The sequence below is a fragment of the Nuphar pumila genome, chromosome 8 (assembly GCF_984573655.1).
Source record: "Nuphar pumila chromosome 8, dmNupPumi1.hap1.1, whole genome shotgun sequence".
NCBI classification, from domain to species: Eukaryota; Viridiplantae; Streptophyta; class Magnoliopsida; order Nymphaeales; family Nymphaeaceae; genus Nuphar; species Nuphar pumila.
The window spans coordinates 118785199-118846146 of NC_143256.1; the positions used below are offsets into that span (position 1 = coordinate 118785199).

A 60948-nucleotide genomic window follows, 5' to 3' on the forward strand; every position below is an offset into this window, starting at 1 on the left:
CCTGATGTCCACCCCTACTATGATCTGCCACCAACCAAAGCCATCAGTGTCACCACTTCCCTTTGGCCATCACCAACTTCAGTTCTCCATTGCCAAATCAGTTTTTTTTTAGCCAAATCATAAGTGCAACCAAGACATAGGACCATGGTGCTTGAACAATTCTCCTTGTGTGCACTCCCCATCTCTGCAGGTCAACAGCATAATTAAACTCTCTCTTTGTTCTTGCCACGATAAGACAAACACGGTTAATCAAATCATAATGAGGTAAGTATTTATTTAAGATATTGGTCATGCACAATATCAAAATTCAAAATTCAAAATTTTTGCTGTTTTAGTCTATTTTAATTTGAGGAGTTCTTATTAATGTGACCACTAGAAAAGCACTAAGAGCCCATGAGGGCTCCACACGCCTGGCTTGAATGTTGGAGTTTAGTACTTAGGATGTGCATCCCTTGCTGCAAGCATTGTGACAAACTTTAAAAACGGCAAAATATCGTTTTCAAAAACATGCGAGAATTTGAAAAATTTTCATAAATCTTGCATTTTTGGGGTAAAATCTCAGCAATAAAAAAATAAATTAAAAAATAAAAAAAAACTTTTTATAAGAAAATATTAATAAAAATTATTTAAAAATAAAAACACATGATTTTTTCATGATAAATAACTGTTTAAAACATAAATATTGTGTTTAAATCACGGTATTTATGTTTTTTCATAAATCTCACGATATTTTGAAAATCTCGTGATAAATTTTCATTTTTAAACTTTCAGTCAATTCCTCGTGATATTATCGTGAGATTTTCATAAATCTCGCGATATTTGTCACTATGGCTGCAAGGCCAAAGCAAAGGGAAAGGCATTTCCAGTGGGCAGGGGTGGGATACCTACGGGTTTTACATTTAAAAGAGGTTATTGATGAAGGGAATGGGGCATTTGATTGTCTGGACAAGACTGTGTAGAACTGTCATGTTTGGAAGTTGTTGGTAGGGCGCAAGGGTGTCCTGAACAAGTCAAGTTTTTGTCTCAGTTCCGTTTTCTTTTTATTTTTTATTTTCTATCTCAAGAGTTCCTGACACCACTGCTCCATGAAGAGGGGTGGAAGTGGAACACAACACCAGGGGATACCTAAAAGGTATCCTGCTGGACATGGGGAATGCCTTGTTCTAGGCATCCCATGTGTTTGACGTTTGCATCGAACACCTGGGACGCAGACAGCATTGACTCACGGACACTGCTGTCCGCGCAATCAAACACCCCATCAATTAATAGTAATAAAAGAGTACTAAGAGACATGAGAGAGAGCACCGGCGTCCCAAGGATCTGATTTGGTGTGGGGCCAACACTAGAACCCTAGTGTTCGCAATCTTGGGATTTTAAATCCTCCTCAAAGTCTTAGGCCCCTAGGGGAAGGAGTTTGTGGGGGTGGTCATGCCAGAGACATGAGGATTTTTTTTTCACATAGGAACGGGAAAACCTCCAGCGGTGTAAACCTGGGAGCACCCCTTGACCCCAGGGAGCCACCGGCTTCTGCTTATGCAAGGGGAGTAACGCCCACAGGAATCAAACACTGACTACCCCTCCCGTTCCAACTAGGCTAACCCCCTTGGGTCTCGAGACATGAGAATTTAAGATTCATATTTCATGAACACACTCTCTCTATATATATATCCACCAGATCTAAGATCCATTGGAATTTGAGATCCCAGAATCTCATATCACCTTGGATCTAGGTAGGGGTGGCAATTTCTGACCCGACCCGCCAACTCGCCTCTTAGGCGGGTTCGGGTTGGCCTTAAGCCAACCCGTTTAATAAACGGGTCGACCCGCGTAACCCGTTTATTAAACAGGTCGGGTTCGGGTTGGGGGTATGCCAACCCGCCAAGCCGGCTGACCCGTTTAATAAACGGGTTAGGCGGGTGGGTCAACCCGCCAACCCGACCCGTCAACCCGACCAGTCAACCCGCCAACCCGACCAGTCAACCCGCCAACCTGCCAACCCGATCCGTCAACCCGCCAACCCGACCCGCGAACCTGAAAACCCGTTTACCCGACCCAACCCATTTATTAAATGGGTTGGCGGGTTGGGTTCGTGTTTGCCACAGCCGACCCATTTAATAAACGGGTCGGGTTCGGGTTGAGGTATGCTGACACGCCAACCCGACCCGATTGCCACCCCTAGATCTAGGGTCTGTGCCAATCAAAGGCATCAATGGAGATTGTAGAAAAAAGGACGACGAAGACTAGTATATCGTTTTCTATGACACTAGACTTCAGAAAAGTGCAGCTAGTCTAGTCTTGCATCTAATGCATGAGATTTATGAGAAGCAATTAAGATGTGTTTGAATCTTACATGATAATGGCTATATGCTGCATATGGTTATCTGGTTCACATTGAAAATGAACAGTACAGTTTACTAGCCATTGATCATGGTCCCAAATATTGCGGATATTTTTAATTTACTTTATTGTGAGAAATTCATATAATATGGAAATCTTTAGAAAATTGTGAGAAATTCAAAATATCAATCTACTTTGGATACATCATCGTTTTATCATGATTATACATAGTTTTCATTTTTTAATATATTTACATGTTATTCATTATTTTTATTATATTGTTTAAGTATAAACATACTAATATTTTAGGGTCATTTTCCCAAAAAAACACATTTTCAATTTATTGTGAGATCTTTCCTTAACAAGAAAATTTTGAGAATGAGCAACCAAAAACCTTGACTCTAAACCTACCAGATTAGTTACTCCACGTGGCCTCGTTTATATGACACAAAGATACTCTTGCTCTTAGGGTCTTTTGTCCTTTTGATTTAGTTTAGGGTAATTTAGTGACCTTTTGGAGATTTAATACACTTGTATATATATATATATATATATATATATATATATATATATATATATATATATAGAGAGAGAGAGAGAGAGAGAGAGAGAGAGAGTAGGTGCGTGTGATAAGTGCTTGATGGGTTTTTCAGGTTTTTTCGTTTTATTTTAAAATTCTAACCTTACGGATGTGATCTATGTACTTGATTTTATAGGGATCAGCTCTTGAAGTGTTCAATTTCGATACATTGGTGGGTTTTTATAAGGTTCAAAAAATCAATCCAAAATCTTTCTAAATTTTTTAGGCTCCAAATATCATTTTTTTCATCAAAAACACATGATCCAGGTGTAGATTCCTCGTAAATTGACCATGCCCAACACATTTATGGGGTTGGAACTGCGAAAAAAGACCGAAAAAACAGAAAAACCCATCAAGCACGCATGGCAAGCACCTCCGCTCTACTATATATACACGAATAGTTTCTTCCTAATCTTTAGAAAGAAATATCATAATTAAAAAGTTCTCAAAACTCCAAAATGTAAGCCTTTCATAATTAGAATACCTCATTCTCTGTCAAAAAATAATTAGAATACCTCATATATAAATAGACTAGAAGTGTAGGAGATTACAGGATAGAGTTGAGTTATAAGCATTCTTGGATTTTACTAATTTCTATTATGTTCTGTTTTCCTAAATATTCTAGTATTTTGCTAGTTCTACTTGTTGCTAGTTTTTTTGTAAATAATTAAGTTTGTAATTAGTTTTGATATCAAATTGGTTTGAGAGCAAACTTTCTAAACCACTGCATTATTTTTCGTATTAGAGTAAGGGAATTTTTGCTTGATTAGTTTGTTGAATTCAAGATTTGATAAGATAAATAACTTTCATTGCATGCTTAAGATGTGTGATCAAATCAAGTACATTTGATGGCACCTGTATTTGCATCAACTTCAGATTCACATGAACTTGCATCACACATTCACACATACCCAGAGAGAGAGAGAGAGAGAGATGATAGGACTGTGGTATTTGATGCATGAAGCAAAATGGATAGGGGAAGCAATATGTGGAGCAAAAGCGGGGAAGTGAGTGGCCAAAAGTAGTATGATGCATGATGAGAGATTCCATTTGAAAGCAGTTGTAGAAGTATGTGAGAAGCGGAAAAACAAACGTGAAGAAAATGAGGGAGATGTGGAAAAGCAAGAAAAATAAGGGAGAAACAAGGGGGAAACGAGTGGTAAGTGAAAGGAAAATGAGTGAAAAATAAAAAAGATGCAAGAAGGAAGCCATTTGGGAAGTGTACTTCCCCCACATGAGAAGTGAGTTTGGTGATTTTCACTTCGGAAGCGTGCTTCCCCCCCTTATGGAGGCGCTTCAAGTCACTATGGTTTTATGTCCAAAAGATGGCAACAACAATGTAGTATGAGATGGTGATGGATGATTGCGGTGATGATGAGGTGCTTGAAAATAATGAAGATCAACATGATGATGATAATTTTGATCACAATTATGATGATAAGAATGGCAGTGATTCAAATGGAACAGATATGGATCTGAATCTATGGTAAGTTCAAATCTGATTCTAAATTCAATCTAGAATGTTAAATTAGTGAAATGAGTAAAATTTGAGTCACATTTTCTTTTTCTATGAGAACAAGCTAAATTTATACTTTCAAGCTAGACTTTAACCCAGATCCAAGAAACTCAACCCTAGTGATGAATTTCAACCAGATCCAGTTCGAGGCTATTCATGTTCACCAATATCAATGAAATTTTGGTGGAATTCTCTCCCAAGAAAAGTAACAGATAAGAAACCTTTATTTTTGGAAACAGTAAAAAGTTGTACTCATAAGTAGAGAATTTAAATCAGTAACAATAAGGAGTTACCTCTTAATAAGAAGCAGCTTACAGCAAAAAAGAATAGAAACAAAGCAAGAACAAGATTGATAAGTTCAGTATTCCCCTAGTGCAGCCACCTCGCCTGCTCAGCAGAAACAACGAACACTACAAGAAAAATGGTCATTAGCGACGAAAGTTTGCGACGGATTTTCTCCGTTGCAACTTTGTGACGGATTAACGAGAAAAACAAATTCATCGGTCAAATCTATAATATTTACAAAAATAACGACGGAAAAAACTTTCATCGCTAATTAATGACGGCTTAGTGACGTCAGGTTTTTGTCGCAATACCCACGGCATTTAGCGACGGAGGTTTTTCCGTCGCTGCGTATCGACGACGTTAGCGACAGAAATATTTTATCGCTAACTGGTCATGTAAATTTACGACGGAGTTGCAACGGAAGTAGGTCATGTAAATTTACGACGGAGTCTCTACCAAATAGAATGAGGTTGTGGAATAGGAAACAACCCTCTACAAGCAAACCTGTTATCTCTTTATCTGCATCAGATATGCTGGCATTTGTCATAGTTTAAGAATTGATTAAATAAGTTTGGTTTGATATATTTAAAGCTTATGAATGTAAATTGCATGCAATGTGATTGGATTTTTAATCTGAATCCATATAAGGGTCTACTAGTATTGATTTTAATCATAAATATGCTTAAAAATTACTATCAATAGAAATGTTAGTAGGGTTAATGGCCTTACCTAAAACTCATGATTAGTGGAGGATAATCATCTCTACTTGCCATATAAGGAGATAATCGTAGATAGTGGAGGTTGGCCACCTCTTCTAACCATGTGATGAAATATTTTACTGCACAAGATACAAAAAAAATATGGCATTACAATACGTAAAAAAGTGAGAGTTTAATTATAACTTGCACATGTATGTAAATATTTATCATATATGTTTATTTGAATGTATAAATAAATGTTTTGTTTTCATATTTTAGATGCTTTATACATGAAATGCAACATGGTCATGTTAATGTTTGTAATAATATTTATGATTATTTTAATCTAAATATATTGATCCAAAATTATCCGGTGGTGGTTAACCTAATAAGTGTTTTAGCATGTTGCATGAGATGATGATGCACATGGATAGTGAGAATATAGTCTATGATAAAATCTTGAAAAGTAAGAGCATTACTCATATTTGGCAAATCAAGTTTTATAAATTTATAGGATGCTAAAAATCCATAGTACTTCACTAATATGCATGAGAATTTTGTACAAGTTTATTAGGACAAGATAATGTCCTATATCATGATCATGAAAGAGTATCAACCCTGTGACTATCTAAGAAAATGAGACTTTCATTATGATTTATGTGCAAAATAATTCACCATTATGATACGTATTTGTTTGCTTCGAAGCTATAGACAACATAGTTAAGGATGTAATGAAAGTGGAAACGAAAATATAATTTGCACATGTTTTTCGTACATTAAGGGTTATGATTGAAATTTTTGACATAATGTGAAACTCATATAGTTATGTGAAATGAATGCATGAAAAAATCATGATAAAAAATCAACCTAGTTTGTGAATATTCTCATGATAAAGATATATTATAAAGGAAAAGTCATGTTAGTTTATGTATGATGTTATCACTAAACCCATACTATATGTAAAAAAGAATCATGATTCATATGATGATGAAAAAATTACTGTCTATGTGAGAAAATAACTCACAACACTTGAGAAAAACATCATACTCAAATATATATATATATATATATATATATATATATATATATATATATATATATATATATATATATATAACCCTTGAAATTGTGCAAGATCACTTGGTACATGTTTTTTGATATATATGATACATTATGCACTAAAATGTGATATAATATGTTAGTTTGCCCCTATGCCAGGTATTGGATTTTAAGTATGAATTTGAGTATTGGATCCAAACTATGATCATTGGGTCTCATCAAAAAATTTGATAAACCACTTAGTTAGTAGACCCTTTGTGTACAGTGAAAGTAGGAATGACTATTGGATAGTGGGGCATGATGATAGAGTTGGTTATCTGAGCATAAGGCAACAATAGGAGGGGGAAATGATAAAGCAATGAGGTTGTGGAATGGGAAACAGCCCTCCTAAAGCAAGCCGGCTATTTTTATTTTTATTTTTATTTTTATTTTTCTCACTCTCTGCACCAGATATGCTGGGCCAACAAAAATAAGGCTCTACACTCTAACACCAAGCATTTGGTCCTCCCTGAAAGTGTGCTGCTAATCAAGCATGTACTGGCATGTATGTATCCCCAACCATTATGACTTTATAGAATGTATGCAAAGGTCAAAATTGAGATCAATAAACGCCCTAAGGGGCTTTCTTTGGATGGGCTCTGAGTAGGGAAATGTTGTTCGGATAATGCACTGTGGTCTGATATCAATAAGCCCCTTCAAAGAGGTGGTCTTACCTCTTCTTAAAAAAAATATATTACAATTCAAATTACCATCCACATATATACATTTGAATTCTTTAAATAAGTGGGCATCAGAACACTTTTTTGATGTGGGAAATGAATTCACAGTTCACACTTTAATACATTCACATTTCCCAAATCAAACATAAATTTGCATGATCATATCTTAAGTAAACTTTGGGGAGTTTTGAATGGGCAAAACTGGGGTGGTCATCAGGCAGGCCCAATCCAGCCCAGGCCCATTTGGAGCTCGGACCATTGAGCTTTGAGCATGACCCAGCCCGAAAACGACCCAGCTCATTGATCCAATGGGCCAATGTTCAGCTGCTCGGTTCGGTTCGACTCAAATCCCCCATTTGTTCTAGATAGATGCATGCATGGTAATGCATCATCATATTAAACGCTCCAAATTTTTACTATTCTATAAAAAATAATGATGTAAATGGTAGATCAACAGCTCATGCACCTAATTAATTATCGTTCGTGTTTTCATAAAGTTAATGCAACTAATTAGGTAAATAATAAGTCACAAACTTACATCCAAGGCAATTAATTAAGCAGCTCAGGCCCATTGGGTCAGCCCAGTAGCTAGTGGCCAACCCAGGCCTGGCCCATTTACAAATGGGTCCGGTTTTGGCCCCGTAACTAACGGGTCAGAACCTAAAACTCTGACCCAAACTCAGCCCATAGTGGGCCAGATCGACCTAACCCACCAGGCTGCCCTACCTATTGCCCACCCTAAGGCAGAACACACCGTCCACAGGGCGCCCGTCATGTAGGACCCATGCACACTCACATGCCCACGCAAATGTCAGGTGGACACTGTTGGAGCATACGGTGTTTCCATCATCCCACGACGTTCTGTCCCTCCCCATGGAACATCGTGAAACAAACATCCGGGTGCATTGGCACACTGGTGTATTAGGTGATGGCACCTTACTCCCCCTCCCTCTACTCTCTAGATCTTACCATTGATGACACCTCCCACGATCAATGTCCGTACTCTCTTTCTCTCTCTCTCTCTCGATGAACCTTAATCTGATTTTAGAGTTAGGAATTGCTAAAATAATCATTTTTTTATTTATTTTAGGGTTCTTATTTTTTAATGCTTATTTTGAAATTTATTGTGTGAATACTTGTTAAACCCAATCTTTTTGGGGGTATGTTTCAATTTTAAGGGTTTTGTATTTTAATTTTAATTTTTGTAATTTAATAGATATGTTAAATCTAAATTTTTTTCAGGTATGATTAATTTTTAGGGGATTTTGTATTTTAATCACTATTATTTTATGTTTATCTTTATTAAAATTCAATTTTTTTGTTTTCTAATTAGTCATAATTTGCTCATAAAACACCGTAAAATAGAAAAAAAACAATTCATTGAAAGAAAAAAGGTTGGCGATATTTTCCCATTTCAAACTTTTGTCACTGTGATGCCAACTGCACTTTTCTTGCATGCGATTATACAATTATTATATTATAGCTCTCTAGTTTTTTTATTTCCTTTTCTTAAGATTACATGACTAGATCTCATAGGAAAACCATATATGATATGTTGTAGGCCGTACATCTCATCGGAGGAATAAGCAAAGTGGCAGTTGAGGCTGAAATGCCAAATTTTGCTTGCATCGAGACCGTCCATCTTGCTAGATGAACGGCTGTTAGACGTTCTTGGTAGATGAAGTCTTATTGTATATGTTAATACTATTTAGCTTTGCCTTTTTCTTTTATCACCTCAAAGAAAGAAAAAGGAGACCTTTGGCATCAACCCTCCCAAAAATTTAATGTCGATTATAACCTTAAAGCTGTAGGGATACGATTGTCATACCGAAAGACAATCAGTTGCCCTTTTGCTCATGCCACGTCCTTGACCTTGAATTCCCCAAAACCTAATCAACCTAGCTCAAAAAAATATTTCACTCATCAAATTCACATTTTTAGAAACTTATATGTATATATATATACAGAGAGAGAGAGAGAGAGAGAGATTATGTGAAAGTTAAAAACAGAAATTTCTTGCTGTATTTTTAATTTCTCATGAGTTTTTTTATCAAATACATAAATATCACATTTTAAACACAATATTTATTTTTATCAGTTATTTATCATGAAAAAATGTGTGGTTTTTTAATATTTTATTTATATTTTCTAATAAAAATATTTTTATATTTTAAAATTATTTTTTATTAACAAGTTTTTGCCCAAAAATGCCAGAATTTCAAAAAAAAAAAATCCCACAAGTTTTTGGCTGTAGATATTTTTCTGGTTTTAACATTTTTCTATATATGTATATATGAGAAATATTTTAGTCAAGACTTGTTTTTGTTAGGCCCTGGATTAATCCCTGCCTAAAAAAGCGCAATAGATAAGAAAAGAATATGTTTTAGAATTTAAATTTTTGCAAAAAATATAAACAAAAAAATTTGTTAAAAATGAAAACATGTCTATTTGATACAGAAATAAATAAGTAAAAAACTCAAAACGACAGTATCATAGCATTTTCAAATTTATGATATTTTCATTATTTGACAAAAAAAATAACTATTCAATCATTTTTATCATATTGCAACAATATCACAATAACAATATTTTCCATCCACACCACTAAACCATTCAGGGACACGCCCGACATTGCCATTTACAAGTAGGGGTAAAACGGGTAACCAAGAAAAAGAAAAAAAAAAGTTGTCCAATTGCCAACCACGTAGCGGATTTCTATTTGCAAATGAGAAAATGCTTCGCCCTATCGTCGCTCTCCCTGCTTTCAAACCCCAAAATAAAAAACAAGAATTCCCAAAAAAAAAGAGAAAATTCAAAAATAAAAACTCAAGGACAAAAATGCCCATAACATCCATTCTATGTACCTACACGCCCCTGGCCAGCATCTCCTGGAACCTCCGGTAGGACTCCTGCTTCTCCAGCCGGAACTTCTCGTGTAAGCTGGCGATGAAGTCGTCGGCGAGCCGATCGATCTCGTCAGCCTCCGCATTCCTCGGCGACTTCCCATCCGGAGGAGCGGTGGCGGTCTCGTCTTCGTCGTCGTCGGTGGCGGCGGTGGCCGAAGGGAAGGCGGAGTTCCAGGTGGAATCGTAGTAAAAGAGGGCGTCAAGGCCATCCTCCATGGCGTTCGGGAAGGGAAGCACGTGCGAAGAGGGGCGGTAGGCACGTGCGAGGATGGCCCTCCTCCTGGCGGCCTCCTCCTCCTCCTTCACCTTCTTCCTCCAGCGGAGGAGGTGGTGGACGAGGGTTTTAGCTTTGGAGACCGCCCGAAGGAAATGCCACACGTGCTTGAGGGCCCACACGTGCCGGAAGGAGCTCGGCCTCAGCAGCCTCTTCTTCTTCATGGTGTCTGCAGCTGCCAGCTCTCTCTCTCTCTCTCTCTCTCTCTCTCTCAGAGAATCGCAGACCACTCTCGCTCTTATGGCTGCCGTCCTAAGATAATACCCCTTGAATTGATAGATATTACGAACCTGCCATTTGATAACAAATTTGTCAATTAATTCACTTTTTTTAAATAATTCAAACAGAAAAAAATCATCACAGACCCCACATTGGCTGAGCTTGAGCCCCTGCCCATGGGGGAGTACACTCAGCTTAGACCTTGTGTCAAGGGACGCCACCCGTGGGTTTCGAGCTTGTGACTTACCTCAACTTGGTTACATTCACAAGTTGCTCCTACACAATTCACTTATCATTTCAAAACTAAAAAGTTTTTTTTTGGCATAGTGGGGTGGGGCCTTGGCTGCTAGACGTGCGGTCATGGCTCGATTCTCATGGGTATCACCCCTCTACACAAGCCAATGCATAGCATAGGCCCCGAGGGCAAGGTCTTAGCATCGAAGATTTACGCTGCCGATGGGATGGCCGTAGGTATGGCAGGCTGAGCCAGCGCAACCAAGCCTTCATGCTGGGTGTGGTATCTTTCGGGTTATAAATTAAAAAATAAAATGGGTTTGTTTAATTTTTATTTTCATAAAAACAGAGTTATGGATTAGGGATGTGAATGAGTGGGACTTTAGTCAGATCTAAGCAATACCGAGTCTGGTAAAATCGGATTTGCAGTTGGATGGGATTGGCTAAAATCGAATCCTGGTCTGACCCGCTTAAAATCCAATGTTTTGCATGTATTTGGATTCAGGTTTAATTGGATTTGGATGCAAAAAACTCAATAGTAAATCCCCATCTGATTTTCACCAATTGAATCCAACAAATTGGATTCAAATTGGGTTTGGATGTCAGATGGCACCCGAGCCATTTGATATCCATGACTATTAGTGGTGTCAACGGGTTGGGTTTACCTGGACCCAGACCCGACCCAAACCGAACCCTATAAGGTCTGGGTATGGTGATAAATAATACGACCCGATTAAGACTCGAAGGTCTGATTAATACATGGATCCAGGTATAGTTTGTGAAATTTTATACCAGACTCGGGCCTGACCCGATTTCCAATTATAACCTGCAATTTTTCAATGTAAAAATGATAAGAAATATGGTTTTACCGGGCATGGTCCAGGTCTAGTTCATGTAGTTCTTATCGAGTCCGGGTATGGTTTTTCTTATAATGGACCAGATTAGACCTAAGTCCAGACCCAATATCATACACGGGCTCCAAGTCTATTACCGCCTGCCGGTTGACACCCCTAATAACCATATAAGCAGAAAAAAAATGAAACTGCAAGCAGACAAAGAAAATTCAACAAGGGAATACTTGGAACGAAGAATGGAAAACATTCTAAATTCTTGTTATATTTAATCAATGGACTTTCTTATATTCTAATAAATAGTAAAACAATAACGATGTCACAGCATCAATAGTATGCCCACTCGTGTATGTCCCCTAGAACGGGACACTAAATGGTGTTTCCCGATGACATAGCCTATAAAGCATTCAGCAAACGTTTGTACGGACCATTACAAAAGTATGGGTTGTATGACTATATCCGATTTTGAATTTGGGATTTAGTTTTAGACCTGAATCCGTCGGAGATCTCATAATTAACCTATTAACTTCAAGTAGTAAAATAGGTATCATTATACCCAAATCCAACTTTAATGTATTTTCCGTTCTAAGCTTGTTCTTAGTAAACCCAAATATATTTGTTAATGATAACCCAATTTCATATATATGCTATCCAGCACAAAATATGGGTTAGATCCAGTTTGGAATAAGATTTTTGATGATTGACTTAAGCTTTAGACCTATATCCGACTCAGGTCTCGTAATAAAGCTTTGAATCCCGTTGGGCTCTATGTTACGGGGTCCATTAAAATAAAGTTACATATCAATTTTCATGTGAAAAAGGGGTTGGGCTTGCCTGATTTTAATACAAACCGGTTACAAAGCTGATATATATATATATAGTAACGGGTAGGTGCTAAATGAAATATGTTAAAACGATACATGAGTTTTTCCACTCTTTGGATGTTTTTTCTCAGTTTTGACCCATAAATGTGTTGGGCATGGTTGATTTACGAGGAACCCACACCAGAATCATGTGTTTTTTATGAAAAAAATGATATTTGGAGCCTCAAAAATTTACAAAGATTTTAAACCATTGATTTCTTGAACCTTACAAAAACCCACCCATGTGTCAGAATCGAACACTTCAAGGGTTGATCCCTATAAAATCAGGTATATAAATCATATATGTACGGTCAGAATTTAAAAATGAAATGAAAAAACCCTAAAAAACTCATTTAGCAAGTATCATTTAGCACCTCTCTCTCTCTCTCTCTCTCTCTCTCTCTCTCTCTCTCTATATATATATATATATATATATATATATATATATATATATATATATATATATATATATATATATATATAACAACAACAACTACGCCTTCATTCCAAAACAATTGGGGTCGACGATATGAACCAAAAAAGAAAATCATTCTGGGTCTTCCACATGAATCATTCTCCTCCAATCATTTTTATCCAATGTCATGTCCTTGGTGAGGTTCAAAGCATTGATAACATTTTCTATCATCTCCATCCAAGTCATCTTAGGCTTACCCCAACCTCTTTTAACTAATATATTTTTCTATTTCTCCATCTTTCTAACTGGAGCATCATTAGGCCTTCGCCGAATATGTCCAAACCACCATAAACTATTCTCTCTCATCTTATTTTCAATGGGTGCAATGTCTACCTTCTTACGTATCTCCTCGTTTTGAATCTTATCTTTTATTGTATTTTTATACATCAATGCATCTTAGCTAAACTCATTTTTTGAATATGATATCTTTTGGCAGCCCAACATTCTGTACCATATAGTAAAGCGGGCTTAATAGTCGTCTTATAAAACTTTCTCTTCAACTGCAATGACATTCTATGATCGCACAACACTCCAATTTCATTATATATATATATATAAGATAACTATGTAAGATAACTATGTAAAGTGGTATGCATCAAGATTTTTATATTTGTTTTTAATGTTTTTTTTTTTTTTTACTATGCAAATGTGATCTAGATGCTTGGTTTTATATAAAGAGACTCTTAGATTAAGATGTATAAGAAGAATCTTTTAAAGCAGGACTTTTAAAATACTTTTAAAGGTTACTGACGTTAACCCAGGGTCTTCATTTGGGCACTGTCAGTAAAACATTGGTCCATGTCAGGAAATTCAGAATTGATGATACTTGACATGGAATTTCTGGTAAAAGATGGGTCTGTCCCAGCAGATTACCCAAAACTATGTTGAATAATTTTAGGTGTAATTTCAAAAAGCTTCCTGGATGCATTAATTATGAGCTATTTACATAAAGTGGCCAGATGTCCTGGTTATTACACACAACCGCCTATTTTATTTGGATGCAGTTCAAATAACCGACATATTTGTTCTTTTGTTATAAAAATTCTCATCTTGTGTCATCTCATGGTCTTTTGTTATACAAATCAATAATGAGGGCATCTTAGTCGCTTTATTTGATTGAACATAGATCAAGTCAATGATTTTGGGATCAAGCATGTTTTTAGAATTGATTATGTTTGGTAACGAGTAAAGCTTTCATGGAGAAGAGAGAATAGATCTCTTTTGCACATCTAACCAAACATCAGAAAATAAACTATGAGAAACATAATGTATTTGAAATCACTTTTAGGGTGAATTTACTCATATCTCGTATGATTTCAAATCACATATTCCACCTTGTAATTTGGAATTGCATGATTCCAAATAAAATGTGATTCTATTACATTGGTATCTTTGCTAAATACAATTACTGAAATGTTAGGTGGCTTTTTTGTTAAATAGCAGATAAGTTAAGGACTTTCATTAATTACTATAACTCTGTTAATCTTTTGCATGCCAAATATACCAACATCTCATAATTTATCTAGTGTCTTACACTTGCAGATTTATACCAATATTTTTTTATAGCAAAAAATTAAGAAAAAAAGATGAAGGTAGATGTAATATAATTGTAAGTATTAATGCATCCAGTGTAAAATGTTAGGAATAATACTTGGTTACGTGGTTAGTATTGTTCTATTTAACAGGCTTCACCTTTTTTCCAGCATGGTTCAGATCCAAATAAATATATTGATGAATTAGAAAGAAAAGAGTACAAGAATATATTTGGCATTTCAAAATATGTAACTTAGGTTAACTAGGTAAAGTTAGTGGTAGGTTAGATCATGTCCTTGTTTGGCTATTGCTTGGAAAGATGTGTCTATATGACATGACATGAAATTTCAGGAAAAAGGTAGGTCCATATCAGTAAATTACCCAATAGTTTTTCATGAACAATTCAATACACTGGGGGCACAGTTGTAATGTGAGGACAGTACCAGTACAGGCAGAGGTGAGGATGTACAGACTAAGCCCACAGATGGGCAGCTGTTGCAGAGAGAGACAAGGTTGTTGGTTCTCCTGACATGTGCTAGAGTAGAGTACAGAATCTAGAACAAAGGGCAAAATTAAAAAGCAAAAGTCTTGGGGAGACAAGGGTGAGGACCGAGGATGGGAACAGTGCAAGAAAAAATAAAGGACCAAACTTCAGCTTGCAACAATGGTGTGTGTCCAATCACAGTCAAGATGAGAGTGCATTGGCTTTCTTTTCTCTTTTGATTTTCTTTGCTCTTTAATTGGTCTATAGATTGCTTTCAGATGAGGTGAACCCTATTTCTTTTGAAATTGTGACTACCTTGGCACTTGACTTGTTCAACTACCAATTTGACCTTTCCCCACCACCTAAACTGAAGTTTGGCTAGTGTATGAGGCAAAAATGTAAAGATTAGATGGATGGTTTTGGTTGCAATTGGGTGTAGTTTCTATGGTATGGGTGGGTTGGTAAATGAGCTGAGGCGAGCTTGAAGTGTTCAAGTTTGGCTCATTCTTTCAGCAATCCAAGCCGAGTTCGAACTCATAATCAGTTTGAGTTAAGCAGCCAAATTTGAGTTGGCATGTTTATAGAAAAAATATATTGTTTTAGAGCTGGAAGAAATAAGTTTACAAAAAAATATATGTAAAATATATTTCTTACTGCCTAGCTAGCGAGTTTATAAGAGTCAAGCCAAACCAAGTACCTATTGTTCATATTCAGCTTGCCAAGCCTATTTTATGAGTTTGAAGCCGAACATGAGCAAGCCGCAAGTGGCTCAGCTTGTTTCCCAGCCCTAGGTATGGTGCCAATTGAGCTGCACCTGTTATGGTATACATAAACAGGGCCTCTAAATTTTGTTTTGTCACGGGATGCTGTCAGAGTTGGCAAATGATAATCTGGGTCTTGTTTGCAACCAACTGGAAGATTGACCAAGTTTGTGGTTTCTAACATACTGTGCAGAGATTTCATGAAGTTGCAGACGTAAGTTCATGATCATGGACATGTATGATGGCCAAGTTTATTCAAACCTTCACAGGCCAAACCATCAAATGGAGAGAGATCCAAACAAGTTTCAGCTTGTGTTGTGTCTTTGTTCTAGTTTGGTGTCTTCTCAGGTTTCACTAAATTTGTAACCAAAGTCCTTGTTTCAGTACTGTAACTAGCTTGAGTTATGTGATTATGGTAAATAATAAAGATCCTTGACCAGACTCAGACCACAGAGGTTGGGCCACAGGTGACCTCCGGAGCTGCTTGCCCTTTTCTAAGGAGCACATTCAGGCTGTCAACGAGTTGGACATGCGCCGGACCCAGGTGCTGCCAGACCGGGTCCGACTTTGAGATATTGGTCTGGTCTGAAGCGGACTAGCTTAGACAGCCATACACATGTCCAGATGCAGATATATAGCATAAATAAGACCCGTTCAAATGTGAGGCGGACCTTAATCAAGCTAGACTCATGCCAGACTGAGTCTGACTTAAAATTTTATAAACCAGATCCAGGTTTATATGGTGCTCATATCCTGTCAGTTCACGGTGAACAGCTATTCAGACCTATCGTGTTAGGCCCAAACCCAAGATCAATAAGATCATATCCAGTTTCAAATTGGGTCATACTTCACCCATTGACAGTCCTAAGTTAGACCACACGCTGGGCCAGGCTGGCCTGGCCCAGGTCCATTTTGACCTGGCTAGGGCTAAAAAATTTGGCCCAGACCTGTTCCAAGTGGGCTGGGCCATGGGCAGCCCCCTTCATCTCGTCCTGCTGCCTATCATTAACCCTGGCATAGGCTACCAAGGTTTCCATATTATGGAGGTGGTTCCCATGGCCCCATATACACATTTTTTTGCTTCAAAAAGAATGGGTGAAGCTTGTTTAGGATGCATTGGGTTCAGAAGATACATGACCTTACATGTTTAAGGGAATCTTGATTTTCAGAAGGTTAAACTTGACTCATTGTGGGCCTACTGTGTCAAGTTGGGTGCTGCCCAAAAGTAGTCAACATTGTGGGCCATCTTGTTACTAAACTTCATCCTAAGTCCATCTTGTCTGTCTAATCAGGCTAAAATGGTTAAGAGAGGAATCCTAGGATAGGATTCAAACCAACTTGAGAAAGCTCTGTCAGAGAGCTGATGAGCAGGGTCTCAGTATGCTACCCCCAACCAGGTCACCAATGCTTTACTGTATTTGATTTGGACCAAGCTAATCTGGATCAAAAAATTGCAGCCTTAGTTCAATAAAGCTATCCAATAATTTTCTATTTAGACATGTAGAAGCCTAAAGTGGAAGTGTATTTTTATGCCAAAGAGAGAATCCCATGTTTTCAATAGCTAAAGGTTTGATGATCAGGTGTTTTCAATTATTGAATGCATCAGAGCTCTCTCTTTCTATAGTGAAATGTTCCTCACATTTAGATACCAACTTTCTAGACAAAATTGGTAGCTCATTCTTTTGGTGTGGTTGGGGACTTGGTCTAACACGCAGATTGCATAGATCTTCCTCATCTCTCATGACATCATCACTAGCTAAATAATTTGCATATAATTCTTGCTTACTACTGTAACCAGGTGCATTTGACATAGCTAGACCTATGATGCTGTCCATGTGATAACATCACTTTGTACATTGTGATGCCCATGTCACCATAATGGAGCCCCTGATGATCACCCACAATTAAACAGCAAAAAATGTATCTTGTTTTGGGAAAAAGTGCCACTATATAGCAAAATGCTACTATTTGTCCAAGCGGTGGATGTGTCAAATGCCGCTGAAAATGTTATCATTGTTAATATCAGTGGACAAGTATGCCTGTCTCTATTGGCCTCTATAGTGGCACTTGTAAATGCCGCTAAGTGTCCAAGAGTGACAATCATAGCAGTCATGATTAGTGGCCATATATAGCGGCATTGCACCGAAGCTCAGATGCATGAGAAGCTGGAGACTTCTAGTGAATTGAAGCCCTTATTATGTTGGTTATGACATCAAAATGATGATGCATCTATCTTTTGATTGGGTGATAGTATCTTTTCTACATGTTTTTCTGCATTATGATGATATAGAAACAGTGAATATCCTTGCAAATTGTCCATGAACTTGTTGATGTTTGAACATCGTTTGGCATGTATCTATTATATGTCTTTTTCATCCAATATCCATTAATCTACATACCATAAAATATTCAAATAAAACATCTAATTTTTTATGATAGAAAATGTGAATTTGAGCTATCTCTGAATTATTTTCTCTTCACATTGATAGTGACTTTTTATTTCATGCACTATGATGGGGATTCCACTGTCATATGGGAGAGTGCTATCACATTGGCAACATTTAGAATGTTACAAGGCCCAATGTACAACCTTTCATGTGTGGCTGCTTGATGGCCAAAGTATCAGTTAGTTAACAGAGTGGCTGCTTACTTTCAAAAAGATTAATTGAAGCCTGATGGGGTTTTATTACTACTACAAGAAATATAGGAAATATTGACGCTTGTCTCACACTGACGCATGCGGATCGTCACTGAACGCATCACTAAAAATGTCAGTGATTCAATCACTAACAAAATGTGTCAGCATCAGTAATGTTTACTTTTACTGACGCTTTACAACGCCACCATAGGATCTTTCGATAGAAGTTAGACTACATTTTGTATCCCACCTCAAGCATTTGCTATTAATCACCTGCCTAGAATCCTGCTCTTCTATATCATCTCTGTCTTCCAAAATGCTTTGTTTTTTGCTCCCTATACAACAAATTTGTTTCTCATATCATGTGGAATCTCAATAAGTAGATAGGGAAACAAAGGACTTGGTGGAAGTAGATTGTACGCCCTTCTTTTCTCTATTTCTTTTAAGTCCCTTGTGCTGAACCAAAAAAGAGAGGTGAAAATGGATTTATAAGCAACAAAGACAATAAGGGTTAGCATGAAAAGAAGCCTAACTGTGCAAGGGGTGCTCACATAAAATGATCAGGTCTCTATTCATCAAAATGATCAGAGCTCCACACACAAAAAGCAACAGGGATCTCCTCGTGGAAAACCTACCATTGAAAAAGAAAAGCCATTTCCAGTAAAAGATACAGATAATCAGAGAATCTGCATACACGTGATGAGTAAAAACATTGATGTATTTTTACCTCTAGCAAGAGATCATTTTGCCTCACTTAATGAACAAAATTGTTGAGTAATATGAGAAGGCACACAGATGCACATAACTATTCACATAATCAAAAACAAAAATCCCTAAGTTTGTGTTTTAAATCATAGAAACATTCCAAAAATGCACTAAATTTTTGCAAGGAATAAGATAAACAAATGAAAACCAAATATTGTACCAATGAGAGAGAAAAGGCCTGAACGAAGGGTTTCGGTCCTTCAACAAAATCTTGAGTTCTATAACAAACCCTCATCTTTCTAATCAAAACCCTTAAGATATTTAATTTAATCTTTAAGGGCGCTTGCATTGAGAAAAAAAAAAAGAGGATCAGGGAAACAAAGGGAGAGAGAGAGAGAGGTGAGGGGTCAGTTGTTGCATCGCCGACCCTTGTAATGTATTGGTCATGCATCTTTTTAATGTTGATCATTGCTTTAGCCGGTTTTTGTGTTTGCATTCTCTGTAGGGGCGACTTATAGCTGAGAAGTTTATAGTCTTTGATGCTACACAATTGTCCATGTTATAGTTGATACTTGAAGCATATAGCAGTATGCACTATGTTTTGATCAATGAATCATGTTTTCCTTTCAATAGAAGTGAGAATATTCAATTGATTTTCTTTTTTCAGAGCATTGCTTGATATGTTTAATTTCAATTGGTAATGTTATCCAACAATGATTAGTTATATTAGTTTAATCTTTTATCGATGATGTATGAATATAATTTATAATGATTATAGCAGTTCTCCCAATCTTTTATTGATAAGGTATGAATATGATTTGTAATGGTCATCTTAACTAAACATTTGGTTTGTTTCACCCAAATTGGTAAGAAAACTCACTTTTCAACATATTAAATAAACAAGATTTTGTAGTTAATTTTGTTCAACAAAAGCATTTTTTATGTAAAGCTCGTGGTTACCCCTAACAAGATCTGAAAAGTGTCACAAATCATAAAGTCTGATGCATGCCCTAAACTAGTAGAGTAAAAACTACTCTACTCTATATAAAAGATATTTATGAAAATCAGTAAATGGTGTGATCTTTGCTGGATTAAAATCCAATAAAGGTTTAGCTTAACAAACAATATTGAAATCAAGTCAAGCTCATCCAACACTAGTACATGTTTGTTCCAGCATCACATCGAATATGCAAACCTTATCACTTATCAAGGTTCTGGCTCAAGTCTATATTGTATCCAACAATGTGTTTTGCATAATATTTACTCAAATACATGCCAATTCACTGCAAATATAGCAAGCAAGTAAAATATAGGATGTCATGGAATGAACACAAATGAAAAAAGTTGGGTAATAAGTTATATTTTATCTTGTGCACAATATTATTCAAATTATCCATGGTTATGCTCTAAAATAGCTTAGAATAAAAAAGATATGATTGTGCAACGTTAAATTGAATCTAAGCACATCTATTACACACGAAAGTCTATTAACAAATACATAATGTTTCCTGATAATGCATATTCAAATACATAAATAAAACGCTAAGATCATTATATATAGGAAAATCTAATACATCTTTGAATGACTTTTAAAGAAAATATATTTATCTTTCAAAGTCAACCTTACCAACAAGACATTTGACTGCCTTATTGGTATCACAAAAATACAATAGTTCGAAATACTCATAATACTATAAGACAAATTTGTATCATATATTTCTTTTTGACATAACGTACTTTTTTAAATCAACTTATGTGTTTGATCGCTTTAATATATTCTTTTTACTAGGTGTTTTTATCTACTAGAAAAACAATAATCAAATGTTAGTAAAATAATGAGAGGGTTAATTAATTTCTTTAAGTGAATCATTATTTTAAAAATATAATTCTTGCCCAACAAAGGACATTGAAAAACAAATTTTCAATATTATCTTTTGAATGTGATCTTATAATTTAATCATCTTCAAATGACAACATGAATTTTAGAATTTTTAACAATTCAAAAAACTACAAATAGAACAACAATATAACAGCATAAATAAATAACACTATGCATACCAATATTCATTAGCTTATAATTGTGCATTTAACAACTAATTTTTTTCTAAGAATAATTTACCATTTTTTGCTTACAACATTTCACCTAGTCTTAACAAAAATAAGATATGAGCAAGTTATTATTTTTTTTTTCATATTTTAGTTTTTTATTTCTAGTTTGATAAAAAGCTTTCACTCAAACTATAATCTCTAAAACCAAAGCTTAAATTATATTTGTTTGGAGATAAGTTCTCTATGTCTGCAAGAACAAAGCCACCAAGGGTAGCACCTAAGAAGTTGGTGACTAAATCATTGTCCAAGCTCAACCAATGGATGAAAATTGATAAACTATATGATTGCAAGGGATGCAAATGAAGGTTGTAGAGTTAAAAAAAGATGCACATGAAGATACATATTTAGATAAAAATGCAAGACTATATTGACTTAATTCATGAAATATATATATCTTTTATCTCTTTCCTAAAAATTTGTATAACAATTAAATATTTAAATAATAAAATAGAAAGTATAATTTATTCTAAAAAATCGTATTGCTTTATATATAAATATAGAGATAGAGAGTTGAGTTTCACACTTTAATGTTATAACCAAAACTATAACTTACCACAGTAGTCAAATGTTCAAATTTGGGTTGGAGCTGGACCCATACATGAAATAGCAAATATGATATTGTCTTGAATTAGATTCCTCTTTCAAAATTGAATTCAAACAAAGAAATTGGAATCCCAATTCCAATTATGTAAAATTATCCAAAAAAAAAAGTTAGATCCTAAAAAAATTCAATTCCATTAGTTTTCTAAATCCAAACACACCTTAAGAAAAGGTATTTTTTGAGAATTATTTTGCTAACCTGTGTGGGTATTCATAAACTTTCAAACTTTAGGCTTCCAATTGTAAATAGGTCAAAAAGTTAGAACAATATTTGTAAAATCTTCAAATCAATATTTTGAGTTTGCCCAACCCTTTTGTCTCGATATAATATTTTCTTAATAAATCTTATACTTTTATAATAGATAAATGTAATAATTGATTGCAAGCGTGGATAAGCTAAAAAGTCATGTGTCAATATACATTAGATATTCAAGTAATATGCACACATGGTTTAAATATATTGTGATAGGTAAGTTGTGATCGCAACTATAAACATGTTTGGTTTAGTAGAGAAAAAATTATTAGAGTTATAAAAATAAAAGAGTATGATCAAATATTCAAATGAAGTATGAGGGATTGCTTTTTTAATAAAGTATAAGAAATGCTATATTAAAGGGAACATGCATAAAGAGCTCTGAAAAAACTAGAATGACTTCATAAAAGTACATGCAAACACTTTAGTTTTACGTCTAATTTGGAAGAGTCCAAGAAGTAACTAGATCATGTGGAGCAAATCAATACATTTAACTTTAATATAATGTTATTTATTTTTTAACTAAGAGAAAGCCTTTTTTTTTTCTTTTCTACTTTTATTTATCTTAGTTTATTATTATCACTACCTTTTCTGCACCAACATTACTGTCAATAGAATCTCTTTTGTAGTGTTATTGTCACTACCACCACCACCACCCCCTTTTATTCACCTCCTTTACTACTACTTTATCACCATCAACATCACTTTTTTTTTTCTCCTATACATCACGTATCCATCTTATATTTATATGGTTTGTGATATAAACATTGATATTCTTACAAATAAAAAATGAATGTTTTAATTTATACTTATAGAAGATAAATAAAACACTCAAATAATGGAATAGATTGCTAAAATGTTTAAGCTCAAATAAGCCTTGATTCATGATTAATGTTTGATTGTGCTTGAACTTGGTATTTTATAATGAACAAAAACACGACTTTGTTTCGTGTTTAGATGACACCTAAAATCAGGCTCTAGTTTTAAAACTTGTTTTTTTAACCCTACTCTGTAAAACCAAAATTAGGGCAGATTTTCATTCCCTAACTTGGTTTGTGGGACCATATTAACAATATATATATATATATATATATATATATATAAAGGTAAGAAACTTGACATATAGCAATACACTAAACAAGATACAAAAATTATAGGTTGAAAATTTTATCAGGATATATCTTGGTACTAAAGTGAAATCTTCATGTATTTTCGCTGATAATTATATGATTCAAAAATTTATTGATATTTTGTATAGATTGAGCTATCAAACAATAACTACTTTTTAAGGATTTTATTAAGAATTAATAAAAAGATTGGAATTCTTATAAACCTTCACTTGCTTATAATTTTTTCTTTTAAATTTAGTTTTTTTTTTAACTTTTGAGTTACCTAAATGTTTGGTTATTTCAGTCATATTTGTTTGTTTGGATCTAGTACTAGGTGGTATAATCACATAATAATTCTTAATTTAATGATTAAATGGATTCATGTTTAATGTAATGGTTCTAAACATGGGATATAGTGGGTCTTATATGGATTGTGGTTTAGCTTTAAATATTTGCACGTAACTTGTTTTTTTATTTTTTCTGAAAATTTTGTTTCAATTCCGATGGGTAATGGTTCAAATCTTAGTAGGGAACTATGTGCTATTTAATTTATAATCTTAATCTTTATACTTTTTAAAGATGGATGAAGGGCAGTGTTGAGTAATTTTGTAGTTTAGTTTTAACTTTTTTTTTAATGACCAGATCATGTATTGTAGTCCATATGTCCTTTCTCAAATTGTTTACGATAAAAACGGTTTTTTCTCTTGAGATTAACGTTTGTTACTAAATACTGCGATGTTATCGCGAACAAATAAAATATCTCGATAATATCGTGATACCTTTTATTTTCTTTTTCTCCCCCAACAAAATACAAAGCCCTAGCTCCCTCTCTGAGTTCTCTTATTCTCTACCCTATCTCTGCTACTCTCCCGTTGGTGCTCACTGTTCAGAGGCGCCGAGTCGTCGGCGAGGGGGAGATTCCCGGCGGCGGCCTTCCGGAAGTGGTGCGCCGCTCCCCATTTTCTTTTCATTTCTTGTCTGCCACTCTGCTCATCTAGTTTCTCTGCCTCTCTCGTCAAATCCCATTGGAGCTCAGAGGCACCGGCAGCGGTGAGGTGGCAGTGCACTAACGGGTGAGTCCTCCCCCCCCACCCTTCTGCATTTCTACCTCACTTGACATAGCTGAGGATCATCAGAAGGTTGCTCCCACCATCAGAAGCGAGGCCCGGACGCATATCTCCGGCCATGGCGTGCGGAGTGTCCCAACCCCTCCGGAGGTGGTTAAGCTGCTTTTTTGGTGAATTGGTGGTGGACTGGAGCAAGGATTTAACATGGAGGCAGTTGCTAGTGGTGGATATCTGGGCGAATTTGGGAGTTTTTTGGTAGAATTTAGGAGTTTGGATTCTGTTTCTTGTGGTCTGAATATATAAGGTTCTTTTTTATGATTTTTGTCGTTGAGTTTGATCATTTTGTCGCTTTTCTTTGAGTTGTGATATTAAAATTTCAGTTTTAGATGATTTTTAGCTCTAAATTTTATGATTAGGAGCTAATTAAGGTTTTATTCTTAATTTTATGCAATATATTGAAATAATATGAAAAAGTAGATTTTGTCGCTTTGTTCTTCCATAAATATGAGATTTTTTGGAATTCAAAGTAGATTTTATTTCATTTTAATGTAAAATTTAATTGTATAATTAGTTTTTAATTTGATTTTTTTAAAATTTGAGAACTTTTGAGAAATTATTTGTTTTTTTATATTTTTCCGAGATTTTGCCGATAATAACTCGAGAAAAATAAAAAAAATTGAAAATCTCACGAGAACTACACAGCCGAGAAATTGCCGTTTTAAACTTCTGTCGCTATGCCTACACCAAATCGAGCTTGCACTTTATTGAAACATGTGAGCCTAATTGTTGGGTTGGCCAATCTTCTGATTTCACGAACAAAACCCTGATTTCCCTCTCACTCTTTTTGGTTCCTTTGATTAGGGTTAAGGTTTAATACAAGAAACATTTGCTTGACCGTCATATGTCCTTGTCATTGGTGTTTGTTCTAGATTTATTCATTGGCAAGGTTTTTTTTTAAGATTAAGCTCATTTTAGGACGTTTATTGTTTAATTTGAAATAATTCAACATCAAATCATTCTGATATTTTTTTAAGCATATTGAAGCTCCCATTCATCCGTCTCCTGTACCAAGGCCCTCTCTCCTGTGGCCAGTGCTCCTATTTCATGGTTTCTAGTTGTATTTCATATAGTTGCTCATCAATCAAGAACTTCGTGCTTTGGGTATATGATTACTATGTACATACTATACATTTGGATGTGATGCTCGTGCTTAGAAACTGTAGTCAACTATTGCTACTTGAAGAATGATGATACCATGATTGCACTTGGGGAAGTAACTCTTGCTCCTTACAGTTTTTTTTCCTTTTTCATTTATAAGATTATTAAAGTTTTCTCCCTAAAAATCACCCCCACTGTTAACTCGATTATAGCCATGATATATTATTAGTTTATTTTTTATTAGCAGTGTTAGTATCATTACGTATCACTGTCGTTGTTAGTTGATTGACATATATGTCTTTATCATCGGGGTTGTGAATTTGTGATGATTCTCCACCAGCATTTGTGATCACTGAAAAAATCTTTCTTTGCATTTAATATTTATTAAAAGTAAATTCTCTTACATTTAATTTACAACTGTGTCAGATCCAGAATGAGTGTAATTGGGTCTAACTTTATCGGGGTTGGAACCAGATAGGTATATTATTGTTGGACCCATGTTGGAATGTGGTTTAATCTGATCTGTTTAATATATTTTCGTTTACAAACCAATAGATTTTAACTTGTTTTCATGGGTTCAATTATCATAGAGGTTCATGTCAAAACCAATCCAGAACTTCATTGTGAGACTTGAATGAGATGTAGATCTACAGTTGGGTCCAATCTGCAATCCATTATGATCTAGTTCCCCTATGTGTGTGCATGTACGTGCCTGCATGCAGAGTGGTGAGAACATTTTAAACTAGGAAAAAGAGATAGTGTGCATGTAGGCATTCATTCAAGGTGTGTGATGAAAAATTTGGGATTGAGTCTCGCAAAGATGTAGTAAACCATGAATGCTAATTAAGAAATGGGATCAACTCACACCCTTTCCCCCCTAGACCTAACCCTCCCCACTGCACACCAGGAACCCATCCTTCTCCTTCCTCCTGCATCTTCGGTGGTGGTGGACTTCTCCGGCATCCTTCCGACGACGTTTCCGGCATTGGCTGATACCCCTCTCTCTCTCTGTTATTCTGGCAGGAAAGGGGGCTCAGCTGACCCTTTTCTTGTCGCCTGTCAATCTCTCTCATTTTTTTTCTTTTCTATAGTACGGTTTGGTTGTTATCTTCTTTTGGGTTTTTGTTATTTTAGTGAAAATGTTTATCTTATGACAATTGTTTTCTTTGAGAATTGTTCTGAAATTGCTTCCTGCTTCGATTGTGGTATGGGTTATTCATTTATGCCTCCATGATACAGGGGGTTTCGTTCTTTGGGGGTTCTTCGTATTTGTTGGAGTTGGAAGTATTCTCGATGGCTACCAGTAATCCCTTTTTAAACTAAATTTCCTGACACTTGGTTGTTTTCAATTCATACTAAACAGAAGTTTGTAACTAATCTTGTCAATGATTCATTTGGTTATTCTTCTATGGGAGCATGACTTTTTTTTTCATTTTTGCTGAAAAGAAAATGCAAGGGCAGTTGTATGAAACCCATATAGTCTTTGAAAGTTGCACCCAAAGCTTCTAAACTTTAGATGTGTTTCTGTTACTTACATGCATAATTCTTGATGACTTATTTTCAGGTAGTTGTTGCATTGTTTTAGTTTGATGTTTTGCTCGCAGGACATTCATATTATTCATTTAATCTTGTTCACAAGAAAAATGCTATGCGTGTGTAATGTTGTTGGCATATACTCACTAGTGTATCTGTGGGATTTTCTGTATTACTACGATAATAGAAACACATAAATATCTGCCTGCCCTTTTGCAACTGGTGCAAGCTGCTTGGTGTTCAAGATTGACGTGGTGCTTCCCAAGTAATGCAAAAAATGGTGCATGAAGACCAACACATAAATTCTTGGTGAATCATAAGATTAGATCTAGCTTAATATTTTTTGAAATTTGTGTAAAGAACTTATGAGGGCCTCTTATGCTTATATAAAGACCTTGTATTTTCCTTGTTGAGCTTGAATGAAAAAAGTTCTCTATTTCACATCTAACCAAAATTAGGAGCATTTTAATATTTTCTGAAATTTGTGTAAAGAACTTATGAGGGCCTCCTATTCCTATATAAAGACCTTGTATTTCCCTTATTGAGCATGAATGAAAAATTCGTCTCTCTCTCTCTCTCTCGCCCTTCTCTCCTTTCTCTCTTATTGCCTGACCTTCCGTAGGTCGTTAAAAGCTTCGCTTGGGTCTTTGGAAGTTGTGCAAGATCCAACCCAGTCTTCATGCTACCAAGCTCGTAGTGCCGGTGCGATCCAGTCATCCCAAGCCTTCCCTGGCGTATCAAACCTTATCCAGCGAGTTCAACCTCGTTGGGAAGCCTTCACATGGTCCTTGAGATCTGAGTCCCCTTCCCTAAACCACCCAAACCTATTTTGAACCCGTGGTAACCAAATCTAGCCTACCTAAACCCTACATTCCTTGAAAAATTTGTCAGACTTTGAAAAATCCCCTAGACCAAACCGTAGGGAGTCTGGTCCTAAATTTTGGACCTAAGGTGCTTCAGTGTGTCTTTAGTCAACTCTCCAAATTTCAAAGCCAACTGAGTTTCCATCACTCATAACCAAATTTTACAAACCGGACTGCCTGAACGTTAACCTGTTTGCCTCTATCCTGTCGTGAAATTTTCAACAACTTTTAAAATCTGTAACTCTTTATTCTTGTGTCCTTTGACCCTGAAATTTGAACTGAATTTACCTTAAGGTGTCTGGAACCACCCCACCAAATTTGGGTTTTTTCTGCTGCACCAATTGGGAGAAATAATTTTTCTCCCACTGTCTATACCCCGCCACCCTATCTACCCCAGTTGACACAATTTACTCTTAATCCTTTTCGTGTCCGAACCCCTCAGCCCATGCACCCATCAACTGGTATCATAGTTTTACGTTAACTGCAACACGACCTTCAGGTAAGTGGCACAAACGTTGTTTCTTTTGAAACGTGAACTGCCCATTCTTTGCGCAGAGCTGCACAAATGATTGATTTTCTATTTTTCTGTTGCACCAGTTGGGAGAACCTATTTTTCTCCCAGACCCTGTATGTACCCAACCACTCTGTCTGCCTGAGTTGACCCAATTTAGTCTTAACCCTTTTCATGTCCAATCCCCTCGGCCCACACACACATCAACCGGTATCAGAGCAAATGTTCCTGCAAATTCACTCGGAAGTTAAGCATGTAAGAGAAGGACTTGCATACCTTAGAATTGAAATTTGTAAGTTTTGAGATAAGCCTTAAGTTCTTAACATGATGCGGATATGGATGGCCTTGGATAGGCAGTTTCCCACCAGCGAGGACAGGAATGCGTTGTTTGAGGATTGTATGACGTTGCAAACTGAGGTGATCTTACTCACATACATCGAAGCCTCACCGGAAAGCCAAAAGATCTGTTTAGCTATTGCTCGTGCTCTTGGAAAAGTTTGTCGTGCAATGGAAAAGATAGACATTTTGGGCCTTAGCGAGTTCACTGAACTGCTAACGCATTGTCAGCAAGCCTTGGTTAATGCCTTCCAAGAATTTGTTGCAGAAGCAAGGAGTTTGTATGCTGTCTTTGGAAGCTGCCCAAGGTCCAGCCCAATCTTCATCCCACCAAGCTTGTAGTGTCGGTGTGATCCAACTGTCCCAAGCCTTCCAACGACCTACAAAAGGTCAGGCAACAAAAGAGAAGGAGAGAAGCGCGCGAGAGAGAGAGAGAGAGAGAGAGAGAGAGAGAGAGAGAGAGAGAGAGAGAGAGAGAGAGAGAGAGAGAGAGAGAGAGAGAGAGAGAGACTCAATTTTTCATTCATGCCTCAACCAACTCCATGTTAGGGCACACGCTAGCGCATTTGAGATGGCTGCCATCCCCAACCATAACATCGAAAAGGGGTTGCTCCTTAGCATGACAACCTATAGCTTGCATGAGGTCTTCCCGCACAAAGTCGTGGGTCAACCCCGTGTTGATGAGCACTTCCACTTGTTGTTTATGCAAACACCCTTTTACCTTCATGGAGTTTGGGACCAAGACACCAACGAGGGCACAATAAAAGATTCCTTTCCTTGTTCGTCTTGTCTGTTTCACCGTTGTCACACTCTTGTTCTTCTTCGCTCTCACCCACACCAAGTACATTAGTAATGATTTACATTTGTGCCCGGGAGCCTATTTTTCGTCACAATGATAACATAGACCCTTGTTGTGCCTATCTGTCATTTGGGTTACTAACGAATTTAGCTTTCACCTTGGAACCAAATTTCGTTTTAGCCCCCTCCTTGCTTGGCTTGCAGTTTCCCGGCCTGTCACATGATCGACTAGGTCTTTTTACAAAGGATGACTTCTTTAATTTTTCTTCCACCACCCTAGCCTTCAAAGAAACATTCATCTAAGGTCTGGGGGTCCAGAGCCATGAGCTCTACCCATATGTCATCCCTAAGTTCTCCCATGAATGTGCCTATCAAGGCGGTTTCAAACCAATTCCCGTACATGGTACGTAGGTTCTTGAATTCTGCTTGATATTCTTGGATGGGCCCTTTTACATTATATTTTTCATTTCTACATCAATGTCCAAACCTCCTTAGGACTTCTCTTTTGAACTTGAACTAGGTTGGTGTCCCATGGCGTTGCTCACGCCACTGGAACCACCTTAAAGCTTCACCATCAAGGTGAGCTATGGCGCATCCTAATTCTTTTTTTGGGGGCACGATTTGGCTTATAAAGTATTGCCCACTCTCCTGAGTGTAGTCCAAAAATGGATTCTTGTGCACCAGTCTTCCAAATGAGTATGCTCTTTGCAGAAACCTTGATGGAATCGACTATGGAGGTCGATTCACAAGCGCACCTACACTTTAATTTTTCTAATGCGGAAGTGATTTGGATTTTTAAAACAAGGTGCCAATTTTGAAAATAATTTTCAAATTCTATGTGATATTCAAATCTGTTCGCATACATGTGGCCCATACTCTCTCTCTCTCTCTTTCTATATATATATATATATATATATATATATATATATATATATATATATATATATATATAGAGAGAGAGAGAGAGAGAGAGAGAGAGAGAGAGAGATCCCCTCGAAGGCCTATTCTCCAAGTCCGTCCCACCTCACATTACCCCATAGTGAGGCTACGTGCCGTCTTCGTGCTCCGTCTGTAAGTGCCGCTTGGCCAACTTATGAATGTAAGTTGAATTCTTGGACACTGTGCCTTCGCCCCTTTCGGTTGCCTGCTCGGTGCCTCGTTGCAGTGCTTGTGTTACTTGCAGGTTGTTCGTGCTCATTGGTGATTGCCCGTCACACCGCTTGCCTTTGTGGCTTCACGTGTGGCTGTCCCTTCTGAGTTGTTGCTTGCCCACGAGCCTCTAGTCTCATTGGGCCTCCCAAGTGCTGAGAGCACTGATTGGGCATCCACTCCTATGCAGTGGCCTTCGATAGTTGCCTCCCACATGTCCCTTCCATTCCTCGGTGCTTTCTCTTGAAGCACCGCCTCGCATTGCTCCCGAGTTGCTCCAACATTCCACTTCCGCCTCGCAGGCTTGCCTAATCCGCATCCTAGGCGCCACACGATCCTCAGAAAAAAGGTCATGACAATATATATATATATATATATATATATATATATATATAGGCCACGCATATGCGAACAAATTTGAGTATCACATATAATTTGAAAATTATTTTCAAAATTGGCACCTTGTTTTAAAAATCTAAATCGCTTCCGCATTAGAAAAATTAAAGTGTAGGTGCGATTGTGAATCGACCTCCATAGTCAGTTCCATCATTTTGGTACCAGAGCGGGTTAGGTTTCCCTGCCTTAGAGTGATCCTAGGTTGTGTTTGCCATGGCTGGGTGACAGGGAGGCCATGGTCGCGGAGACTACGCCTTCGACAATGAGGTGAGAGTCCTTAGGAATGAAAATAGGGACTTGCGGCGTCAAGTCGAAGAACTAACTAGAAGACTTAATAACTTTACCCAAGAAAGAGAGTGTCGAACTGAGTGAGGTGCTCATGGTTCACATGACGCGAGTGAGTTTGACTCTAATAGTGAGTTTATTCCTTCACTCGTTCACATTCGAATCGAAATCCATGAGTTTAAGGGATCTAGCACACCAACGGAGTTCCTAGATTGGTTAGGTGAGGTTAAGGAAGTCCTCGAGTTCAAAGAGGTCTTAGGTAGGTTTAGTTGCCCTTAGGTTGAAGGGTAGAGTTGCCGCCTGGTGGAGACAGCTCAAACAATCCCATGTTCATCAAGGTCGGACCCCTATTAATCGTTGGGAGCATGTAACGACCCCAACTCATCCCTGTTGAAAAGTAAATTAAAAAAAAATCGCGGAAACCAAACCTAAGGATCCGTGGTCTCATAGACTTAACAATATTCCAAACCACAAGTGATCTTTACATTGAACCATCAAATCAAATAGCTAATTTTATTAATCAATAAACTAATGTCTGAGAACAAAATTTAAATTAAAGTGTAAAATTACTAAGTCACACTGTCCAAAATAACAGAAGCAAGTCACACGATCTCGTAGACTTTCTGATGCAGTCATCCTCGTCACTGAACTCCAAGTTTTGTGAAAAACATATGAAGTACTAGGTAAGAATCAAAGATTCTTTGTATGAATTCCTCTAAAAATCCAAACAGGCAAGAAGAATCATAAATCAAATTCATGCAAGTATTCAGAGGAAATATAACAACAAACATCTCATAAACCAATTTCTATTCAAATATTTGAAAACAGTTATCATGCAATAACAATTTCTCTCATGAAACAGAGTAAGTAAGAATGCATAATCTAATGCAAAACAATAACTATGCATGATTCCAATGCACATGTATGAACAATTTATTAAGTTATTATCAAAGTTCTCTTTTGCATGCATGTCCCTATTAAATGCGCACAAGTTTAGTTTCATTTTTCATTAAACCCGCGGATACTCAAAACGTGCATCACAATTTTGATATTTGACAGCCTGTAAGCCTGTCCAGATCTACATGTTTAGATAGTGTAGATCTGGACCAGATTTGCCTATATGCATGGGCAAAACAAATCTGATCCATATTGAACTTCCAAAAAGCATACTAAACAATAAGGACCCCTTGCACATATACAACCGTGAACCTATGATACATGATTATGCCTATATGCAGTTTCGAGGTTTAAAAAACAAAACAATATTATAGCAGTTCATAAGGCGACATTGAAAACAGTTTGGACCAACCTTATGGCATCAAATCCCATTTTGATATTAAACAGATTGACAACCTTAAAATAACTCTAGTATGAAACATTGATACTACTGGAACACTAAAATAAATCTGTTATACATCATAACAGAAAATCAGATCTTCTTTACTTTTAACAACCAACGATTCCACACATGTACATAATGGCAGATTTACAACATAGTCATTTCAACAACTATTGAAAAGAAAAATAAACAATATATTAGCGAAAAATAACTCTATGACAGGCCTGGTCAGATTTGCGTGCACACAAAAATCCACAGATCTGGACTAAATTTGTGCACCAAAGAAAGTCTGCAGATCTGTCCACACACAGTGAGACAGATCTGTCCAGATCTGAACACACACACACAGTGGGACAGATCCGTCCATATCTGTACACACGCACAGTGAGACAGTTCTGTCCACACACACAGTGACAGATCATTTTTTTTTTGAGTTTTTAAAATACGCAGAACTAAGAAATATGCATAAAAATTAACACGCAGGACAAATTCAACTTTTAAAGCATGAAAACTATAAGCACGAAATCAGAAATCGAGTACATGCCAAAAAGGAAACAAGTGGCTTATTTAACTATATATATTTGTATTTTCGTTCAGATTTCCCCCTTTTTCTCACTAAAATCTCACATAAACTGGATTTAGATTATTTCTCCTTGTTCGAATCAAGAGAGGAACCCGTATCTTCGATTAGAGATGGAAAAAGACCGAAAAAGTATTTGTAAGACGATTAGAACGAAAAGAGATTCTCCTTTCCTTCTTCTTCTTCTTTCCTTTCCTTTTCCTCTCTTCTCTTTTTTTCCCTCTTTCTTTCTTTCTTTTCCCTCCTCTCTCTCTCTCTCTCTCTGTAGAAAACGAAATCTAGAGAGAGGGGCGAGTTAGACCCTTATATATATATATATATTTTGGCATTCTAGAGAGAGGGTGACGTCCTTTCTGGAGTCCTTCTATAGAGGATAGAGTTCTACAAAATGTAGAACTCTATCTCTCTCTAACTACTCATATTTATTCTCTTATTTTATTTCTTTTACTATTTTACTTTAACCACATTTTGGTCTCTTCTAGAGGGTGACCTCCCCCCCTCTAGAATCCCTACATAATAGGTAGAGTTCCACAAATGTAGAACTCTGCCATATCAAAAATAAAATTACAGAATTAATTATTTTTTAATTATTTATTTATTAAATAATAAATTTTCAGAAAGTTTCAAAGGATATCTCACTCCTCTGAGAGTCTTTTTAACTTTAAAATTCACTCAATTAAACTTTTATATTGAATTTAAAATTTTAAATTGGTTGGAATTGGATTTCGGATATGGATTCAGATCTACGATCCATATCCAATATCCATATGGACCACATACTGGATCATATCCTAATTAATATGGGTCTTGGATTGGGATCAGATCCATATCAACTTGGATCAAACATATCCGATCCAATCCAGAACTGGTCACATCGAGGCGGGTCATTTTTGAAAAAATGCAATTTTTGGTTCAACTGTAGCCCAAATTTAGAAAAAAATGTTAATGTTTTTAGAATTTCAAGACGAATCTAATGATATATTGCCTGAATTTTACCTTCGAATTTCGCCTGAATTTATCTCGAATTTTGCTCGATTTTAAAAGTCAAAAATAAAAAGTTTTACCAAATCTTAATTAGCTCATTTAGGTCTTGTCAATGGGTCCTGGGCCAAGCCCAGACTCAACTGACTCCACCTAAAATCGAGGATTTCTATAGACTTTCAAAGTACTTAGTCAATCTTTTCAGAAATCTCAGAATCTATAACGAAGGAAAAGTACACGATATTATACAACATATGGAACAAAAGCTTCAAGCTCAGTTCTTACCTATTAACTACCATAGAGAGTTGTACCAGAATTTCCAAAACCTCAAGCAGGGTGTGAAGTCGGTAGATCAGTATACCAAAGAATTTCATGATCTCATTGTTAGAAATGACATTCGTAAGAGCGAAAAACGATTAGTTTCAAAGTACATAGGTGGCCCGAGCTATCAGTTGCAGGTTATGCCCAATTTTGTAGAGTGTTGGACTTTATCTGAAGCTCATCATAAAGCTAGATTGTAGGAAAAGTCTTCCCAGAGGAAGGCTTTCGTTAAAGTGAGTCAACCCGTGAAGACCCCTAATCGTTCACCTGTTGCACCAGCTAGTAAGTCGGTACCACCCTATAGGCATCCCAATGCGACTACGCAACCTAGGAATGTGAGTTAGGGCGTACAAGGATCATCCCAGACTAGGCCAGCTTGTTTTAGCAACCTCATCAAGTGTTACACATGTGGGAAGCCGAGCCATAAGTCGACCGAGTGTAAGGGTAAGACTTTGTTCATGGAAGGCACGTATGAGGAAGAAGAATCTGGATTTGTCTCGGACTCAGAACCTTAATACGACATGGAGGTAGAGGAGATCGAAGGGAAGATGAGGTAGAAAACTTATTGTTACCTGATAGAGGCGAAACACTCATTTCCAGGAGGCTTTGTCTAGCACCTAGGCAGGACCCGAGTGATAGGTGGCTTAGGAACCACATTTTTTAGTCTGCGTGTACCATTGATAGCAAGGTGTGTAGGTTTATCATCGATTCAGGTTGTTGTGAGAATGTCATATCCTTAGAGGCCGTGTCCAAGTTGAAGTTGAACATGAGGTTACACTCTAGGCCATATTCAAAAGTGTGTGGTTGTTCGTGTTGATCGATAGAGTCTAGTTAAGTTTTTTATTGGGAACTCATACTTTGACCAGGTTTGGTGTGATATCCTTCCCATGGATGCGAGTCATTTGATTCTAGGCAGACCTTGGCAGTTTTGTAGGTTTGTGTTGCATAACGGTAGGACAAATACCTACTCATTCACATATGAGGGAAAGAAAATCAATTTGTTAGCTTCTAGAGATTTCCCACCATTATCATCATCATCTTCATCATCCAATGCATCTCCATCTTCATCTACCACCCCCAAACCCAACCCTACTCGATCTAAGTTTGTAGCCTTTAAGGTTAAGTTGTCTAGTGCATTCATAGCTAGGCATGAGTTGAAGGAGGTCTTAGGACATACAAAGGTTTGTTATTTCCTATTGACTGTGTATTCACCCTCGAGTGAGCCTGAGTTCCCACTTGTAGATCCTAGAGTCTCCTCATTGTTGGAAGAATTCAAGAACATCTTTCCTAAAGAGCTTCAACTTGGTCTATCACTTCTTAGGGATGTCCAACACCACATAGATTTGCATCCCGGTGCGTCATTGCCACATGCACCCCACTATAGGATGAGTTTCATAGAGTATGAGGTACTTCGTAGGCAAGTAGAAGAATTATTAAAAAGGGACATGTTACAGAAAGTCTTAGTCCGTGTGTCGTTCTTGCATTATTAGTACAAAAAAAAATGGTACTTGAAAGATGTGCATTAATAGTCGTGCCATCAATAAGATCACCGTCAAATATAGGTTTCCCATCCCTAGGCTAGATGACCTGTTAGATCAGTTGACGGGGTCGAAATTTTTTCTAAGCTAGATTTGAGGAGTTGTTATCATCATATTAGAGTTAGGGCGGGAGATGAGTGAAAGATTGCATTCAAGACTCATGATGGTCTATATGAGTGGCTTGTGATGCCCTTTGGGTTATCTAATGCCCCTTCCACTTTCATGCAAATCATGAACCAAAGTTTTAGGTCATACATAGAAAATTTTTTAGTAGTCTATTTTGATAACATTCATTTATAGCAAGAGTGAGCATGCACATTTATATCATTTGAGGTTAGTCTTCAACATGCTTAGGCGCGAGCATTTCTATGCATCATTCAATAAATGCATGTTCTTAGCTACCGGAGTTTTATTCTTATGATATGTCGTGTCCACACAGGGTATTTTTGTCGACTCTTCATCTCTACCAAACTCTATTATTTCTGTTAGGAGTTTTCATGGGTTAACATCATTTTATAGGAGGTTCATACCACATTTTAGTAGCATTGATGCTTCATTGACCGATTGCATAAAGGGGAAAACTTTTCAGTGGAACCCTGAAGCCCAAAAGTCTTTTGTGTTATTCAAAGCTCAATTATGTTCTACTTTCATCTTAGCTTTACCAAGTTTTGAGCTTGCTTTTGAGTTGTCTTGTGATGCATTGGGAGTTGGTATAGTTGCGGTTTTGAGTCAAGAAGACTAACCCATTGCCTTCTTTAGTGAGAAACTTAATGAAGCTAAATTGAAATATGACACCTATCTAAATTGCGTTGGAGACATTACCTCATACATAAAGAATTCATTTTGCATGCTGATCATGAAACATTGAAATACATAAATGGTCAACATAAATTGAATGCACGTAGAGCTAAATGGGTACGGAATTTGCAAGAGTTTAATTTTATTTTGAAATATAAAGCGGGAAAATATAATGTTGTAGCTGATGCTTTAAGTAGGAAAAGTTCTTTGCTTTCTATCATGAAAATGTCTGTTTGGAGATTTGAAGAATTTGCTTCTTTGTATGCTAGTGATAGTTGTTTTTCTAAAATTGTTAGTGAAATAAATGAAACACAATATGATGATTTTTCTTTAATAGATGGGTTTTTGTTTAAGGGAAATTTACTTTGCATACCTGATTGTTCTCTTAGACTTATGCTTAAGTCACATTTGCATAATGAAGGTCATTTTGGTAGAGATAAACCCATGAAACTTGGCTCTAGTGATTTTTAAATGTACTGTTATTATTTTGAACTAGAAAGATTTGTTTCTGAATAAGTATCATGTTCTTAGTAAATCTATTGATTTATATTTCTTGCTATTATTAAAAATATTTTGTTTTTTTCATAAAGGAAGTTTGACCCATATCTTCTGTATACAGAAAAAAGGGATTGTGTAAGTTTAGTTGTTAATATTTTCAAGTTTTCTGTTTAATTTTGGTTTAATTGGAAGCATATAGTTCAGCAATGATGTGTCATATACTGATCTTTTGCTGTGTATACAAAGTTGAGGATAACAGTTTCTATTGTTATGTATAGGACTCCAATTTGAAAATTCTTGTGAAGTTGGCGTGTTTTCAAAGGTAACAAATGCATACTGTTTGGTGGCTATTGGAGGATCTGAAAACTTTTACAGGTTAACTTTTTGAAGGCATTAATGATTATGATGCATATTTCATTGCAAACATTTTTTTTTCTTGTGTCTTTCGGTTACTTGATTCTGATACATGTAATGAAACCAAGCACTCTTCACACACCTCGAACAAGAGGTCAATACAAATCTCACAAAAGAGAGCAAGGCACAATAGCCACTTAGGGGCTTTAGAGGAATAATATTTTATTCACTGCAAATGCACACAAAATGCATTGATTTTACCCAATTGGGAGTTTAAGAATCCTGACACACAATTGTTGAAAAATGACTCCTAATTAAGCGCATCTAAGAGTTTTTGGTTTCACATGTTATCCGCTGCTGACTCCTTATAACAAACACAAACTATTGCCTAAGTCCAAAGTCTATGTCTTCATCGGATACGGGTCACAATATAAGAATTTCTATGTTATGATCTCATAACTAGAAAAGTCTGAATTTCTTGACATTTGTTTAATGAGTAAAGATTCCTTTATGCGGGTGTGAATCAGCGAATCACTTTTGGTGACATTAAAAGCTGGCTTCAAAAACAAAGTCCACCACCTAGATCATTTCCTACTCCTAACAGACAAGACCAAACCCAAACTAGTTTGTCCAAACCTTTCCCAATGCCTAGTCTTGTACAATCGATAAACAAAAAATGACCGTATTGTACGAAAAATATGACCTATTTTAAAAAATGCCCTCCAATTTCCCCGATATCCAAAATCGCAAATATCCAAAGCTACTGTGACCTTTTTAACCCTCGCATGTGCGGAACTGTTGAGGTTCGCACGGTATATCGCTCCGCTCCTCAAGTGACACAAACAACCACTTAAATGCATTTCCGCATGTTTTCTCAAACTTAGTAATAATATAGACAATAGTTCTAAAAGCATCCTTCCAAAATCACATATACATAGATGCATAGGAAAGTATACTTCAACCACATGTTCATGTTTTTGTTCAACAATATCATTATGTTTTGGTGTGTGTGGACAAGAAGCCATATGATAATACAATGCATAGAAAATTGGTAAAGCATGAGTTTATAAACTCACTGCCATCACTATAAAAAATCTTTATTTTCAAACCCAACTGATTTTCAATTGTAGTTTTAAAAATTTTAAAGCATTTCAAAGCATCTAATTTCTTCACTAGAAGAAACAACCATGAGAAATGAGAATAATCATCACCAATAAGCATGTAATAACTAAAACCTTCTCTAAAAACAATAGGCAATGGTCCCCATAAATCCACATGCAATAATTCCAATGGCCCAGTAGTTGAAAATTGAGATGACTCAAAGGAGTTTTTATCATACTATAAGCAAGACAATTATTTTTATGAAGAAAATCTAAATCACTAAGACTAGGATGACAAAGGCAACAATTCCATCACTCCTTAGGGATGACTAGGGCTAAGCTCACTTGAGGCACTTGAACACAACCATCTGCACCTCTCCACGAGTACATTGATTTTACAAGGAGTTGAATGCCCATATTTATATACAAGAGAGGGAGTGAGAGACTCCAAGTAGTAGCTGTTGGGGGCTCCCCAATGGCTAGAAATCTTGTTGTATTGTCAAGGACAGAAATGCCCTTGACAATATACAAAAATAAAAAAATAAAAAAGGCAAAAAGGGGTGACACCTATTACATGTGGTCAAAAGACCAAAATACCCCTATACCTATTTATGAGAGTATGTACATACAATATATATAACAAATATATTTTAACAATTCTGATACATGTGGGGAACTGTTGATGACTCTCAATGTCTTGTGTAGCACATTCGAAGCAGAGCTTGCAGATGCTATTCCTGTCATCAAAACATCAATTGCTGGAACTAGAATAGTTGGTCGACTATGTGCTGGTATGTCAATTTTTGAATAAGACCTTTCTGGATGCTGGCGAGAAAATCTGCTTTCATTTTAAGTTTGTATTTGTTTCTTTGGTAGGAAACAAGAATGGACTCCTTTTGCCTCACAATACCACTGATCAGGGTAATTTTTGTTTTCAATAACATATTCTTCTTTTTAATTTTCTGTTTGGTTAGCTAGTTGTTTTGTCTTAGTTACAATACTGATGACATTTTATGTACGGTTTATTAGTTGTCATGTCATCGTAACTTAATTGTTTGCCATTGTTCATTGTATATTCTTTTTTTTCAGAGATTTTTTTCTACATACATTTCTAAAAGTAAATGCTGTTGTACCAGGTTTTTGTAGTAAGCTCTTATGCATCTCATAGTATTTCTGAAGCTTGATGACATCTGACATACGTAAGATCTGTATATACATGCATATATTTGTACACACACACACGTGAGTGTGTGTGTATAAAGTTGCTTTTATACAATTTTTTGATGGATAAATGATGTGAAGGTGTTCAAACTTGTTCCCATCTGCTTATGTGTGGTAATAAACATACATTAGGGCATGAATGCAAGCTACAAGAATTTCTTCTTGCACGAGCTATTTCTTGCAAGCATTTATTTATTATGCCCCAGTTTCATTTTTGTTGAAGTTATCTCCTTTAAAGGGGTGAGCATTGGGTTGGGCCCCTTAGTATTTTAAATGCCCCAACCTAGTTTTCATCAGGCTTGGGCCTATGTCACGTGGATACAGATGTGGAACCAAACACAATTCAGATTTCCTTGGTATGACATGGTAGTTCTCAAAACTTAGAATACGGGGACATGATCGCATACACACACACATATATACATCAAATCATAAAACTAAGTGGAAATATGTAATGAATTTGATGACAAATTAAAAAAAAAGAATGCAAGTGAATGCAAAAATAAGGAATCATGATAACAAAAGGAAATAGATAAAGTTAATGACCCAATGTTGCGTTGTTTGACACTAGTTTGACTGTATCCATGAAGTGTGTTGGTGTGTCAGTGTTGTATCTTGTCGACACAGAATACACATGCTAAGTGAAGTGTCCTTGCGTCATAGGCTTGGGCTGGAGTCTGGGTCTTATCAGGCTCAAGCTCAAGGCCTAGGCCCATGCAGATGGGCAATCGAGTTGTACTCAGGCCCTGTCAAGTCAGTATAAAAATCTTAGAATAGTAAAACCTGGTTCTGAAGTTGCAAACATCAGCTTTCAACTACTGAGTCTGTGAATTGAATTAGAACTGCCATCCTCCATATATGAGTTTATTATGTTTGCAAGGTCTTAGATTGAAACTAGATTTTATGCTCTGATGCATTCTCATAGTTTTAAATTTTAAAAGATTTTCTAACTTCTATAAACATGTCAGGATTTTCTTGTCCCATTTGTATTTGAAAGGTTTATATAATTAATTGTTAATCTGTCACGTGGACACACCACTGTACTTTCAGTGGCACATCCATTTTTAGGAGGTTTGCCAATATGATTAGTATCATAGTTACTGATATCATCGATGTTTTGAAAATATCACGATATTATCTGTATTTCAAGGTCAGACGATATTTTCCAAGATTTTCAAAATATCAACAGAACTTAAAATATCCCGATATATTCCCAAGATTTTCAAAAACCATATTTTTTTCTATGTTTTAAGTATCTTTTTTTGTTTCTTTTATATTTTAAATTTTTTTCTAATTCTCTCTCTATATTTTTGTAAGAAAAATGCTAAACCTATTATTTCTTATCTTTTTTATTATTCATTATATTTTTTCAAATTTTAAAACTTCCAAAAAAAATCCTGATTTTTTTCCAAAACAAATTTTTGAAAAAAACTCTTGAGAAAAATCTTGTTGAGAAATTGCTGACAGCGATATTGGTGACTATGATTAGTATATAAAGGGGTTCGGTATGGAATGAAAATGGAGTATCCATGTGACATAGTGTTTAATTTGTCATGTTAGTCAACAGATGTTTCTAATAATATTTTGTAAATGTGGTGTTTTTCCTAGATCTTATGAAAATCACAAATTTCTCTCCCAATTTATATTCATAGTTGTAGCAGAGGACAAACTAGTTTTTTTCTGCTATCCCAATGATCAATAAGGGTGAAGGGAATGTGTAAATTATTTCATGCCAACTGTTAGCAGAGTTGAAAGTTATGAAGCTGTTAAGAAGTTAGTTCATGGTTACATAGGTAACTTAGAAGAATGGGTTTCTGGGCAATGGATTTGGATACATGAAGCAAAACTTGTTTCCATTTGCATCATCAAGTTTATAAGGCTGTCCTCTACTAACTTCTTTGAACGGTGTAGTTTGCCATAATAATCTTTTTTTGGGGGGGAGATGCAAAAACTTTGAAATCTTATGTTTCAGTGAAATTGTCATTTTAACATACTTGACAATTTTGCCTTAAAGTGAATATCGTTTAAAAAGGGTCGTATTTACTTGTCTCCTTTTAGAAATTTTCTTTTCTTGACTTGAAGTGGAATCATATGAAAAAATTCTCTCATAAGTCATAAACACAAGTTATGGTGTTGTTTCTCAAGTAAGAAATTAATTTTTCTTGTTCATTTTACTCCAAAAAAATGGGTGAGAAAAAGGGTCCTTGCTCCAATTTGTGTTGTGATCATCTTGTTGCCTCATTACGCAAGCTTGGAGACTCAAAATGTCAGAAAATTGGTATATCCCACCCTTATTACTCTTTGGCTCTAACTTCGTTTTCAAGAAATTAGGATTTGGGGCTTCTTTTGTGGGGGTTTGAATATTGATAGTTTGTGGTTTGCTTTATGAGTCATGGCTCTAAGGGAAGATGGGAGATGTGTATATTTTGTGATGGCTACAGTTTTGGGTTTATATTCAGAATTTGGGTAGTCAAAAATGTGAATGCTTGCATGTTCACAAGAGATGACCATAAATCTAGAGTGGAAGAAAGAAAATCTGCCTGAAACTGTGGCAGAGATTTGTCAACTACATTCTTGTATGTTTTCAACAACATTGAATGGTCAGTTGGTCTCTAAGCAGGTCAAAAAGAGAATGTTGGATCTTGTAGAGGGGGTTTGTATGGAAAAGAAGCCTCCCTGCATATCTTTCTCGTCATGATGATAAAATAATGGGAGCATATTTTACGTGAAGCCCTTTGATTAGGCACCTATCCAGGCTTGCTTGGCTTAGGGAGATGAATGTTTTCACCGTCTGACTTGATAGACAAAGGCTTCTCCTTGCAGAGAAAAAGGAATGGAAGGTTATACCATTATGGTGCCTTAAGTCAGCCTGGTGGCAGGTACTGCTTGGATCAGAATCCTTTCATTTTCCAAGAGTAGAAACCTTTGAGTGTGCAGCTCATCCACTGACAAATAAAAGCAACTTGAGAGAAGCAGTTAGTGATTGCTAGCCAGAATGAGATGCTAATTCAATGGGATGGAAGGTGATAGTGTCCCCGCTCCCCTGCCCCCCCTCCCCCCACTCCTCTGTTCTGTCCAGAAAATTGCCACTGTGTATTCACCCTTTTCTCCTTGCCTTATACTTAAATCTTGAGGATCTAGTTTTTTGCTGTTTGAAAAAACAAGAAAAAGAAAAATAGTCGTTTGAAGTTGGGATAGTGCCATCATAATCTGCCGTGGCTGAATGTTAATACTTTTAATAACATTGTCCATTCTGCCAGTCTCTGTCCATTGTTGTTTCTTGCGCTTCCTCCCACTGCCATCCCTAAAGTACAATCGTTGAAGCAGTTCTATATCTCAATGTAGAAGATCTATTGTTTTTTTGTTCCAAGACTGAGAAGTTATATTCTAATACTATTTTTTTTTTGTTCTAAGACTAGTGTTGGTGGACCTGAAAGTTTCATCATTTTGCGTATGTACATTTCAACTGTTTTATTCGAAGCCATCGTCATATTTATGTGGTCAATGCATAATCTCAATGTTCTTATTGGTTTACTTAAAGATTTTTTTTCTTTGCTATAATTATTTTCTTATTTGACTGTTTATTTGTTTATTTATTTATTTTTTTCATTTGCAGAGCTTCATCACTTGAGGAACAGTTTGCCTGATCAAGTGGTAGTTCAACGCATTGAAGAGAGGCTATCTGCTTTGGGCAATTGTATAGCTTGCAATGATCATGTTGCTCTTATTCATCCCGATCTGGATAAGGTACAAACTTTTCACATGGAAATGAGGAAGCACTATTTGTTGATTACCGATAAAGTCTAATGCCTTAAATTTGCTTACAAGGTAATCATCAACTTGTGTTTGTAAACAACCATTTTTTAAACTTTTCCTTCTTTTTTGGGGGGGCGGGTGGGGGGAGGTGCATAGAGTTTGATGGGTGGCGGAGTTGTGGGATTTGTGTAAAAAATTTGTATGTGAAGGGTTGAGAGGACATGTCATTGGATAAACAAACTGCACTTACAGTGATGAAACCCCTCCACTATTCTTCAACTTCACGATCCTTCACATAATTATGGATTCTAAGCCACTCTTTAGTTGGTTCCTTGAAGTCACACGTTTATGCTCAACAACACGGGACTAAATCTGATAAAAATAGATGTTCCTCAACTCAATCCTCGAAGAATCACTCTTACCTTTGTTGTGCCCATGTATTCTGTTAAACTTGTATTTGGTTTCTTTTCTGTACAAAACAATTCCCACTTATGTTTCAGAATACTCATGAATCTTTCGGATTGCTACTCAAAACTAAACTTTCATTACCCAATTAGCCACTGCTTTCTCCTAGGTTAACCTTTATGAACTTTCCTGCTGATTCTCCTTGCCTTTGAGGATTCTAAATATTCTATTTTGCTGCCATCTCCTACAATTTAATTCCATATAACAACTGATACACTATTCTGAATTATGCTTCCCAGATACACCCAAATGGATTCTCTATCCTGCCATTTGATCATTTTATGCAGCAAGTCTCCATTAAACTCTCTCCTCTATGGTTGCTCCCATTTTGTTTGTCTACATGTCCTTGTATTCATGCTTTGCACGCATCCATCACAAACACACAGGCTTCAACATGTAAGGAAATGAGTTCCTCTGAAGATGTTCACCAAATCACCAAAAGTGGACACTCAAAAGAGTTCCACCAAAATACCAAAATGAACACACAAAGAAGCACAAATGAGTTCACTCACAAACACCCACTAAAGGGCACAAGAACAAAGAATAGAAAACAATACTTTTATTGATTTCAACCCATGAAAGAAGCTTACTTTTGAGAGAGGGTTTCACACCTATTTATATACAAAGAATGGTCTCCAAGAGAGACGTTGGGAGAGGTCCCAACGGCTCCAATAGAACCGTTGGGCTCTCTAACTTAAAAGTAAAAGGAAAAAAGGTAAAAAGAAGATTAACCTAGTTACTATTTACTAGTTAGGTACTAACCTAACATATATATACATTGTATATACATTTACATTTTTAACACTCTCCCTCAAACTTATGGTTGAATAACCAAAAGTTTGTCCAAGAGAAAGTGGAATCTAGGAGCAGTGAGAGGTTTAGTAAAGAATTCCGCCAATTGATATTCTTAAGTAACGTAGGAAAGATCAATAGTGCCATGTAGGTATTCCTCTCGTATATAGTGACAGTCCATCTCAATGTGTTTGGTTCGTTTGTGAAAGGTCTAGTTGCTGGCAATATAGATGAAACTTTTGTTGTCACAAAACAATCGTGATGCTTCTGTACTCTGAATGCCCATGTCAGCCAATGATCTCCTTAGCTAGACTACCTCCATAGTGGTTGTAGCCATGACTCGATATTCTGCTTCGGTTGAAGAGGGAAAAACTTTCGGTTGCTTCTTACACCTCTATGAAATCAATAAGTCACCTAAAAACTCACAAAAACCAGTGGTTGCGTGTCAGTTATTTGGATCAACTCCCCAGTTAGCATCAGTATAAACAATTAAATTTAAGCATGAAGAAGCAGACAAGAAAAGTCTTCAAAAAATAGAAGTTTTGATATATCTAATAATACGCAAAACTGCTCCCATATGGACAATGGTAGGAGCATGCTGAAACTGGCTCATTGTGTGAAATGCATGCGCAATGTCACGTCTCGTAATTAAGAGATATGATAGTGCCCTAATAAGTTGTCTGTTTGGTGTTGGATTTTCAAGTGGTTCCCCGTCATCAATCTTTATTTTAACATTGACAACTTCACAAATGTCAACCTTCTTATCATCTGAGATACCAGACCTAACAACAATATTTAGAGCAAATTTAGATTGAGTCAATAGATAGCCGCTAGAAGAATAAGCAATTTCTATACCAAGAAAATATTTTATAAACCCTAAATTTGTCATTTAAAAATGTATTTTGAGAAGCCCTTTAATGTGTTCAACTCCTTGCTTATCACTTCTTGTGATGATCATATCGTCCACGTATAGAAGAATGATAATAATACCAACATAAAAAATCTTAACATACAAAGTTGTGTCAGTCAGACAAGATTGAAATCCAACATCAAGCATAGCTTGACTAAACTTGTCATACCAAGCCTTTGGTGCTTCTTTAAGGCCATACATGGCCTTATCTAAATGAATAGCCTTTCTTTTAGGAATAATTATACCAGACGGGGTTTCCATATACCCTTATTCAGCAAAGTTTTTATTAAGAAATGCATTCTTTAAATCCATTTGATACATAGGTCATTTCTTCATAAAGGCAAGAGCTACTAAAGTTCTAACCTATGTCACATAGGTGCGGGTGCGGATGAGGGTGCATGTGCAATGATGTGGCACTTTAAAAAAACTTGGGTGCGAGGGTGCGGGAGGGTATATATATAATTATATATATATACATATATACATTTTAAAAGTTAGCAGTAACACTAATGAAATAAAAAACAATTATCATATCATCAATTCATCATGCATGCAATGAATAAAATTAACAATCTACAATTCTATTATTCATCATAAAAACTAACATTATAATTAAATCAACCTAAATATATTATGAAAACAATCAAACAAGTAAAGCAGAAAAGAGTAAATTATACAGTATACTAATAAAAGCAGCAAACAATGCATAATTACATACCAAAAGTATATCCTACACAATGTATATGACGATAAGGTAATGATCCTAATAATTTTCTACTTCATCGTCAAATTCATCATAAGAAGGAAGAGTAGACTTAGATAAGTCCATGTTTATAATGTTGAAATCATGTTGTCCGTCTAAGTCACACTCTTATGGGTTTACATATCAAAATTTGGATGGTTCTTGTCTGCATTACAAACTCAATTTGAAAATGTTAAATACTTGCATATTTAAATGAAAAAACTAAGAAATAGTCAAATAACTAAGAGAGCAATTAGTACCTGTATTTCTCATTGGTTCACGAAAGTAATCGAAGATTAGAATGAACATAGATTATTTCTCTTCATGTTGTGGATTTGAGAATATGTGCTCTAATTTCTTTCATAACAAGATGAAGTAGGATAACAATCTCAATGCAAGACATTGGAGAAGAGGTGTTTTTGATCCATATGTTGACCACCATGTGATAGGATCTATATTCTCTTCTCTCGTTATTAATGTCTATCCATATAACTTCAAAGATGAAAAATTTTCAAACTCTTGTGTGACTTGATTTAAAATATGTGATTCTCGATAAAATATTGCCATACACATATTTTTATGCCTTGATCGCTTTAGGTCTAAATTTGGAAGGACGTGACCAACATTACCTTTCTGTCACTTCTTTCCATAATATTTAGGATTGAGAGAATGTGTCATGCAATGTAAAGGGGTGTTGCTCTTATTTCATCTTCTGATTAAAATTGAATTAATATGATTAAAAAATTTGGAATCATCCAATGCAAGATTTTTTTTCCTCGTGCTTGAAAACTACATGTATCTTTTCAATCATATTATCTCACATTTCATAAACTTTATGAAGTATGGGCTCATCCTTATCAATTTCTCTCGACATTTTTCAAATAGGTTATGTAAACTCAAAGAAGTATACGACTCTATCTCAAAACTTATCATTAATAATGAATTTCTTAATTTCTTGAGTCTTCACAACATCATCAGCACGATAGAATGTTCAATTCTCATTCGTCACCATTAACTAAAATATTCTTGACTTCCTCAATCTTTTTCAACATTTCAATGATGGACGCAAAACATGTTTCAACAACTTTCAACAATTTTAGATCAGAATGCCTATTAAATATGTTATTAGCGTGATAGTGGTTGACAACAAAATTCTTAATGCTTTTGACATTTTTTTTAATTCCTTAATCCATGAACATAAAGTATATGTTGGTGAATTTTCTTCTTCTTTGGGGTTCTAGACAGGGGCGTAGCTAGGATTCATGTGAGGGGGGGCAAACAGGGTTGTAGAAAAAAAAATTATTTGTGTGATAGTTGGGGGTTCGGGGGGCAACGCCCCCCGAATTTTTTTTTTTGAGATAAAATAAAAAATGGCTACAATTATTAATAAAAATCTATTTCATATGGACAAATCAAACTATTTGCTGCCGTCAGGGCTGGGCTAAAAAATGGATAAAAATCTATTTCATATGGAATCAGGGCAGGGCTAGGACTGGGCTTTTAAAAAAAAAAAAATTTAAGGCAGGACTGGGCTACAGCCCAGTCCTGCCCCCCCTTAGCTACGCCCCTGGTTCTAGATGCTCTTGAGGGTCAGATTCAAGCTGTTTGTTACAGAGGGAGTCCAAAAAATGAGGATACTCACTCTTCAAACTTAATGCTGCATTTTTACAAACTGAATCATTGTCTGTGATGATTTGCACTACTTTCTGATCACCCACTTCTTTTCTTACTTTTATAAACAACCCCTTCAAATACGCAACATTTTTATATTGCCTAGATGCATTAACTGTTTTTAAGAATATTGGGCCACTAAGCGAATAAACAATAAAATTAATCAGTGGACGCCTTTAAATACCTGTCCACTCATCAGAAATAATGGAAACTCTATTTTTGTTCTCATGAAAATTTCTTTATCTTTAGCAATCTCTCAATATTTGCCCTTTCTTCTGCAAGAATTGTCGTTCATAGTTTTTCTGAGCTTGGAGGTACATAGTCACTCAAGTTACAATTTGCCAGTGAAGTAACTAAATCCTTTCAATAAGGGTTTCTAGCTGCATTAAATGAAAGCGAATTAGAATAAAAATATTTTCCTACTTTTCTATCCAATCTTCTCACTTTCATATGTATTGAATGATGCTTGTATCGTAACTCTTCTTGTACCTCCTACATCCACCTTTTATTTTGCATCTTCTTAGTGGCTTAAAAAGGATACACTAATTGCACAAGATTACTCATTATCTTCCTCTTCTCATATTCATCTTGTATTTTCTTCGCATTGCCTCTTTAACTCTTTTGCATTCTGAAATGCCATGTCTTGATATCTTCAACAATTGAGCCTTAACTCTTGTGTAAGACCCAACATAATTTCTCTCACAAAGCTTGCATCAAAATCTCTTATTTTCACCACCTCCTCTGGCTTTTTCAAGCTTATCCACATGTGCCCATTAGTAGCCCTCCATCATCACATGATGCAGCTAACAAACTCGAATCAACACTCTCACTACCACTACCAGCAACACTAACAACAGAACTTACATGTGGAGATGAGGATGATGCAAGTCCTTTCTCTTTATCCGTTATTTTCGTCCTTAAAACAAAAAAATATTATATTAAAGTAAAATTCATATCAGACGGGTTGGGTTCGATAGACCAGGGATGAGAGCCGTACCCAGCCTAGAAGGGTTGGGTTCGACAACCCAGGGTGCTCGGAGTTGAACCCAGCCTAATAGGGTTGGGTTCAACAGCCCAGGGTACTGGGAGCTGAAGCCGTCTCTGCAGGGCTGGGTTCGACAACGCAGAATCCAGCTTGCTGGGCTGGTTTTATCGGTGCAGAAGCCAGCCTTGCAGGGTTGGGTTCGACTGTGAGCAGACCCTAGCCTGCTGGTCTGGGTTTGTCAGTGTAAAACCCACCCTGCAGGGTTGGGTTGCCGATTTGCGCTGAACCCAGAGAGAAAGAGATTGAGAGACATACCTAAAGAGTGCAGTCACTGGAGGAGAAGGGTTGTGTTGGAGAGGACTTAGAGGAGAAGGGGAGGCGTCGGGGGGAGGGGTAAATTTTTTTCCCTAATCCCCCACCCAACCCCCTTTCATCGTGTATTTTTTTTTTGAGTTCAGATTTGGACATTTATGACCCTCGATGCATTGATCACACCCAGAGTTGGCTTAATTACACAGGGTGCCACACCAGAGTTGAGTCGCGTTTATGCGAGTGTGGCACCTTGCGAATCCTTGTGACATAGGTTCTAACAGTGGCCATTCTGGCAACTGGTGCAAAGGTTTCCTCATAATCTATTCCATATTCTTGAAAGTTTTCCTTAGCAACTAATCTGGCTTTGTACCTTTTCAGAGTTCCTTTACTCTTGGTTTTAATCTTATATACCCATCGACACCCTATAGGGTTCTTTCCTCGTAGAATATCTTATACAGTCCAAGTAATTACTTTTTCTAAGGCATCTAATTCTACTTTCTTTGCTTACCCATTCATGATGTTTCTTTACTTCAATACAATTGGAGGGTTCTATATAGGAATATATCAACGCAATGCAGGTTTGATACTTAGGTGAAAAGGACTTATAAGACACAAATTTTTCAAGGGGTTTTGATACTCTTGATGATCTTCTAGTTTGTGTTTTTCATCATTGGTATATTTTTCAAGAGCACATAAATGTTTAGAATTACTACGTCTGGAATATTGGATACAACCTTGATCCATATGAAATGGTTCTTCACTTATATCATAAGGTTTTTCTTCACTAACCTCCTAATCTTCATCAATATCACAATCACCAATCTTCGAAATTAGATCCAACAAAAAAGAATACTTGGTTATTTTCTTTGTTTTATCAATTTCAAAAAAACTTTTTTTTTCTAAAAAAGCATATAGCCTTTTATTTTTAACATCAAAGCATTTATAGCCTTTTTTATTATTTGCATACTCTAAAAAGAGACAAGAAATAACCCAATTAGAGATTTTGTCATTTTTATAAGTAAAAACAACACATTTACACCCAAAGATCCAATCTAGAGTAATTTGGGACTTGTTTGAAAAGTTTTTCAATAGGAGATACATTTTTCAAAAAAAGAGGATGAAATTTTGTTAATAAGATAAACCACAGTTAATTGGCTGCAGCCTAAAATTCTTTGGGTGCTTGGTTTGTAATAAACAAAGTTTTTGTTGTTTCTATAATATGCCTATGTTTTCTTTCAGTTAAACCATTTTGTTGAGGGGTGTAAGGACAAGATTTTTGATGTGTGATACCATTGAAGTTTAGGTAGTCTTTAAATTCTTTTGATAAAAACTTTCCCCTTGAATTAGTGCGAAAGATAAAAATATCATTCTTGAATTGGTTTTTGACCAAATTGTGAAATATTTGAAAATGTGAGAAAACTTCAGACTTGTGTTTATGGAAATAAATCCAAGTATGTCTCGTGAAATCATCTATAAAAATTACATAATACACAAAACCACCCTTAAATGTAACAGGTGTTGGGCCCCAAACGTCTGAATGTATTAACTCAAGTGGTCGGGAGGAAACAAATGTTCTTTCTTGAAATGATAATCTCTTCATTTTGCCAATAATACAATTTTCACATGTAAAATTTTCATAATTACAAAAAAAAAAATCTTTGAAAACAACAGAATCTTGGATATACTAAGGTGGCTCAGTCTCTTATGCTACAAATCAAAATCTAATTTTTAAACATTGCAATAAAATATATTCTTGGGTATTTTCAAATAATCCATATAGTACAAACCTTCTTTATGGCATTCCCCAATCAACTTCTCTGTCTGGAGATCCTGCACCCGACAACCATAAAAGGAGAAGTAAACATTATACCCATGGTCAGATAATTGAAAAACAAATAAAATATTCAAATTTAATATAAGAATATATCTAATTTTTGGAATAATTTTTTTTGAGTTTTGAGAAATGTTTTCAAATTTTTTTATTCATTTTATCTCAAGAGATGTTCCATCAACCATAAATACATTTAATCTACTTGAGTTATGACATTCAGATAACATATCACCATTTGGTGTCATATGAAAAGAGGCACCTGAGTCAAGAAGCCAAAGAGATTTACCGGGATCGGAGAAGCCGTAGGAAGAAACTGCGACTCCAGTTGATGAGGAGGCTCCTTTTAGTAAAGGTTGAAGAGCTTCCATTAATTGTGTGAATGACATATTCCCAATGGATGAATCTTGTGAGATTTTTTTATCACTTGCTCTTGTGGAGGTCCAACAGTGGCAACATTCTTCTCATAAGGTTTCTTCAATTTAGGTCAATATGTTTTCACATGTTCCGGTTCACGCAATAGTTACCAATAACTTTTTTTCTCTCGTAGTCATTGCCTTGATTTTCATAATGTTCATCATTTGGCTCCCATAGTGTGGTGGTTTTTTGGTATGAACATAGTTTCCCGGTTTAGATACGGCTAAAACTCAGTCATCATCACTCTTAGAGATTCAATTTTTAAGCCTATTTTCTTCCATATTCAATTCTCCTATGGTGCCTTTTATTAAGGAAACTTTTCCTCGATGAAGAAGCACATATTTAGTGGATTCAAAATTTGATCTCAAACCATTGATAAATCGATAAAAATGCTTGTGGAGTTCAATATCTTCGGGACAATGCCACTTTGGTTTAAGAAAAGCCAACTATTTTCATAGTTCGGACAATTCATTATAGTATTCTCTAATACTCTTGTCTCCTTGAGTTATATTTTGCATCTTGTCTTACAAGTTGTACACATGTGCAATATCTTTAATAGAATACATTCTCTTAATGTAATCTCATGCATCGTTTGCATGTTCGAATTTAGCAAGAATAGAACACTTCTTAATGTCTACACTACTAATTAGTTAAGACACAATCTTGGCATGCCCCATTCTCCATTCCTTCTACTTCTTATAAGTGGTCATTGCCTTATTTTTCTCACCCTATGTAAGAGGCATATATTTCTCACCTTTTACTTTGGTGAGGATTAACTTGGGTTCCAGATCGGTCTCATCTACTAGTCTCCACAACCCTTTTCCCCATATGTGGTGTTTTATAATTAAAGCCCATGTTACATAGTTTGAATCATTGAGCTTAATGGATTTTATGCTGACATTTTCATTGTCATCCATTTTTTACAAGGGTATAAACAAAAGAAAAGAATAGAGAGAGGTAGAGAAAGAAAAGAGGAAAAAACAAGAGTAAAGATGAAAGTCAAGAGCACTCCACCACTCATTCACGATCACTTTGAATAGAGATTGCAAGAGAGCTTTGAATAGAGATTGCAAAAGAAAAGAAAAAAAGGTAAAAAGAAGACTAACCTAGTTACTATTTACTAGTTAGGTAGTAACATAACATATATATATACACATGTATATATACAAATACGTATATACATTTACATTTTTAACACAGGATACTATTACCAAGGGAAACGTGAATTCATTTCCTCTGCCTTTCTGCATTCCTGTAGATCATAGTGGCCAACGACAAAGTGGGTCATCTATATAACTATTTCTACTAACACCATAAGGAAGTGGTATTGTACCTATTTTTTGAGATCATGTTTACAGGCATAAATTTTTTTTTCTTTTTTCTTTTCAAAATTGTGTTTTTAACATGTTACTTGCCATTATATTCCATATTATGAGCACACACACTTAAACACAATAAAAGCATGTTTAAGCATATTAAATTGTGGTTTTGTTATTTTTCAGACAATTCTTTTTTTCCTATATTTTCATAGCTTCTTAAGTAAAATTATGTCTAGTTTGTAATTTACTGTAGGGCACTGTTTTGGGTGTTATTTAATGCATGAAATTCAAAAAGATCTGTACCTCCTTACATTACAGCTTTGATTTTTGGTATGAGCTTTAGCATTTAGGTAATACTCTTTCTGTGCATTTTTTTAGCAGACCTTTTGAATGTGCATATGTTTGCAATTTTGTATTATAGGAATTCCTTTTGCATCATCTTGAAAATCCATTTTTCAAGTTTGAAGTATGTGCCTGCTGCTGACATTTCAGCCTAATTTTCGTATCCAATTAATGTAACTAGGTTTTAGTGCGCAAGTTGGTCCTGAGCTATCTTTTGTTACACATATGGGTCCTTGGAAGAAGGAACCATCTTCTTTTCACATGATAATGATATGCTTCGTTTGTGAAAGGTTCTGAATGGAACCACTGTTAAACTATTAGTTACTAGTCCCCATACTCACCTATATCATTATAAGCTAAATATCATAACTGGAAATGCTCTGGAGAATTTATACACTGCCTTTTTCCTTTAAATATTGGGGAAATCTCAAAAGGAAACTTAAAATTTTTTCATGTATGCTATGTTATAACATGGGCCCTGTATGGGACAGAATTGCGGCATGCTTAAACATTAAGATTTCATAGAACTATGATGGCGCTCACACGTATGTGCACTGATGCAGACATGAAAAAACTAACTATAAAATCAAGGATCAAGATCACAAAAGTCTACAGATAAAGGGATATAACATTGATCGAGTCCAACATTTTTGGGTTAGAAGCTAGAACATAGTTGCTTATCGGAGATACAAGATTTTAGCAGTATCAACAAGCCATTCTTGATATAAGTGAATCTGTTAACATGGGAAGCTAATGAAGAAATCATAAAGAATTTCAGAACCATAGAACCTGAAAATTGGAGTCAACTTGGTCAGTATGACCTAGAAGAGATTCATACATGCTGAGAACTGTATTAGATCAGGGCATAGTAGCTTCAAGTGGCAGTGGGAGCATTTAAGCTTGTTAAACTTTGCAAAAGGAGTGGCCTATAAATGCACAAGGATCATAAATTTCGTTTCATCCATGAAGTGGCCTATAAATGCACAAGGAACATAAATTGTATTTTCATCCATCGAGTGGCCTATAAATGCACAAGGAACATAAGTTTCATTCCATTCACACCATGAAGCACTTCATTTATATTACCACCTAGAAAATAGTTACATAAATTTTTCATCAGCCAAGGCTTTCAAAATTTGGAAGAACTTAATACAATTAAATTGCAAGTTAACACCTCTCTTGTATACAAATGGCAAAGGAGAATTCAATCTGCTCGTATTCATGCAATTCTTAACCTTTTTCAGGAAACAGAGGAATTGATTGCAGATGTCCTTGGTGTTGAAGTGTTCAGACAGACCATCGCTGGAAACATTCTTGTGGGGAGTTATTGTGTGTTCTCCAACAGGGGTGGCTTGGTAAGAATTTCACTTTTTATTCCCTTCAGATGATGCTAGTTGAAAATGGTTTGCTGTATTTTACTGCATCTAATTCAGCAATTAACAAGAATCACTCAATTACAGGTTCATCCTCATACATCAATTGAAGACCTTGAGGAGCTGTCCACACTTCTTCAGGTGCCTTTAGTTGCTGGGACTGTGAACAGGGGTTGTGAGGTTGTTGCTGCTGGTATGACCGTTAATGACTGGACTGCCTTCTGCGGCTCAGACACAACTGCAACTGAGCTGTCTGTCATTGAAAGTGTCTTCAAGTTGAGAGAAGCACAACCAAGTGCCATTGTGGATGAGATGAGGAAGTCACTAATCGACCATTTTGTTTGAGTGCTAGCATTAGCTGTTTTGACTGGCCGAGTTCCTGCATGCTTTCTTTTAAGTCTTGTCTTTCATCCAACCTGGGATTCTACATGTCCTGAATTGTTTATATCCTACTCACAAATTTCATGCACCTTTAAATTGTAAAGTGGGCACCATATTGTGTTGGATATGGTACAACAATGCCCTGCATTGTTTATATCCTACAACAATATGTTCGTGATTATATATTTAAATGAAATTCTTGTAGAATGTGGTTACTGAGTTAGGTTGGATCCTGTGAACGCGAGTCTGCAGCCATTGCCACTTGCAAAAGCCATTAAGTGGATGGGACCGTCACGAGTTCTAAACCCGCACTGTGTCCTTTGCTGCAAGGCTGAAGCTGGGTGCACTTCCTGATGGGTAAGTGATATTCTCAAATCGGCCATCACTAAGGAAAACTCTTTCATCATTGGACTACACATTGGCAAGTCTCTGGTTGGTAAAACCCTGAGACCCGTCCCGCCAACGGAGGAATATGCCCGTCTTTGACCTTGCAGCAAAGGATGCCGTCCATGTGTTTTGAACCATAGTCATCTCATGTCAGGTGCCAAATGATGTTTGTCCCTAGTCAGGAAGGTTTTTACCTTCTGAATTTTTGTTGTGGATATACAAATCTTGCATGAAATCAAGGGTCCTTGGTTGCCTTTGTCCCAAGTAGAATATGTAGATGGTTAGGGAGACCTGGCTGAATCCGTCCAAGACATTGCCATGTGTGGGTGCCAAGTGAAGTCCATCAAGGTGCCTAAGCAACTTGAGCTTGGACACAAATTGTGGTCAATTACTGTCAACCTTTCTTTCTGCCCGATGTGTTGGTCATTTTCACTTGAAAGGCCTGTGTTTTTGGACCACAGTTGTGAGTGGTTGTGCTGTGCACGAAATTATGGGTAGGTCATGGGTAGTGGACCATCTGTTGCCTAGCCCATCAATATATATGGGGTTGGCTCATGAGGAATTGACAATCATGTGGATTACAAGACTCAATCAGATTCCTTCAAATGTTTGATACTGGTTGAAATTGACCATGTGGTCTATTCAATACTCAACTTTCCCGTCTTACACACACATGGGTAAATATTTAGTACTGAGGAAGGTAAGGAACTATTGAGCTGGAAACCATAGGTGCAAGTTGTATTGACTCAATCTAATGACATAGATGTGTTCAGCATGATTTATTGATTAAGGATCAGCCCTTGGGATCTGCTTTTTTGATACAATGATGTGATTCAAAATCTGTTTCCTACTAAAAAAAGCCATGTGCATCACACTTGTGTGGTCATAGTATATATATATATATATATATATATATATATATATATATATATATATTCTACTCAAATAGTTTTGTACCTTCACTAGTACCTTTCCCCTATATATATAGGGGAAAGTGTTTGGTACTCTTATATAGGTAAGGAACCCCCTAACTAGAACTCGTAGTGGAACATGGTTTTGTCTAAATCTGACCCAATGGACATGTTCAACATGGTCAAAATAGTAGGAATCTACTTCTGGATCATATTTTTTCAACGTAAAAATACGATTAGGGTTGAAATTTGTCATATTGTAGGCCATTGATGTTTCAGTCATTCCAAAATCTTACGTACATGTTGTTGGGATAACATGATCCAAACACTGAATTCTGCTAACCCAAACATAAAACATTTACAGTTTTTTTACTAGGGGTTCCTTAGCCACGATAGGAGGGTAACAAATATTAACCCTATATTTGGTGCTGTTGAAGGCATGAAAATATTGAGTATAAATTGTCTTTTTATATTTTTTTGCAGGGCAGTCCTTATGAATGTGATTTACAAGATTTTAGTATAAAATGTATTTTGATTCAATGCAAGGTGTAAGCTGTTTTTTTAAGGGCTTCAAAAATCAATAGCTCACAATGCACTAAAATTTTAGTGCTTAAAAAATCATATATTTAGATCGAAATAACAGAATTCAAGGATTTAGTCTTAGCAAACAAGCCATGTTAAACTTATTTATGTGATCAGATTGCCCACAAAGGTTGAACCTATGATTCAAGCTTAATAGTTTTGTACCTTCAAGAGCTTAACCCTATGACCGTCTTCCAAGGGACCCCTCACGGTAATCTGGCTAGGCGTACCCTTGCCTGATCCTCTCTAGCCTAAAGCAAGTCTCAGGTGATTCTGTACGTCAGATAGTAAGATTATGACCCCCTTTCAAGTGACCCTAATCTAATCAAGGGATGCATATATATATATATATATATATATATATATATATATATATATATATATATATATATATATATATATATATATATAGTGGAGCATAAGTGAATGATACATGCTTAATGGGTTTTTTGCTCTTTTGGGGGTTTTTTCACAGTTCCGACCCCATAAATGTGTTGGACTTGGTCACGAGGAATCCACACCTAGCTCATGTGTTTTTGATGCAAAAAATGATATCTAGAGCCTCTAAATTTTACAAAGATTTTGGACCATTGATTTTTTGAACCTTATAAAAACCCACCCATGTGTCGGAATCGAACACTTCAAGAGCTGATCCCTATAAAATCAAGTACATAAATCAACTCTGTACGATCAAATTTTAAAAATAAAACAAAAACACCTGAAAAATTCATTAAGCACCTACCCTCTACTCTTATATATATATATATATATATATATAATAGTTGGTCATGTCACCATGACCTACAAAAGTTTTTTTTTTTTCGGTTGATTTTCATAAGATCAACCTTACCGATGTGATCTACATGTTTAGGTAGGATTTTAGAAGGCTTTACAAATCAACTGCTTACAATGTGTGATACTTTTCTGAGTCATAAAATCATGTTTTTTCATCAAAAAAATATAATCCAAAAACAGGTTCCTAATAATTTGAACATGCTGAATCCATCCACTTGGTCAGTTTGGATCGAAACAACTTGCACGTTGGAGAAAAAACGGTGCTTGGGTTGTTAGAGTGGCGGACGAAAAAAAGGACTAGACGAGTCTGATGAAAGATCAGATGAAGAAATATGGGTTGTGGTAATCTGGTCAGTAGCCATAGCAAACAAGGAGAGCAGAAAGAGATGACAAGCCAGGAACGGGATGGTCACTGATACTATGTAAAATAGGATGAACACCCAGAGAGAAACAGAATATCATTATCAATTTATTCAGAATTCACATCACTTATTTATACACATCTAACACAACAGAAATCCCTGATGGGAATGGATTGAATTTCCAGCACAGCATAAATCACGCTTACAGTTTCTTATTACAGATTTCCTATCCTGTTAGACTCTCAACTGATGATAAAATGAATCCTTATCATTATCTCACTAACAGTCTTATCCTACTAACAATCTTTATCTTTTATATACATTTTATGCATTCTTCTTTTTATATATTACACTTAAAATATATACTATACATAAAAATATATATTTTATCTATGCTCGCTTTCTCAAGCCGAGCCGTGCGTTCGAGCTCAACTCGTTTATGCTAAACGAGTTGCTTATAGTACCGCTCGCCTGCTATTCGAACCGATCTTGAATGAGTTCATGACAAGTTGAACTGAACCAAGTCACGATTTGCTAGGTTCGCTTACCATCCCTAAACCTAGGTCCAGCACTCCAGCTACAGGCTGCTGCTCTAGATTCATTCCCCTAGTGTGCCTAGTTCAAAGACAGAGTAATGCAGAGGTAACATATGGATCAGCTCTCTCTCTCTCTCTCTCGGCATTGAATTGTTGGCTCTCAAAAGACTCACATGTGAAAAGATCACGTGCAATATGATTGCACAAATATTTGTGCATCATGTACCTGATCACCCTCCATCTTTGGGACAGCCCTGTCAGTTGTGGGGCCCAAGGCCTGATTGAGGGCAATCAGGTACTTAATGCACAAATATTTGTGCAATCATATTGCACCCGATCCCGACTCCTCCCACAGTGAGCTATTTCTGTACTAATTGGTAGACTGCAAGAAAATTACATATTTACCAACAGGAGCTCCGCTTTTATGGGAAGAGTAGTTGACACCACCCCTTTAAATTGTAAACTTTTATTTTATTACAAACAAGCCAATTTTTTAATGCATTGGGATCAGCAAAATGGTGAAAGCTTACTGCGGTTTATTTTTTAATTTTCATTTAAGGGTCAAACTTTTGTTTACCTTTATTCCATATACAAGATACTGTACAAAGAATTGTTTTAACCTTTTAAAACAATTCCAACTTTTCAGGCCACCCATCAGAAGAACCAATTGAAAGACACAATTGGAGAGGGAGATGATGCTGAAGGTGTTCTCTTCTCTTGCACCATAGCCTCCCCACCGAGTGCCATGTTATCCTATTTGTGCTTGGTTGAATTTGATGTTTTTATAAATACAATGACATGTGAACTCAGAATAGTTATGGATCAAGTCAGAATCAAGTCTTTTAGTGAGTTCACAAAAATCAACAACTCCTTAGTAGTAGCTGAAATACTTGATTTCTTGCACCAAGTAAAGTTAGAGATGGTTCGAAGCATGCTTAATTATGGTTATGTCAATTAAAACTAGGCCAGGTAGGGACTGGTCAATTGACAGGCTGGGCATGGCCAACCCGACCCATCAACAGGCCGGGCAATGAGCTGCCTGAAGGCCTGCCCAGGTGGCTCCTAAACCCAGTTCAGGGTGAGCTAGATCTTGAAAAGGAGGCCCAGGTCCTCCCCAATTGGGCCAGGCCATGGGTGGCCTGTGGGCTGCCTGGCTCAATGCCCATGAGATGAGGGGGAGATTTCTATCTGCAGTTGATGAATCTTCCCTGATCATAGAGTTGGATTTCTCTGTTTTTTTTTATTACACGCCTTGCCTCATGAATCTAAATTGGACTTGGTTGGGTGCTTCAAAACTTGCTAAAACTAGGTCGTGCTCTGCTTCAGTTGGCATGGTATAGTATACCAAGTACAACACTCATTCTGTTGGTCTGCTTGCTCAGAATTGATTGACTGCTGAGTTCTGTGACACATAGTTTTTGTCGTTGGTTTGATTTATTGTCTTATTTGCTGATTGATATTTGATATTTTAAAAACAGGAGACCCTCTCACTGAGAAGAAACAAGAATTGAAAGAGCAACTACTAGAGTAGGTGATTCAAATGTTGTTATTATTGTTGGAAGCCTGATATTCATTTCTTAGCAGGAACTATTTTTGTATGGATTTAGGGGGTTTTAACATGGACAAGGAGGGACTTCAATACTTTCATTCGAGCATGTGAAAAGTATGGTCGTAATGATAAAAAAAGTATTGTTTCTGAGAAGGAAGGGAAAACAGAGGAGGAAGTAGAAAGATACGAGGAATTGAATGGTAAGTGTTCTTATTTGACCATTTTGCTGATTCATTCATGTTGTTATTCTAGTTGAAATAGGATTGATCATTATTCCTTTTATCATTTCAAAGACATGAGATCACTTTGGATTTAGATCATTCGGGTTGCTTGATCCAGAGAATACAACTCTCCCGAGTCATGTCTTGGGAGCCTGGCGGTATTCTTTGAATTTATAGAAGGAAGGATTCTGCTGGTGTTCGAAAAATATTAAAATGATCCTTTATTAAATCAACACTAATTTGGCCCTGACTTAGCCTAAAAACTTGGCCAGCTTCAT

General features: G+C 36.2%; 1 protein-coding gene across 1 annotated transcript; it reads left to right on the forward strand.

The window, feature by feature from the left end:
- Nucleotides 1-24052: 24052 nt before the first annotated feature.
- Nucleotides 24053-55550, forward strand: LOC149830396 (eukaryotic translation initiation factor 6-2). The gene is made up of 8 exons (XM_090016487.1): nt 24053-24281; nt 26673-26736; nt 37638-37734; nt 39519-39604; nt 39690-39734; nt 43651-43781; nt 54818-54928; nt 55034-55550. Exons 2-8 carry the CDS (start codon nt 26727-26729, stop codon nt 55289-55291), a joined length of 738 nt encoding a protein of 245 aa, XP_089872613.1. The 5' UTR covers nt 24053-24281; nt 26673-26726; the 3' UTR covers nt 55292-55550.
- Nucleotides 55551-60948: the final 5398 nt, after the last annotated feature.

What these genes read in the sequence shown, in the direction of transcription:
- LOC149830396 (XM_090016487.1), top strand. An exon ending in GGATCTGAAAACTTTTACAG is followed by an intron (nt 37,735 to 39,518) that starts GTTAACTTTTTG and finishes TGTCTTGTGTAG; the next exon opens with CACATTCGAAGCAGAGCTTG. An exon ending in TCACAATACCACTGATCAGG is followed by an intron (nt 39,735 to 43,650) that starts GTAATTTTTGTT and finishes TTTCATTTGCAG; the next exon opens with AGCTTCATCACTTGAGGAAC.